General features: G+C 40.2%; 1 protein-coding gene across 3 annotated transcripts; it reads right to left on the minus strand.

The window, feature by feature from the left end:
* Positions 1-2,002: 2,002 nt before the first annotated feature.
* On the minus strand, positions 2,003-47,568 carry FAM91A1 (family with sequence similarity 91 member A1). Of its 3 annotated transcripts, XR_012633097.1 has the most exons (26): positions 47,438-47,568; positions 45,440-45,524; positions 44,584-44,735; positions 43,672-43,729; positions 41,951-42,018; positions 40,639-40,752; positions 39,543-39,633; positions 37,217-37,279; positions 36,090-36,196; positions 35,292-35,330; positions 35,074-35,186; positions 34,087-34,205; positions 33,585-33,697; positions 33,302-33,388; positions 32,448-32,580; positions 31,609-31,757; positions 31,011-31,145; positions 28,785-28,898; positions 27,786-27,858; positions 26,380-26,529; positions 25,773-25,880; positions 25,346-25,469; positions 24,246-24,315; positions 22,683-22,866; positions 3,024-3,161; positions 2,003-2,094 (listed from the first exon to the last, which is right to left on the minus strand). XR_012633097.1 is itself a non-coding variant. In XM_074898467.1 (24 exons), the coding sequence occupies exons 1-24, from the start codon at positions 47,507-47,509 to the stop codon at positions 22,690-22,692; spliced, it is 2,514 nt and encodes an 837-aa protein (XP_074754568.1). In that variant the 5' UTR covers positions 47,510-47,568; the 3' UTR covers positions 19,733-22,689. The 3 variants fall into 3 exon arrangements, 2 of the variants coding, with proteins under 2 accessions (XP_074754568.1, XP_074754570.1); XM_074898467.1 differs by lacking the exons at positions 2,003-2,094; positions 3,024-3,161 and having other exon boundaries at positions 19,733-22,866; XM_074898469.1 differs by lacking the exons at positions 2,003-2,094; positions 3,024-3,161; positions 28,785-28,898 and having other exon boundaries at positions 19,733-22,866.
* Positions 47,569-52,608: the final 5,040 nt, after the last annotated feature.

Genomic DNA, 52,608 nt, shown 5'->3' on the forward strand with positions numbered 1-52,608 from the left:
TTCCATTGCACTTTATTCCCTCTTGGGCTGCTTCCTAAGGGTACCTTCTCTACCACAGTTCTCCAGATTTATTTAACTACAGGTTGTTCCCATAAAGCAAATCCACAGCTTGGGAAACCTTGAACCATTGCCTGCCCACATCTCTCTTTCCAGACTGACTGCAGCCTCTCTACATCCTAAAGCCAGTAGTGATCTTGGCAGAGCAGAGATGATGTGTCTGGTTGAAGACCAGTGTTATCTGGTCTATTCTGGTTTTAAAAGCTTTGGTGGATTTATGATATTGAGATAAATTCAGCCTTGAATCTTGCCAGCAGTTGCCTGAATAACTCAGGACTGCAAGGGTCTCTGCAAGTACAAGTTCAGAGCAGCTGAAGCTAGACCTTGTGTTTATGTTATCTGTCCCATTATACTACAATGATTGCAGAATCAAGTTCAACATTTGTTGGGTTTTTTTACCCTGATTCAAGTATACAGCAGGAATAAAATCCCCATTTTGGCTGACAGTGGGGTAAAACTCTACTGCAACCTGCACTAGGGACAGGCATATAGATTTCCTCCACCGTCCTCCCTGTCTTTGGAAACAACAAAGCATTTTGTCCCCTAACTTGCAATGACAAATCCTTAGTGTCAACACAGCAGAGCAGGACACATTCCTAACAACATCCATTTAACCAAATATTTGCCAGAAAGGAAGCCCATGCTGCATTTTGTGTGTCTGTTTAGAAATACACTACTCTCTGCCATTTCAACCTGTGCTATGCAAACACAGCTGTATTTGAAACTCCAGTCACAGGAATTTGCAATTTATTTTGGAACTAACCTGGTGCATTGAAAGACAAGACATTTTGCCTCTTCTGTTGTTACAGATCACATTCCCTGGGTTGCTCCTGCACAATTAGGAAATAAATATTTCTTCACTTCAATGCATTGATCCTCTGCTCTTTTGCTCTAAAATAAAAGGTATTATTTGACCACCAGAATGCCATACATAAAATTTATGTGATGGTGAAGCTGATGAATGAGTCACTGCTAAGAGGCTGGTAGGGGCCACTGTAATTAAGACATCCCTTCACTTCTGTCCTTCTATTTTCATACAGGTTTTTACTCCTTATTCCAAAGTATCCTTGTTCCAGGTATCAGCCAGATGACACACAGACACAGCACTGCTGCTCAGCAAGTCAAGAAAATTGAGGGATTACCTAGAGTTAAAACCTTTTTGTCCTTTACATCTCTCCAACAGAAGAACCTATTGACATAGATGGTTACAATCTCACATCAGCACTTTGCCTGCCCAGTCAGCTCCCATCAGCTGATGGTGTTTTGCAGTGGTTTTGTGTTTGCTGCTCTGGCAGGTGTAGGCACCACAGGGGTGTCAGTGGGATGGGGCATAGCAGCAGCCCCGGCCGGGCATCCCTCCCTGCAAGCATGTTCCCATGGTGGAGTTCAAACCAAAAGGGTTTGGAGAAGAGGAAATTTGCCCCAGAAATTTAAGACAGTTCCTCTTCCCTTAGAAAGCAGCAACGTCTGTAGATCCATGCAGGAACATACGTTTGTGCCTCTAGACCTGTCAGGACTCTCCCCAGGGGAGCAGCTGGCACTGATCTCCACTGGATGTCGGGGAACACACGGTGGCCTCGCGGCTGTCTCACATGTTGTGTTACCAGCTGAAGGGACAGATGATCCTGTGAGAGGACCAGTTCAGTTTTGAAGCTGAAGTGAAGAATACACCCTTGATCATTTTGGGACTGGATGAAACACCTATCTTAGCATGATTTTTTTTATTTTTTTTTACTTTTCAAATTTAAATGTAGGCAAAATACAATGGAATATGTTTAGATTAAATCAGCAAATAGTTCAACAAAAAAAGCCCGGTCCATTTACCTTTTTTCAACAAGTAAATTATTTGTCAGAAAAGGAATCATAGAATACCAACTTGGAAGGGACCTCAGTGATCATTTGGTCCAAACTTTCTCGGCAAAAGCACAGTCCAGACATGACAAGATGGACCGACAGCCTGCCCAGTTGAATCTTAAAAGTGTCATTCAGATAGAGTGTCTCAGCTCCAATCTTCAGCTTCAACTGTCTTGTTTGTATCTAGAAGGAAATGAAGTGATGCTTCAGCCTGAATTGCTTAAAAATATTATGATGATTCTTTCAGGGATGATCATAAACCATAACGTATCCCTGTAAATAAGTGTTTTGCTATTAGTGTGAGCATTTTTTTTTCCTCCCTTAGATTTGCCTCAAAAATTTTCTGTTTAATTTTGGTTTATACCTTGTGTTGAAAAAGATTAACTTCATTTCTCTATCTGTATTCTTTGAAGTGAGCGATAAAAGCAAATTAGAGCTTGGTGCAGGCATGAATCTTTTTGCCATCCTACTCCTTGCACAGGACTGCAGATTGGTTTGCAAATTTTTTAATCAGATGAGGGTAAAATCGCTAGATAAATTTGAGCAGCAGAACACAGACAATTCATTTTTTTCCTGCTGTCTGTGTTCATCCTGAGGAACAGCTGACAAAAGCAGATCCCACAGAGTACACCTGAGAGAAGTATGCAGCACAGCAGATGTGCACGGCTGCTGAATCTCCTCCTCCATAGCTGGCCATGCAGATGTTGTAAAAACTATTTCAGCTTTCAGAGTATAAGATGACAGGCTGTGGAGGTGAAATACTATCTATTTCAGAATAAAACAAATATTATCAAAGGAAGACCTTCAAGTGATTTTTGTTTCTGAAGAAGGGCTCACAGAACCCTGAAATGAAACATCTGATACTCTAAGCACCATATTTCTTTTACAAAACCTTTTCAGCTGTAATTCCCATAGCAAGGAATAATGAAAGAAGGAAGCACAATTAAAACACAAACTGGAAAATACATGTACATGATGCTGTCTCATCTATGGCTTCTCTCTCATGTGAGGACACTAAAAACATCCAAAGGGGATCTAAACACATAGCACCAGCAAGTGACCACGCACATCTTGCCCAATAAAACATTTGTGTACTTTGATCCAAAACCCACCAGAGAAGTTGGTTTCTCTCGGCTTTGCGCAAGGCAGGCAGCAGCCCAGGTTCACTGCAGATTACGCTGCAGTTTGTGGCATATGCAGGCTGGAACTGAGCTCAAAGCAAGAGTCGGGGAACAGCACGCAACATCCCCCTGGGAAGAATACAAAACACAGAATGTTATTTCTTACAGAGAAGCAGTCTCAGTCCCTGCATGTACTGGGCAAGTGGAATTAAAAACCCGGCCCCCACTGGAAACCCTGCCAGCTGCCCTCTCTGTCCCCTGCCAGACACCTCACCGTCCCCCACACGTCATTTCTGCCGGCCTCTGCAATTCAGGATGTAAACAGGGCTGTGTGCTGTCCTCTCTGGCCATGACAATGTTGGGCCTGAAATACCCTACATCAGACAGACAGCTCTGTGTAGGGATATTTTAATTACTATTTCCCAGGGCTGACATCCCAGTGGGCAAGAGCCTGATGCTGCCATAGCTCAGCCCACACTGCGAGCAGGGCATAACTGAGCTGTCATGCCAGTTTTTCTTTCCCATATCATCACTTGAGACATTTAGATAGGTAAATGTACTTCAGAAAATGTCCATGTTGAAAATGGCCTTTCTATGTCAGCACTCAGTGGAAATAAATATAATAGTATCACTACTGCCAACAGACCTTCAACTGTAACTCAAGTTCTCAAATTCTACATTTTTGGCACTGCGTATCTAATACAACCACATAAGAATGTTGCTGGCATAATTTGCAACTGCAATTCAATATATTTCTAAAAGTTGAAAAGTTTTGTGTCTAACTTTAAAACATTATTTGGATTTTTTTATCAAAATACAAAACCTGTGTTATTCTTAATATTTTCATCTCAGTTCTTTTTTTGAAAAAAGTGTCACGCTCAAATGATCTGTAAAACTAGGAACAGCTCCTCCAGAGACTAATTCAGTGACTTTTCAACCTCTTCTGAGCAGATAACTAAAATCCATTTACAGAAATACCAGCACTCTGTACAGCTCTTGAATGCTTTGTAGAGAACTACTACGGCACCAGCATCCAAGTCAAAGCTTTACAGACAGCAGATGTTAGGCAAGGTTTAAACACCATGGGGAAGACAGTCATTTCAATATCACTCTTTTTGCAGGAAAAAACTAAACCCTTCAATCCTTTCTGCTTTACTGTTTCCATTCTCAGAAGTCCAACTCCATCCAGAAGCTGCAGTAAAGATACATACCACACTAAATCCCTCTGTCTTCAAGTCACAGAATCATAGAATTGCAGAATGGTTTGGGTTGGAAGGGACTTAAAGCTCATCTAGTTTCACCCCCCCTGCCATGGGCAGGGACACTTTCCACTAGCCCAGGTTGCTCACAGCCCCGTCCAACCTGGCCTTGAACTCTGCCAGGGAGGGGGCAGCCACAGCTTCTCTGGGAAACCTGTGCCAGGGCCTCACCACCCTCACAGAAAAGAATTTCTTCCTTATATCTAATCTGAATCTACCCTCTTTCAGTTTAAAACCATTACCCCTCATCCTATCCCTACACTCCCTGATAAAGAGTCCCTCCCCACCTTTCCTGTAGCCCCCTTTAAGTACTGGAAGGCTGCTGTAAGGTCTCCCTGGAGCCTTCTCTTCTCCAGGCTGAACACCCCCAACTCTCTCAGCCTGTTCTCATAAGGGAGGTGCTCCAGCCCCATGATCATCTTCCGGGCCCTCCTCTGGATTTGCTTGACCAGGTCCACGTCCTTCTTATGTTGGGGATCCCAGAGCTGGACACAGCACTGCAGAGTGGAATAGAGGGGGAGAATCACCTCCCTCGACCTGCTGGCCACACTGCTCTGAATGCAGCCCAGGATACGGTTGGTTTTCTTGGCTGTGAGTGCATGTCAGCCCTGAGATATATCCACCAATACCCTCAAGTCCTTCTCCACGGGGCTGCTTTCAATCCACTCATCGCCCAGCCTGTATTTGTGCCTGGAATTGCCCTGACCCTCATGCAGGACCTTGCACTGGGCCTGGTTGAACTTTGTGAGGTTCACACAGCCCCACCTCTCAAGCCTGTCAAGGTCCCTCCTGATGGCACATCCCTTCTCTTCAGATGTAAAAGGTATTTTCCTGATTTTGGCTGGGATAGAGTTAATTTTCTTCCTAGTATAGTGCTGTGTTTTGGATTTAAGATGAGAATAATGCTGATAATGCTAAGCACCAAACAGTTGCTGACTCACTCACCACCCCAGTGGGATGGAAGAGTGAATTGAAAGGGTAAAAGAAAATTAATGGGTTAAGAGTAGTTTAATAATTGAAATATTATAATAACAGCAATAATAATAATTAATTGCAATGAAAAGGAAAATAACAAAAAGAGAAATAAACTCCAAGAAACAAGTGATGCAAATGAAAACAGTTGTTCACCACCAACCGATCAATGCCCAGCCTGTTCCCAAGCAGCAGCTCCTTGGCCAGCTTTCCCCCATCTTTATATGCTGAGCATGACATCATACGGTATGGGATATCCCTTTGGTCAGCTGGGGTCAGCTGTCCCAGCTGTGTCCCCTCCCAACTTCTTGTGCAGCCTCATGTTTCATGCTGTTACAGTCACACTTGGCAAAACGCCCACTTGTGTGTTTTGCTGCACCAGACTGAACCATCCTAAATTATTATAACAATAATTTCAATTGGCTGTGTAAAGTACTTTAAAAAATTTCAAGAGAAAGTTCTGGGGAATGTAGGAAAGTACAGGTTAGCATCTCCTGCAAGAGTTCTCTGTTTCCTTTAAAATAATTTGTGTTCTTTGAAATACTGTGAAATAATATTTTATTGTCTTTGCTATTTGTGATACAAATAACCATTTTTTTTATTGCTCAAAGTGACACAGATTCAGAAAATCGTATTGCTACATAACTGGTGCCACTGATAACAAGAACATCAGGGTTTCCTCCTGGAGCCATATGACTGAGCTTGATTATCATGTTCATGTTTTAGAAAACCTAGTCCCAGCCCATGATCTGAGCATAAACCACTGATTCTACAATCAAAGGCAAAAATCCCTCAATGCAGTTTTCTCATTTTTATTACTTTTTTTAGGTTGGGAAGAGTCATGGTGGCTGGACACTTGAGTGCTGCATCTCCAATTGCATGTGGAACAATGAACATTTTGACCAATTTCAGTGCCTTCATGAGAATTTGGTATCATCCGCCTTGAAATAAGGCAGCATCTAGCACAGAAAGTTGACCTGTTTTCACAGGATTACCAGATTTAGATTTTAATTAGCTCCAAACTTTTCATTAACACCTCTGGCTTCTTCTTTGTTCTTCAGCATTTCAGTATAGGAGTTTTAATCAACTTACCTATGGGACAGAGATGAATTTTTGCTATGAATTTAATATGTCTCTTAAAAGTATCTGACAGAAATAGGTGATGTGGATCCACCCAGAAGGGTCTCTGACAGGGTGATAAGGTAGGAGGCTTTTCTGCATTTCACGTGTAAGGCTCCCCAGTCTGACAGCATTTCCTCTAGAGGTATTTGACAGGAGACACATTTCAGAGCAGGGAAAGAGGATATAGAAGAAAGGAACACGTATGTGGCACTATATATGCATGTTACACAGATACATACACAACTTCCCTACCAGCTTCATACAAAATTATCCATTAGACCCCTATGTTTCAGCAGCAGCAGGCAATGTTGCATAGGAGCTCTTCACAGCAAAGACAGGGCTGTCCCTGCCATGCAGGATGCAGAACAACCTTCCAGTAGCTTTCCGGGGAATTGAAGTTTTAAGTTCAGTCAAGTTTGAAAATCTACAGCAAATTAATTCCTTCAGGGCTCAGCATGTTTTAGACACAGCCTGGTACAGAGGCAGCACAAAGCTGGAACATCTCCTGAGGCATCTCCCTCCATTCACCCACAGTTGGTCTTCCACTGACTCAAGCCCTGGCATGACTTCTGGCAGTAACCCAGGGAAAGGGGAAAACACCTCCATCACTTCTACAGCATCAACACTGTCCTGCAGGTACCACACAAACACCACAGTGCTAGCTGCAAGGCCTTTCCAACCTTGTTATAATTCCTTAGAAATGCAGCCTTCAGGAGTGAAGTACTTTTTGAAAAAATTATTAATAAGGATATATCTATACTGCTTAGAGCAAAGTCACTGGTGGCCTACCTACTTTTATTTACAAATAAAATGGCACAATGCAGTCATAGTCATTCTCTTCTGTCCCACTTAGGGCAAAGATAAGCCTGCAGCAAAATGACTTGATACACAGCATGATTCTGTAATTTTTTGAGCTATGGGTGATATTTCTAACTACTAATAATGTGTCCCAAACCCCAGAAGACCTTCATCCATTTTCATTTGGTTTAAGCATTTTTTCCTTTCCTAAAACTGCCATCTCTGCCCTGAGCCTACTCCCCACAGCACCCATCCATAGGCAGCCTCACGCAGCCCAAGAAGCCACTGAGCACTGGAGCCTCAAGCCCACGTGTGATAGGCACAGCGGTACACTACGAATTAATGGAGGATGTCTGTGCTGTTGTAGTAATAAAGCCTAGAACTGCTACCATGATTAAATACAGATCTGCAGCAGAAAAATTCTTCCCGAGTCTGACTTGTGTTTCAGCAATGCAGATGTTGGCAGACAAGGTTAACCTTTCCCCACAGCTATAATTAGCATAATGGATTCATCATTACATGGAAACTTAGACTTGTTTGCAGAAGGAGAGGAAAAAACCTACCGGGATCCTGGTGACTGTATTCATTACCATCGTAAACGTTGGCATCTAGATCAGGGTTGGACACAGACAGCTATGGGTGCTGCTATGAAATTCAAGAGCACAGTCCCTAGTCTATATATTTGGGACTGGGGGCAGACCAGGGACAGTCACTAAATCTGTCCCCTTCAGCACCACCAAAACCCTTCAGCTTCTAAATATCCAAAGCCAACAATTCTCCAATTCTTTTCTTTCACATCCCTGTAGCTTATGGTTACGACCACAGAGATGCAGAAAGATTAGGGTAATGAACAGTATCTCAGGCATCCAGACCTCTGCATTGCTTTCCACAGTCGTAACTGGGAAGTGCACAGCTACATTAAAATGCAAATAGCTCAAGAATGGCAAAATGAGAAAGTACCTGCAAAGGGCAGTTTTTGCTACTTCCACAATGCTATGATGGATCAGCCAGGCAATACAAGAGCAGCTGAACAACAGGGTACAGGATCACTGCAGTCACCTGCTAGTTGTCCTTAGGCTGGAGACATACCTAACCCCAGCTAGGCCCGATGAGCTGCGTGTTAAGCGTATTAGAATGGTATATTAAATAGGTCAGGGTGCTCAGGCATGCTGCTAAGCCTTCCAACCCAGCCTCCCTACGTGCTGCCTTGCTGAAGAACTCTGAATGAAGAAAATGGAACCTGCTGGGGAAATCACAAAGACCTTAGATAAGCCTGGTTTAAGCTATCAGCTTTCTTGCAGCTTAACCCTGGCAGAAGGGAGCTCAGCACAGCTGGCCCAAGGACCCCATGCTGAAGTGTCCCCAGGAGAGCAAGCATGCAAGTAATTCAGCTGGGCTCCCTCCACTGTACTTCCAGCAACAGAAATGCTGTTACAGCACCCATCTCCCCTGGGAGAGGTTTTGCAGAAGTGATGGCATCAAGTCCTCACAGCCCTTCAGCAAAGCCGGTGATGTTGGATTTGCATCTCACTGACAAGAAAAGAGGCAGAGAAGCAACTTGGGAAGGCCCAGTGGAAGTCATCAGCAGTGCCAATGTCAGAAGCTGAGCTCCTCCACTCAGTTTAACCTGCTTCTTCACCTGTGAACGTAGCAGAAGCAAAGAGGTTCTGTGAAGGATGCCACCACCCCTTCCTCAGCATCCTGGGGTGCCAGGCTGTGGCCACAGCCCTCAGCTCCACCTCTCACTCAGAAGCCAGGTCTGACATCCTGACAACATACAGAAGTGCCCCTTCAAGAGAAGGACACTACATGTTGCTCAAGCACCTCAGTCTGTTGAAATAAAACAAACTGCTGCAAGGTCTCAAAGGCATCAGGGAGAAGCTCCACATTCATACAAGCTATCCAAGCTCATGTCAGAGTGTGAGGGGGTGTCACCCCTCTTCTTTACACCCATGTTGGTTATACCTCTGTCCACCTTGGCAGAGCTTCTGCAGAAAGACCAAGACAAGTTCATGCTACTTTTCGGTGAGTTTTCCTCCTGAAAATAACTGGCTTCAGTTTCCACAGCCTTTTCAAACTCATCTGCTGCAAGCAAATTTGCTTTCGATCGTTTCCCACGGTTGCTCCAAAGCAGGATGTTTCTGAAGGCAGCGGGCAGCAGAGCCTGCCCCCCTCCATCTGCTGCTGCCAGTGAAAAAAACAAATCTGTTCCAGGGACAACACTTTTGTTGTTTTGCAAAGCAATATGCCAGCAAATTAATCTAATTCATCCCCAGTACAGAACATCAGTGCCAGTCACTCACTTCAGGGCAGAAAAGAATCACACAGTGCTCCCCAAATGCAAACTCTGACCATTTTGTCAGTGTAAAAGTCAGAGGCTGTAGTTGCTCTATAGCCTTGGATAATTAATGGAAAACGCTTTCCTGGGACTAGCCTTTGAAGCCAGGAGACCACTAGGTATCTGGCTACAGGATCACGGTAAGGAGAGGAGAGGTATATATCCGCACATTTTAAATATATATAGACAATGCTCAAGATGGGGATTTACATTTTGTGCTAGGATTTCTACAAAACCCAAGAGGAAACCTTTTCATCCCACAGTTGTAGATGTGTGTTGGGTGTCTGAGAAGTGAAGTCAGCTAACTGGCTCACTGAAGCCGCTGTAAAAAGCCAAAACCATCCAGGAAGTATTCCCAAGTGGGAAGGGATATCCAGGGACACTTCAGTGTCATAGGCCATTCCCTCCCCTCCTCCTTCAAAATTTTTTTTAAAAAGAAGGGACTATAAAAACCAAAGGAATAGAAACACAAACATGCACAGCTCATGCACGTCTCAACCCCAGCAGCCAGCTGTGGCCATGTCATCCATTCAGCCACTGCCACCAAGCCCTGGATGGCCACTATTTCAGCCACCCACTGCTCTGAGTTCTGACCAGGTGAGGTCAGGAACTGGAGCCACCTTCTTAATAATCCCTTAAATCAGATTGAAATTAGATGGGCTGAACCAGTCTCTGCAGAGACAGAGCAGCTTTGCGCAGCGAGCAAACTCTGCAGGGTGTCAAACTTCTGCAGAGCTCCCTGGGGCAAATTTGCTGAGGAACAAGGGATGGGAGGCAGGAAGGGCTGGTTGCATCCCATCCATCAATAAATTTATCTGCAAAAGTCAAAACTGGTTTGGAGATAGGAGCCTAGTTCTGCAAAATCTGGCTTTTTTAAAAAACTACGCCTGACCCCAGAGGATAACTATAGTCTTTACCAGACCAATATTAAGATTTAAAAAAAAAAAAACAACCTTATTTGACAGGTAAACTCATCTGATTACTTCTTTGAAGCATTTGAAGATTTTCTGTCATTTTTTCCCTTCATGTGCAAGTAAAGATTGATGGGCAGCTGGAAGCTTGGTGTTAAATTAGCTCCTATTTTTATACCTCAGGGACCATAATGTATGACAAAGCAAACTTTAAGCAGATAAAACCCATAAAACCACGTGAGGACAAAGGAAGGGGCAAGCAGTGCTCTAGAGTGATCAGGCAACTCAAGTATGCCCGTGTAAATCCCCCTGGGGACACCTAATCCCAGATTAAAGATAACCCTACTGCAGAATGACATCTCTTCTTTGAAGCATAATTACCCTCTTCCTGAGATACCATTCAATTCACTGCTCTAGAAAAATTAAACTTTAGAGTGATTATGACTGAAGAGATTTATTTCAGCGACACAAATACAACATAACAGTTAAAAGGAGCCCACAACATCAAAAAAAATCTTGCTGTATTTTTTCCCAGCATGTAACCCTCCATGTCTTCTAACATTTTGCAAGGCTTCTGCCAACACCAGTCTCAATTTTTCTCATGCACAGAACCATCCTTCCAAACGTAACAGCTACATACAGCTTTGCAGCTCTGAAAGACTCAGTTATCAGTGCATACCTTCAGGAGACAGTTTCTTTTTACGGAGACAGTACAGCTCGTCAGAGTCCTCTCTGCCAGTTATTAAACACCCAGTGGCTGTGACTGACCAGTGGCCCTGCTGTCCCTTGCAGCTCTGGGTCCCTGCACAGACCTTTCTGAAGCCCTCTGAGATGAGAGGACTCTGAGATGTTCAGGAGCAGTTTGGGAAGCATTTCACCTCCATTTCTTCTCATTCAGCACAATAAAGGTGCTGTGAGTGTGAAGGGGAGGTTAGCAGCAGGAAAAGGCAGGAGCTTCTGCTGACAGACGCAACGTGGCTCTGTCATGGGAAAAAAAAAAGACCTATTTCTACTTTTCTTCCCCTGCAGCTCTGCTAAGAGCCCAGAGATACCCCATTGTCAGACTTGCCTTGAATCATCCCATCAGCATGGCTGATTGATCTCAGCAGACTGATCTCAGAAGGGGAGAATTTTTCCACCATGGCAACATTCCTCAGTGGCAAACCACATAGTGTTTAATCAAATTAAACTTATCATCTAAATATTTTAAGAAATCCACTTGAATTCTTCTCTACTCAAGCAAATGGAAATCTATTAAGAGCATTAAAAAATTTTAAGTTTTTTTTATTAAGGTCTAGTAAGATCTACACACTAAGAATAGTTTCTCTCCTTCCCTTCTCTTAAGGGAGATTTAATATCTTAATTTAGTATCTTAAAATATTAAGTGACTAATGTCTGAATGTTAGCCACAAAAAAGCAAAGCATAACCTGAAGCCCAGGGAATACCTGTCTACAAACAACATACAACAATCTGTCACACTGTGCCACCAGCTTGAGTTTGCAACAAGCCAGGCAACACTCACTCCACTGCAAGAGCAGTAGGGAATCCAGCCTTGTTTTGCTAATGTGGGATAGTCCAGAGGGGTTGGACACAGCGATGAAACTCTGCTTATGGGGATATCTGCCCGGGCTGCATTGCTGAAGTGATCCAGGGGTCCCCTTTAAGCTCAAAGGGAGTGATGGTCTTTGCCTCGGGGGTGTGTGCATACTGACTGCCAGCAAGCTGGGCAGAGGTGGTGTGCTCCCCCCCAGCCCGACCTGGCCTGTATGTCCTGTATCCCCATTCAATTGATAACCACCAGTGGCAGCCGTAAGGGATGCGTCCGGTTGGGATAGCGGCATCCAACTCGAGGTGGATTGGGGGCAGACAGATGACAACACAATAGCCAAGAGCTATTGTGACCCATGCACCCACCTTAAACCACAGTGTTGGCCAGTGTGTGACTCAAGCCAAATCCACTAACTAACACCTGTAGTTGGTATGTAAATATGACAAGTCATTTACCTTACTCCATGAATAGTGCACAGCACAAAGCCCACTGAGCTCTCCTGTACAGCAGCAGGCTGCACACCAGGACCTCCTCTTGAGTAGGAACCTTCTCAAGGTTACTCCTTGAGGTTGAGAGATTCCTTGCTGCAACAGGTTCTTGGTAGGTGATTAATAGCATGCTAAACTTTGTAATCTTAGCTAAGTCATATAAAGGATTGATTGCGCACAGATACTCCTTCAGACATAAACCCCTGACCAAGTCTGGGACTACAAGTGGATCCAGCTGCACCTAGATTCCTCTCTGAGAAAGAGTTTAGAAAGCAAGGGGGTCCATTCTGAACCTCATGAGCCAACGGGAGGGTCTCCCTGACAGTTTTGCCTGACCCTGTCCTCTGTGTAGTAAGTATCAAGTGAACCTTGCCATCCAATCTTGTTAAACCACTGTCACATTTACTATCAAACTTTGTTAAATCACTGGTTTATATGAATAAACATATTGCTACTTGTCTTTTACAAGTGAAGTATGTCACTCCACAAACTCATCATCTTTGAGAAAAGTCAATTGGCCAGGTGGGGATGCAGCTCGCAGGCTGCCAGGCACACCACACCACACCAATACCTCCCGGGGTTGGCAGCAGACCACTGCTGCAGGACACACACTGGCACACAGCAAGAAGCCACTTCTGCCCTGCAAGCACTTGCAAAGATGAAGTAAGAGAGAAAAGACAAGCCAGGAGCTGCAGTCAGAAACTTAACACCTTCACAAGAAGCTCATCCACTCTCCGCAGATGGAGATTCAGCCAGGTATAGGGATAGAAGGGGAGGGGACCTGTTTAGAAAAACAGAAGTACATTTTTCTAAAATCAAGAGCTTCTGGGTAGTTGCTCTCACTCCTAACCTAGGAGAGCAGACACAACAGCACTTCTCCAACAGATTAGTGTTTCCTTTTTTAAATGCAAGACTGCTCTCTGTTGGATTGGAGAAGCCCTGTCTGCTGTTTGCATCCTACTAAAACACTCCCAGGCAGCAATTGGTACTTTTCCAGTATCAGCAGTACCACTGGCTGGGAGTTAAACATCAGTTTATGAAAAAAGTAACGTTTTGTTCTGCATCTTAAGAAAGCATCTAGACTTTTCCCTTGATAAACAAAGCAGCTGTTCTTCTCAACTCAGAGCAAGGACTATAAACAATTCTTCTACATGGGATCCTGGTTTTCTTTTTTTCCTAATTGTGGGCTACAGAGTTTCTTTCCATAATATGCAGCTATTTATATGAATTATGCTAGTTACAGCAAAGACAACTATACCACTTCAGAGTAATGGCACACCTGGTTCAGAGCAGGGATTGAGTGCCCTGCAGACATATCTCTGCTGCAAGGAGAAAGGATCCATGGCACACATACAGGCATCTTGGGCCCAAGAAGTTCCCTTTCAGCAAATCAGCACTTTCTGTGAAGGACTGCTTGTAAATGGTTCCCAACCAGTTCTAATTTTGATGGTCTAAAGTTCAAGTTTACACAAAGGGTGCAGAGAAGTGTCCACGTGCAGCTTCACACAGGCAACTCCTTTGGTACAAGCTGATTGACATGAGTCTCTCTCTCATAAGCAGAGGCTGACTCAGGCACCTCATGTATTTATGCAGCTTCATGGGCATATTTTTGTGGCCAAGGCCAAGCTCTCTGCTGCTGCTGGCTTTGCATGAGGCAGGCTGCCTTTGCTCAACTCACCTCACTTAAAACAAGCTTAGCAACATCCCCAGGAAGTCACTGGCTCCATCAACTCAATCTGCAGGCTTGACATAGATAAATTCATTACTTCAATGCATGAACTCAACTCAAAAAATAATCTCCATACCATCTTGTCCACAGACACTAGCTCTGTTTTGTTTTATTTTGCTTGACGCATACCCCATGGTACCTCTATTTCCTGTACAGCTAGTCTAAAGACAAACACACAGAGCACTTCAATTATAGATCCTGCCATCTGTTTAATAATGGATTTGAGATGCATCCACTCTGAAGAGTAGAGATGAAAATGTAGTATCTCCTTCCTCCTTCTGAAGTATTATCACATGTGTGTTACCATGGATAAACCTTCAGTTTTGTCACTGACATCTCTTCAGTCCCCTCTGGACGTATTCTGCATAGCTGTAAAATCAGCTCTCTAGGAAGAGGCCAAGAAGTGTTGGTCCAAAGAAGAATATGAGCCAACATAATCAGACTTGTTAGCCAAAGAAACTAATACATCAGAAACTGCTGTATGGAAATTCAGCTAATAATACTTTATCGAACTGCCTTGGAAGTAAGTGCCAAGGAAAGAGCTCTCTTCAGTAATTCACAAGGTCAGAAATCTGGAGTCAGCCTAGACAAATTGCTAGCCAGGATCAATGCAGAGCAAGAAGTGCAAGGAATGCTACAGAAATGAGCTTCAGCATCTTCCAAATACAAATCCCAAATCTATTTCTGAATCAAATGGCTACGCTAACACTGACGAGACTTTTGAAGCACTTGAGAGAGTACCAGGTCCAAGAGAGAGGATACTCCATGCCAACTTTCTATCTGTGTATTAAAAAGGTGTTTCAAATTCACTCTTCCATCCTCCTAACCACAATTATCAAAAAATCTTACATAAACAGCACAGGGCTGGAAACACATTCCTCTTCCTGCTTCTAAGGTGTCAGGCCCAGGTTCCCCAGGTTGCTCAGACACTCGAGTCCTATGTGTTTACTCAGCACTGAACCACCTTTCCAGAGCTGGACTCCAGTCTTCCAGGAAAGCTGAGTTAAAGTAATTCTGCCCTCATTGGGTTTACAGCAGGTGAATAAACACGAACGTGAACCAGTCGCACATAAGGAGTAACAAAGTCCTACGCCACATCCTTCACTCAGAAGTTCCTGGCTCTGCTCCACGAGCCAGAACTTAGCCAACCTGGAGCTAACGTTTAACCTAAGAGATGCTGTCACATATAGCAATGCTTATGGAATCAAGAAGTTCATTACAACTGATGAATGCCATTCCTCCTATCAATATTTGCCAAAGGCTTAGTCCTATTGTTTAGATAGTTATATAAACAGCTGTATGATATTCTGCAAGTAACATTTTTACCAAGTCTATTTTCTGAAGCCTGTTTATCCATTAAGGAGAGCTCTGCCTCTTAATCACATAAAACTGCCTTACTTTAGTGCTCACTGACAAAGAACATCCACTTGATATTTTAATATAAAAAACAAACCCAGTTTTTCCCTGATGCTGCCTGTTGCTGGAAGTCAAGACAATAACAAGAAAAGTGCTGACACCTACAGGGCAAGACATCTCTGTGTCTAGAAACCTCAACCTGGCAAATCCTACTACATCATTCACGCTGTATGGTCCAGTTAAAGCATATGATTTCACAGTATGACAGCTACTTGATCCGATTTATTTTAAAAAATGATTGGAGTAATATCTCATCACTCATTTTTCAAAATGTGTTTTATTTTTATACATTGGGTGAAAATACAATCCAGGCCAATTCATGTTGGTTTCTGAAGGAGTTCAGAGAACTGGAAAAACAAGCCATGAGAGCACTTTCCAATTCTTTTTCTACTGCCTGCTTCCCAGTCTGCTCACACCCTCAGCACCTCTCACTTCTGGGTCTAACTTCTTTTCCAGTTTCTCAGGGTAGGAATGGTCCCTGAGGACTTGTAATTAAGAGTCGTGTTTCCATTTCTCTATTCTGTAAGACTGAGCTCTAGGATATAAGGGGTCAGGCAGACACTTCCCCCCTTCTCCCAGCACTTTTCTAGACTATTACTCCTTCCCCCTTCTCATAATTAGCTTCTTTTCATTTCCATTTCTGATCGCCAGTTGAATATATTCCTTCTGTTGCAAAAGCTATTTTCTGTCAGCAATGCTGGGCCAAGACTATTCACTAGATCTCACGGCTTATATACATGCTACAGAACCCCTTACAAATCACTGCAAGTTCAGCATCAATGTCACATAGAACATGTTATTCCTGAAAAATTAATTCTTTGCATTGGTTCTGTTTATCTTTTCTCCCAGGACCGGGGACTCCACTGTCCTGCAGCTTTTGAAGAATTACATTTACAAACTGAAGAAACACAAAACAGTGTCTTGCCAAGCCAAATCATTCAATCAGAAACTGTGTCTGATTTCAGTAGCTTCTTCCAAGATAACCTGGACATTTAGAGCTATCAGTGTATGCAATGCTACCCTTCAAGCACATGCCCTAAGTGGCAGACTCGTGGTGAGTGTAAAAGCCCATGTGTGCTGTGATGGAAAACAGAGTAACTGAAGTCCCCCCACCCCCATATAGGATTTTATGCAATTATTATAACGAAAGAAAGCCTTCAGCTGGCCAAAGACTTTCAAAAAGAAAAAAAAAACATGTAAACATTATTAATAACAGTAAAGACATAAGCAGAGACTGAAAATTAGATTTTGCATGTGCACGACAAGCGCAGTGTAAAGCAACCAAGAAGGATGTGTAGGCTAGCTGCAGGTAAAAAGCTGAGGCTGCAGCGCAAAAACCACAGGGAATAAAACATCAGGAAGAAAATGGGTAGTGCAGAAAATGTGATATTCTTTCTATAGAAGGAAAACAAGCAAAAGCTACAGCCCAGGAAAACAAATTCTACAATGATAAAATCATAAAAGAACTAAACCCTTATCACTCACCACAAAAAATGCCAAATAGGTTGAAACAAGACAAACAGAGAAACCACTGTTCTCAAGTGATATCATCAGTTCATATGATGCAGAAGCAATTCAGAAGACACAACAGAATAACCTAAGAAAGTCTTGCAACAGATCTCTTAACAGTTTCTCACAGTGCTTTTTTTTTCCAGCTAGGTTGTTTCCTACAGGCACATTACATCTAGAAAAAAGGATTCAGCCAGTTCAATAGTTATTTCTTTCATATGGGGAAAAAAACTCTAAACCCAATAGGACTAAAAAAAAAAAAACAATAAAAAAGCAGCCACCTTTGAGGTTAGGGAATCAGGTTAGCTGCCCAGTAACCACCAAAAAACCCTTTCTGCATCGACCTACATAACAGAGCCACAAAGGAAAACTCACTACTGCCAGACAGCCACAGCTGAAGCAGTGTTGTGCATTTCTCAGCAGCAACACACAACCAGAGCTTGCAGCCACAGAAGCCATTCAGCACTGCTGGATGAGGAAAGCAGTAAATTCCCCCATGCTGAACACTGGCAGGTAAGACAGAACCTGGAACCACATCAACAACTTAATTAAAAGTTGCTGCAGCCACACGTGTCCTTGCTACCATTTCCAGCAGCATCACCTCCATTTCCATGTACCCCCTCCTCCTCCAAGATCTCAGTCCTCAGGACTTTGCTGCTGTCCTGGGCTCTAGACCAAGTCTTCTTGTTACCATTAAGTTTTCTTGTTACTGGCTCATTTTCTTCCATGCAGTTGGTACCACACAAACACCACACTCATAAATGCTGCTCTAATGCTGGCAGTTCAGTAGTGATGAACTCCAGTTTTACAAAAATGTGCTGTATTATGGGCTGTATGTTCTGCTATACTAATGTTCTGCAAACCCACAGTTTAAATTTTGTCTAGCATTTGACCCTGCCCTACTTAAAACCAAGTGTATAAAAACGCTTCATGTATTTTATAACCAGAAGCATAGAATAATTGAGGTAGGAAAAAACCTCAGGTGGTCTGCAGTCTAACCTCCTGCTCAGAGCAAGGTCAGCCATATCAGATAGTTGCTTAGGGCTTTATCCAGCCTGTTTTTGAAAAACTCCACAGATGGAGGCTGCACAACACCTCTGGGCAGCCTGCTCCAGTCCTTGACTGTCTTAGCTGAGGAAAGAAGAAGAAAAAAAAAAAAAAAAAAAAGGATCTTTTCCTTATATCCTTTGCAGGGAAAAAAAAAACAATAAATAAGCAATTGTAAGAAATTATATTGCTGTAGTACAGAAAGATATTAGGAGAAAACATGGGTCACCTGTGCACCTGTTTTGAGGTTCTTACTGGAACAATATTTTTCTTTGAGTGGTTGGGAGGGTGGAGGGGAAAGCAAAGGATGGAGAGCAGAACCCTAGAGATACAGGGCACAGATCCACAATGTAAAGTGACAATTAAACAAATTAGGTCTCCACTGGTTTTCAGGAATCCAACATCAGCATTCATTAAAGCTGTCAAACTAATGCCTCCATCATCCTATTCGTACAGTGATACTTCCGATTCACTTTTGTGAAGCTGTGAAGAATCAACTAATGAAAGAATCAAGGAGTTACCTGCAACCCCAAAGCCTGTGTTACAGCAATTCGTTTGCATGACCTAAGCACATCATGCAACATCATTCAGCTCTGTGGGCACAAGATGGAACCCTGAGCTACGTATCTCATTGCAGCCCCAGTACTTCACGTTTCCGAGACCAGCTCAATTCCTAAAGCCTACCTAGGCCCAGCTCAACAGAAGGCCCATCTCCAAAAGGCATTTTGTACCAAGTAGTTCCTAAGCAAGTGATCTTCATTAAAGTCACCCAAAGCCCTCTTCAACAGACATTAAAAAGCCTGGCTTTGTTCCAGGAGATGGTGGAGAGGATTAATACTAGCTTTAAGTACTGACCAATAAACCCAGATACATTTCATCCAAGGTCCAAAAGGAGTCATGAGCTCTGTACTGATGACAAAGCTAGAAGCAAGTATTTGGAGTATTCAAATGGAACAAAAGGACTTGAAGGAAAAAAAAAAAAAAATAGTTACATAGGTAGTTACATACACATTCTCAAGAAAATGAGATAAAGGAAGGTTTAAACTTGAGAAGGAGGTTGTTAGGTTTCTTTCACCATCTAGGTCTGTATTTCTTTTTTATATTGTCAGATATATAGCCAGATTCTCTGTAGTTCTACTGCTAAGATGAATCCTCAGCCTGGATTATTTTAAAGAAACAAGCAAGTAAGAATTTTGGTCTCATTTCTTCCAAGTTCCTAGTCAAAAATGTCTTTAGTCAAAGCAAACAGCTAAGACACCACATGCACAATTGCCTTCAAGCATCCAAAACTGAACACTACAGGTTCAGATTGTGGGTGAGGGAGATAGAACATACACCATCCTCTTGTATCATCCCTTCTCCTTAGAGGTTAAGCATAAGGTACAGAAAAGACTATGCTAAAATAAGGGGTCTCCGCTGATAAAACTGCATTTCTGCAGAATTGCATGAATATGGGAAAAAGATATTCTGACAACGTTTGGTAGTCTTGAGCAATACAGTGACAGAGTAACATTTTAGTGCTGTGCCCAAGAAGAAAACTGCATGTGAAGGATTCTGCACATGGTTTGACCTACACCACAGTTTATTTGTAAACGTCTGTTACATGTGCCAATAAATTAATTGAACACCAACTTTGTACAATTCAATGTATAATATTAACAATGTCACACCAGAAGAGCGCAACTGTATTCCATTACCGTTGTACTTTAAAACCTTCAAAATATAAACCATTTGGAACACTGAACAAGAAAATAAAGGAAAATTCGAGAACAATGAGGGAAAACAGAAAAGAACCGTGAAATAATAATTCATAATCAAAAAAACCTGAAAATAAACATAACACTTTTTAGTTGGCTCCTGAACATCTTCAGGTATATCCAGACTTAACACTACTTGGGTTGTGTCAGCGCACAAAGCCAACCTCTCTTCTGCAAGTTAAAAATCTTGCTGAAGACAGAAACTTAGAACAGCTTTACAATGTGTAATGCATGTGATATTCCCCACTGTCAATAAAATTACCTGAAGAAAAGAAATTGATTTAATTTGTCTTTATTTGCAATACAATATAAAATAGATTCTTTTGGTATGAAGATCTTTGAGATCTTATTTTTTACACCATATTTAAAACAAAAGTCAGATAGTTTGAGTAAAGCCTCTGGACCATCCCAAGCACTGGAGCTGTAGTCGAGTTTCAGGTATTTTATGAACTTCTTTGGTTGTAATCTATTCAGTAAACTTCAGATATGCAGACTTCAACATTTAAGCTCCTAAACTGGTGTTGAAACACCTAGATTAGAGTGGCTTAAATTCTAAAAAACTACAACGTATCTGGAATTCTCACCGTTAACTGTAAGATTTATGGGTATTCACTCTGAAGAACAGGCTACTTCTATTTAGAAACTTTACTTTAGACAACCTAATAACAAAGGGTATCCCTCACTTAGTAACACTGAAGAATATGCAGCGAGAAGAAATTTTCATCCATTTTCAAACTTCCATACAACTTGCATCACTTTACATACTAGTATAGACAGTGTATGGTAAAATTCAATACAGTACGCCAAACTAGCTCATCTACTACAGCTCACTGTAGCACTTAATATAACATCTATAGTACTGAAAGTATAAGCCATCACCTATTGCTTAATTCCTCTACAGTGCTAGATATTGGCTTAATCTCCACATAACAATTCTCACAGTAAATATTTCCTGTCACTTCTAGTAGATTGACATCCAATTCCTCTTTAATTTCTTTTGAAGGAAATAAGGCAACTTTTAAAAAAAACTGCTATGGAGAGTACACACATCCAGTACAAATGTCACTGTAGTGTAAATGATCAACTTTAGATAGATAATCTAACTCTGTAATATATGCAGATACTAAGTTCAGCTGCTGTTGGCAAGATACAAAACCAAAACAAATGTAAGAAAGCAGCACTGAACAAACTGAAGTACTACAGACCTCCAGTTTCTTAGAGCGCAAGTCCTACTCTTACATTTTAGGAATGTACATAAAGCAAAGGAAAAAAAATGGAATTTTCACAGTTGTAACTGAAGCCACTGCATTATCCTATCGTGGTATACTTGTCCTTTTCAAACTTCTGTCATGTTTTTTCCTACAGCCATACAGAACAGGATACAAATGTTGCCATTTTTCTCCTTGCTGTTTTCCAGCATCATCTATGCCACAGATTCTTGGTCCATTACGTACTGTATGCTAGTAATGACAGGATGGTTAAGCCTCATTTTTAATTATGACTATTTAAAACAAGGCAGTTCCAGTAAAGAGAGAGTTGGCAGAGTACTTGAGACAGCTGGGTCTTAATATTTTACATCTCTTGTTCTCCTCGTGTGCTAAATGGGACAGACTTTTTTTAAGCTGGCAAAAAGCTGTTAATGCCTGATACAGACAAAGTGAAATCATGCTACATAAAATCATCCCCTACAAATAGAGCCAGAACATGACTAGACGAATCAGTTGACTGTTAATGTTTGTTATAATCAGCAGCTAATAGTTCAAGGAAACCAGATTCAGAAGTCTCTGCCTACACATCCTCTGCTGTTACCTTCCTTTGCTAATGACCATCACGTGAAAAATCAAGAGCTCTGCTCTTTCAAACACTAATCAACAGTACAGATCTAATTATCTACCTTAAACTCAGTTTATGACATCAGGAGTTCTCCAACAGCAATCATCACCAGCTTCAAATAGCAATGAGGGACCAACTCCCAATGGGATTAAATCTCAGACACTCCTGGTTTTATACAAAGAGCAAGATGAATCCATTATCATGAAGAACCCCATGAACAGAGATAACCACTTCAGCCCTTCCATAATTCCACACCTCCATCAAATTCTGCCAGAGATGAAAGTGCACCAAGTATATCTTCAAAGTGGCCTTACGTCATAAGCAGGCCTCCAAGTCTGCACTAAGTCAGCCTCCCTAAGCATCAAATCTCTTTCAGTTGTACTAATTTGCCAAGGTCCCAGTATTAATCTGAACTACAGGATTCAACAATTCTTAATGCCCATATCACCATGATACTTTTTTTTTAAACAGTTGGTATCACTGAGCTTTCAGAGGAAGAGCCAAGTCTCTTACCTTTATACAGAAAGATTTTCAGTAATACAGTACAAAACTAAACAGAATTTATGTCTGAGTAACGAACATAGAAAACTACTATTGTAATTTTGTGGTGACAGCATAGAAATTTAACAATCATCAGAAAGCCTAGAAAGGGTGTGTTTAGTTACAAAAGAAAGATTGTCTCAAGATAAAAAGTGCTGACAGCTAAAAAGCTCTCTGTTGCAGCAAGATATGCAGTAATGAGTAACAAGTTCTAGACTGTTTAAGCACTTTCCCAAAACTGCAACACAACACATTTTTGTAACACTACTTTTACACGGGTTATGCCGCAGCAGCAGTACACTTCTTAGTGGTTGGCACTAGGAATTAACCATAATAGAAGAAAGGCATTTAGTGATCAATGCATGAGAATCCCTATTTGACCTGTTCCTTAGGTGTGGTTGAAAAAAACTGAGGAAGGGGACCATCCATTCCATTCAGATAATACACCTTCTTTGAACATGAGATTCTTGGCAGGAAGTGGAACACCCATATCTGAAGAAATAGGCTGCAGAAGTGAACTTGAAGAACCAGCATCATGGAGCTGATCCAGTGTGGCAATACCTTCCTAAAAGCAAAAGGAAGAAAAAACAGTGTCTTAAAACCAAGATAAGCAATGAAGGATTTAACAGGTAGAATATGACAGGCTAATCTAATCTGCAAATACACTTAGTGTTTCTGAAGCGTGTTAACTTTAATCCAGTAAATACTAAATCATTATAGCAATAAAAACAGAATAAAGGGAAGCATGAAATAAGCATTCAGCTGCATCTGTGCAAGCATTATTTGGCTTCCAAGAAACCTTCTGGGAAGCCTGAGGCTTAAAATTAAAGGAAAGACCTAGCAAAATGAATGTAAAGTTATAAGACCTTCAGGACGGTTATCACACTGCTATTTATCCCATACTGTGCTAAGAGATATACATATATTTGAAGGCACCGACTTGACTATATTTTGAGTTTTGTTTCCCAAAAGTTTGGTTTTCTCAGCTTAAAAGTCACTTCAGCACCTTGTTCTTTTCTCTCTATGATCATCATTAAGGAAAGTGTATCACAGTGAACACATCTAAGATACTAGGACAAGGATCACTTGAGACTGTTTGACAGATGCTTTCAAGGCTTCAAATATACTGGGAATCTCCAGCATTCTCATGAGGCGGCAGTTTCAGGATCACACCATCCATAACACTACCTGGCTAAGTAACCTGCAAGTTCCTTACCTTACTTAAAAGGCAGAATTTTAGACAAAAGTATCATAGGGCATAAGGAGCTAAGCAGATTCCATGTCACATGTTGACATGCCTTCCTAGTGTACAATTCCATGCAGAATTATAGCAGGCTGCAGACCTGGCATTCCTCCTTGCTTGCTACACAAGACTCCTATTCTCTATCTACACTCTTAAAAATCCTCCCAGAGTATGCACTTTTACATATTTATACTCATTCAGCACCAAGTTCTACAGTATCTCAGGACAAGTGCAGAAAGTAACTGGTATGAAATAAATGTTAGTGTATTTAACTTTTTTCCTAAGGGAACACAGTTGACTTGAGATGCAGATAAAAATCTCAAAAGATTAACATAACCATGGTTTGCAGTAAATCTCCCAGACACCTAAGAAGCAATCAAGTGACCAGCAGAGTAGGCTGTGGTACAACTGGAGGGGCGAAGAACAATTTTGCTTGCAAGTCCCATAAAAATTGAAACTAACTGCACACAAGACACAATCACAAAAGTATTAAATAAGGCTAGAAAAGGGATAGGAAATTACTCCCTTTTTGCCACCAGTGGAATTTGAGGTTGACAGTGCTCAATACAATTACCATTTAAAGAAAAAGCAAATAAAAACAAACCACGTATGCTTCCATACACCCAAGAATGACAAGCAGGAGGGCAAAAAGGGATGACAAACTACACCGAATGATTTACATCTGGATTATTACTTCTTACCTGGAATGAATGAACAAAATTAAGGACCTGAAGAGACAGCTTTCTACTGGAATGTAAGAGTTTTTGAAGGCTGTCAAAAACAAAAAGGAAGATATATCCAAGGTGCAAATTTTTACTAGTAAAATATCACCATAGTAACTTGCTCGCAAGTAAGTCTAGGAGTACCTAACATCATGTGACAAAGTTAAAAGCTTTCACAGAGAAAGCCTGATAATATTGTTATCACTGAAGAAGTGCTCAACTCATGTGGTCTTGAGTCTAGTCATCTAAATGCTACTTTCCCTACCATTTACATCACACTAAAGTGAAATTATCGCAATTGAAAAATGCTATTTTAAGAAAGATTAATACAGTAGACTTTATCATGTCTCATTCTTATCTAGGACAGTCTGGTAACATGACTTTTAAGAAGATTAGTGACATGCTGTTAAAAAGCAGGTCAGCTATTATAAAAAAATCCTTAAGCCATGCTTTCAAGCAGCCTTATTTTTGGTCTCCAGAACCATGTCGTAGGAAAAAAAACCAAAAAACCACCCCACCAAACAGAAGAAACAAACCTCAAAATCTCATTGTTGAAAGAGTAATCTTCTCATAAAGAAAAGCTACAGTAAAAAGCCAAAGATACCCTGATCATAAGCCATGACTAAACTTAGCAAATAAGAATAGTAAAGAAAATTTCCACAAGAGCTAAATGCATTTTAGATCAAAGCATTACCAGTAAGCTTTCCCCCCCCAACCCCAGAACAGTTAGGTGGAGAAGAGAAAGCCTGTGCTAGGCTGGGAAAGGGAAATGAGTAGGAAGGCACCCAAATTTACTTTTTCTCCTCATCTGTTTGATTACTGAAGAATTAAATTTTTGTCTTGCAAAAAATTTTAAAAAACAGCCTTATCTTAATTTTACAACTAAAGACTACTAGACTGCACATCATAGCTGGTACCTATAAGCCAAAAAGCAACCACCTTACATACTAGAATTAGGTACCCAATAAAACTTAACTCAGTTCTGCTCTTACAGTCATCAAGTTGTATTATTTTTTGCAGAAGCTCCGGACAGAACACATACAGCCTGTTAAACCTGTAGCTGATAAACTACAGCTCACCTTTCTTTTCTACATAATCCATGAGTGGCAATTTTCCTGCAGACCTTCTGATTCAACTCAGAGCTGAAGAGTGGAATGCCAAAGCATAATTCCAGGGGGACCCATTCCAGTTCTGTTGTGGGTACTACAGAAAAAAAAAAAAAAAAACAAACCACAAGAGACAACAAAATTTTAAGAAAAGGCAAAGCAAGAATATGGACCTCAGAAGTAGTTATCTCAGATCAGGATCCACTGGACAGTGCATACATTTTAAGACAGTTCATCTACTGAACTGCTCAAAGATTTAAGGGAATCTGAATTTTAAGGAGGAAGAACAGTTGTCATTGCACTTGTCCCTGACGATAATCAAACAGTGTGTTCAAATGCTTAAAAACAAGATCTCATTGGACTGAAAATGTTTAGTACAAGCTATTTGTCATGTTTTTACCTTCAAGGCTTTGCTTGACTGCAGAATCCATTGAGGTTTCTTCTATTACCATCTCAAATGATTCTGTGCTCCCATTTACATCAGATCCTGACGCTAGTTCAGCCTCTCCTAAAAGTAAAGTAATTCTTACATAAACATGTAGATGAATATAAATGTAGTTACTACCTGATGTAAGGAACACAACACAACCTTTGCTCAAAGACCATACAGCTGTAAAACTGGAGGATAGGATATGAAAAAACATAGGGCATGACTCATTTCAGGACTGAAGAGTCACTTAGGTATCCTCAACACACATATGAAAGATAAAGTTCTGGCATATAAACATGACACAATTTACTTTTACTATTTTGAAATAGTTTTTTTCTTTTGTTGACTGTTCTAGTCCAGCAATTTTTCCGTTTGCTATTTCTGAGCTAGTCAAAGAAGAATTAGTAAGTAAGCCTACTGCCAATAGATTTACACTCACAATAGGTTCCTATCTGTGTTGAATAGTATTTTGTAGAGTTTCAAATCAAAGAATTTAATCCTTTGCTCACCTTTGCTACAGTGATTGTATGTGAAATTAAGGAAATACAGCCAAAAAAGACAATTATTGGTAACCAACCTCTTCCATCAGAAGCATCACTCAGCTTTCTGTTAGCATGACGACTTGAAGGATTCAACATAGTGACATAGCCACAAAAATGCTGCAAGTCTACTTTGTTTCTCAGTATTTTTAAAGCTGTATGAATGCCCATGTTCACACGAGAGAAGTCTAGTAGAAAACAACACATATTCCAGATTACTTTACAATAAGCCTCCTCTATAACCATATAGTTCATCTCTAGGTCAGGCTAAGTTTCTAATCTGGGTTTTTCTCTCTTGTAATGCTCCATCTTAGTGATCACATTGGTAGATTTGGGATAACATGTAAATGATCAGTCTTCCCACACCAAGCACTAATTTGTATTTTTGTAGTACAGTAAAAGAGCCAAGAAGAAAGAAAAATACAAATAGAAGACGATCTCTCTCTCTCTCACACAGACACATACAGACAGCAGAGATGGCAAGGCTCAACTAGGAATGAGATGTTGAACTCTTTCAGTGCCAGTCTTATGGACCATTCAATACTAGATACATTTCACATATCTGAAATTCTGAAAATAGAATACAGTATTAGAGGTTAACAAGGAGTTTCAACATTGAGTTGTTCATGCTAGAACTTAGAGATTCTGCCTTCAAGAGTTTTCACCTAAGAATCAAATCAAAAGAAAACAGACATCCCAGAGAGCAAATATAAGAGTAACTCATTTTGAACCTAGTAAAAACTAGGTTAGGAAGTTCACTTTAGAAAAATCTGGGCCAGCTAGAACTAAGTGGTAGTTCAAGTAAATTTAGATTTCATATCTGGAAATTCATAATTTTATGACAGCTCTCAGTTGGAAAGGCTATGGCCTCAACTATGCAAAGCTTGTGTCCTACTCATCAAGAGTATTTCAGAACATGTTCACTCCTGTCTTTCAAAATCAGTTGAGCTAGGCAGACTTTGAAGGAATAGGAGATTTTGCTAGCAAAGCTCTTCCTGGGGAAAAAAACCTCCATAATAGTTCCTAGTGCTACTAATCAAGATAAGTTTGTTCAGTTTTGGTCTCACCTGTCTTACAGTTAACAGATGCTGAATGAAATATATGGAAGATTTATTTATGCAGTTAGTAAGCAAGTAGGCACAAAGAAAGATTCAGAGGTGTTTGTGGAAGTTACTTCTTTACATCTGTGCTAGGAGAGAAGAGAGGCCAGAAAACACATTCTAATTAGGACAGAGAAGACAGAAAGAAGACCGTATCTCTAAGCTCAGAACAGACTCATCAACCATTTAAATATTTTTTCAATTTTTTCATCTAATTTGACTCATAAATCCAAGAAAATTTGTATTAAAAGGATTATTGTAATCTTACTGCACAAAGTAATGTTCAAGAAAATTAAATATGGTGGTGTAGTGTAGAGATTACTTTAAAAAAAAAAGTCAGTTACCTCCCTGCTGCTCAGCTTCATCAAATGGGAAAGGTATGTGCATTGTTTCTCCCATTCCGTGCATGCCATGCCCCTGAAAATTAAGAAATTAAATTAGGAACAGAAAAATATACTCATCAGCTTAGCTTAGTCCTACTTGTGCTCCCTTTTAAGGAGTAGCAGTCAAGCTGATGGAACAAATAAGCAGATCAAGATATATGTACATTAAAGTTCTTGCTTAGCTGAAATAAGTAATTAAATAAAATATACCACCCTATCCAATAAAATGTATGTGAGCAAACACTAGGAAGCTAAAGTTCAGTGGAGTAATTTTTCTCTCCAGTTACTGGTTATAAACAGATTTCCTAATTACTAAGCACTTCTGGAGGAAAATAGAGTTTCCATCTCTAAGTACAGAACATTTTTGAACAGTCAAGGCTGTCACAAGTGGGCCTTTGAGAATGTGTAATTTTATGTTTGTTACAATAAACACCTATTGGAATGATTAATTCTGAGAGTTTAGCTGAACCAAAGTAACAGAAAAGGAATTTACGTTACTTCTCCCAAGTAGACAAACCCATTCTATTTCTACTGTTTGTGATAAAGTATGAGCAAACCATGCTCTTTAAGAGCTAAATACCAAGTGCTCCAAAAAAGTGCATTTCTTGAAAACAGCTCATACTCCCTGTCACCTCATTACCACTGCTGCCTGAAAAGCTTGGGGGCTCTCCACTTCCATTTCTGTTTCCTATATCCCCAACACTCTCATAAATCCACATCTCATTTTTAGCCATCAAAACTCCATTATGTCTGCCCATAACACAGTAACACATTCATAGTGTGCATTCAGTTCAAAACCCATGTCTTACCACTGCTGCAACACTGGCTACAGAAGTTAAACATACTTTTCAGCTCTTTGCAAAAGTGTAGCTCTCCTACATTGTTAATCTCCTCTACAGTGTAACAGCTTAACTCAAAAAATCATGCATGTTTTCATCATCTATACAGAGCACTCTGTACCTGAATTAGAACAGCAGAATGTGTTAAAGCATCATTCAACATTGTGAGCACATTTGAAGTGGGAACTACTCCTGGGTCGTGACCCCAAGACGTTATTAATAAGCGATCATAACCCTAGAAGAGAGAAATTAAGAGTATTTACAGCAGTAATGGAATATCCAAGCACAAATATTAGAGTTAGACATTAGTATATTGTTAAAATTAGGAAATTACTACAAGTCTACAGTGTTAAACTTTGTACCAAGGATCACTCATGTTCATATTCCTGGCAAAGACAGAAGTCTGCCAACCTCAAAGTTAAGATTCTATTTTAAACAGGAGATAACAGGAATTGGTGACAAATATGTGGCCATCGCAGCAGTCTCCTAGCAAACAGGAGATGAAAATAATCCGACATAAATTTAAAAGCAAAATATAAACTAGGTAAACTAACACTGTCAGAGAACAAAGATGTATCAGTCACCAAAATACCTATCCAAGGGGGCAGGACAGAAAGACAAGAACACTGACTAGGAATCAATTTCCTAGTTTCTCAGTTTTCAGGATTGAATTCCCCTGCATCTCTATAAATTTCCAGAAATGTCTTGACAGTTCCCTAAGAAAATGACACTGCAAAACAGTAGCAGGTGAGAAACATTCATATATGCACAGAGGAAAAAAAAGCTCAAGTGTGTGATAGTGCAGAATGTGAGATCCTTTAGTACAAGAAAACCTGACCTATCAGCACAGAGATTCAAGCAGTCTTGAAGTTTTCCAAGGCTACCACACTGAATGTTTTTTACTAATAGAAGCGCACAATCCACACATTTAGTAGTAGTTCAAGCTGGTTTGAACAATCAACAGTGACCTTACAAAATGCCTTCTGCTCTAGAAGCTTTGATTCACTTAACCCTATGTTATCTTAAAGTAAGTTTTAGAAATAGAGGTGTCTACAAAATTTTTGAAGTTGGAAAGGGAAGACATATGTGAAAGAGGTTTGAGGAATGGAAAATATATCTACAAATCCTAGAGTCAGAGATGACTGCTGATGTAGGTACACTAAAGAATGCACATCCCTCTCTGAATGTCTCCATACTGTCCTAATATATTTAGCTCCTCAAGTATCTACTCAGAATGATGACATGAAAACAGTAGAGGCCCCTTCTGCAATTATACATTTGAACAATATTCTTTTACAAATTCTATTGTGAGCAGGAAGACTCAAACACTGCTAAACGTCTGCGGCATTTCAAATCAAGTCAAAAGATACAACACTTTTTGGTTCAGGTAAATGTAGTTTAGAAGTTGCCATGGCCACTTCCACCTAGGTTTGCCTAGTATATGGAATAACAAACAGCACTCTTTTGTGGCACATTTGCCCTTATTAGCATCTCAGAGACAGAACAGGAGAAGGCAGCATCTGAAGTCTTCAGACATGAAAGATCACCTGCACTCTTTTTGTGGGACTCCTCGTCAAATCACTGTATAGATACTGAAAAGTTAGATGGGTTCAAGGCTGGAAGCCATCTGGGACAGCAACTGATCACTGCAGATGAGAATTCCAGTCACCACCTCTACATATACAAAATCCCATACAGTTCAGGAATTTCCAGACCAGGACATGGGGACGTCTGGAAGAGTCTTAAGAGGAAGTATTACATATTGTGCTTATTTTTCCGACTTCCAGTCACTGCTAGAGACAGGCTACTGGGCTAGGAAGACCTTTTGTCCAACCTTTGTTAAATTAATTTCTCATTTAAACTGCAGGGAGAATTACAGCCTAGAACTACAAAGTCTCCATCACAGATTTCTACAGTGGACAAACTGGAAGTGATCATCTTAACCATCTTCTAAACCAGGAGAAGTAGAGGTGTGCTTTCTTGTATAATACTAGAAAAAGCACAAATGCTAGGTCTCTACCTTTTGATATAGCTCTTCTGCATCTTTGTACACACTCTAGGGATGGGCTTACAAACTTTAATTCACAATGACTGCAGTACCACATTTTACACTAACATCAAATACACTGGAGTCACATTGTGACAAGAAGAGACTCATAAGTAGCATTCCTTTTTCAGAACCTAGAAAGAAAATAAACCAAGTTGCTACATAAAATTTGCTTCTAGAAAAAGTGCATAATCTCCAATGAACTGTGGATCTGACTCCCACCGGTATCCCTAAATAGTGTACAGCATACCTTTGAAATGTTTCGAGAAGGAAAGGAGAATAAATCCATGTATATACTACCTGAAAAATGTCTGGAAGTTTTCGAAGACGTGTTCCTTTAGAGAGCAACAGAGAGGGTGGTCCTTGTCCAGTTATATGGTAAATATACAGTTTGAACCAAACTGAACTGACTTCTGGTATTGCAGGTCCAATATGCTGAAGAAAGATTATTCAATGAATTAGAATTATTATATGCAACTATTATATGTAAAGGTATAATTTAAGAATTAACAGTTTTAAAGAAATATAAATCTAGTTTTTCAGCACAGGAGTTCAAATGTATTACTCTGCTACTAATGATATTCTAGGCACTTCATTCAGTATTGCAACACTTTACAGAAAGGTGAAAGTAAGATATTTGCTATGAATATAAATTCAAGAACAAAATATGTTATTGAGTCTGCTTGAACAGATAAATTGTTAATAAAGCAAACAAACTTAAGTTACTAAGTATTCACATTTTTCTTCACCAAATACACTTGGTTTTAGATTAATTTCAATACTACTATACATGCCAATAATTGGAGTCACTTTAAAGGGACATCTAACATGTATCCAGAACAAAGCTATTAAAAAGATATCACTAGGTATTGGGAGAAAAAAAACAGTATTCTTTCACCTGCGGTGTACAGCTGCTAATAGGTCGAATTTCATTGGTGAGTGGTGCCATGGAAACCAGCAGGGTATAATTTTTGTTGAGAACTCTGCTGCAGGTAGCTGGATCCAAGCCAAGCAAACTCTCACATCTTAAGAGGTCCAAAGGAAATCCTACGTTGAAAATGTAAGATTCCTAATTATCACTTGAAGGAACACACAACCCAAAATATGATTTCAGATTTTCCTTTCTCCCCTGCTGAATCACGAATACAATATTTTCCACAATTAAGTTTTAAATTATTGGGGTGAATTTTAATAAATCTGTATATAATCTTAGCAATTCCAGTCATACAGAGCTGTCTGGCACAGAACTATAGCTTGCTCTTCAACAACTAACTGATCCCAGGATATAAGAACAGAGATACTGATGAAGTTAAGTAAAATGTAGAAAAAAAAAAAAAAATCTAGCCCCAGTAGATGAACACATTCCCTTTCAGGACTTGAAAAAATGTTTCTTTGAAAGAATTCTAAATAAACAACGACTCCTTTATTATGGTCTTCAGAAGCACACAATCTGAAACCAATCTCTTCCTCAAGTTCAGCTTGTCTTGCCATCACTATGCTTTAATCTGTTGCTTTGGATGTTAAATCCAAGCCTTGGCAGCTAAATCTGTCATTCAACGGGCAAACCCAGTAATGCAGGCTCAAAGGATGATGAAAATGTAATGTTTTGGCTTCAAAATATTTTTAAACAAGTAGGATACAGATTGCTTTTTGAAACAGCAACTTTATCAGAAAGCTGAGTCCATGGCAGGTAAGTAAATAAACCTAGAAGGATTTCCTCAAAAGTGGTCACAGTACCGTTATTGGGTTGGTCAGGCTGTACAGCTTGTGCCCCTAGGTCTTTATTATGCCGCAAAAACAGTATTGTGTTTCTCAGTGTAAGCGCATGATCAAAGTACCGCTGTGCTTCCCCTTCACCTGTGCTTTGAACCTAAGCAAGAAACAAAACAAATGCATAAGAGTGGCAGGTTGTTTCCCAAGCATCAATTACACAAAAGGAAAGATTAACAAATTAGCATCTTAAAGCTTTGTAACTGAGTAAGAACCCTGCAGCTTGTACACAAATGTAATCTACAGCAAGTATTAAATGAAAAGCGAGTCTTGGCCACACTAGTCAAACAGACAAAAATACACAAAGACAACATCTACAAATCAGAACCATGATTCAGTCCTTAAGTAAAAGGATTTAAATGTCCAGTCATCCTGACTGCTATAAAAATGACATAGCAATTAACAGCAGTCCTCCTACATAACTCTACAGTTGACATAGAATTATCTTTAAAGGTGGATAGGTTAAACATTCCACCACATATTGGTCAAATCTTCCTAAAAAAGTGATGTGTGGACTTCCAGAAATATTAATACCTTCCTGAAAGGAAAGTGAAGAAGCCCTAACACAGGTGTGTGTACACACAGACTTGGGCAAATATAGTTCACAAACCCACTGCTCACCGGACTCACATTCATATACATGCATGCTGTGAACAAGAAACATTTTAACTGGCCCACTTAAGTTCGGTATAAGGTGCTTGCTCTCATCGTTGCATTGCTAAATAAGCAGTTTTACACAGTGAAAATACAGGGCAGGGGGGTTGGCCCTTTTAACACTTCAAGTGCTGAAAAAGCATGTGGTCAAACATGTAACAGATTACCTTTTCCAGCTCCACCAAAAAGCTGTCAAGACTCTCATCTGACAGTTTCCCAACTTCAAACATAGTGACTGCATGACTTTTCAAGTTCTGGAATAACAAAACTGTCTTAATTCTTTGAAAATGGAATTGGCAAGTGAAAGTTTTATTAAGCAAAAACGTTTCTTAACAACAAACAACACACAAGTTTTTTAAAGTAATTACAGATGTATTATATTGAAGTCAAAGTATTTTAAAGCTCTACATATTTATTCTTGGCATAATACATTGAATAATTTTGACATACTGGTGAAAGATTTCCCATCATTAAAAAGGCAGTGAGAGTAGAATCAAACAGGAAGGCAATACGCTTTGTGTGTCCACTACACAGATTCAGGCTGCTCACGCTGGCCGTTTCAGCTAATAAAGAAAAAAAAAAGATCACATTTGTTTTATTTTAAAATAAAATTTTCAAGTTTAACTATTAAAAAAAAAAATAGTTATTGCCATACTGAGTAGAACAGAATTCCTTATCACTACTAGTGATTGACTTAATTCTGAAGTTGCTATCTTTGCATCAATTGATATTCATAATACTGGTCAACCTCATCTTCAGAAAAAAAGCTATCTGGCTAAAGAATTTTAAACGAAGAAGTAGATACCACCTCCCCCACTATATATTCCAATATGAAAAAAGGATCTATATAATATGTGGTTTACTTGTTTCTAGACCCCTTTACAGCCTATGGTACTCTAGAAATATAAAAATAATTGATCCTAATGTATTAAAGGTTACTGTTAGTGCTGACCTGGATCATCTTGACTGTTGGTATCTGTATCTGTGGCTGATGACCCAGCTTCCTGTATAGGACTTCTGTTTTCCCCACTGTCCCATGAAAGCAGCATCTTTTGAGGGTCCAAAGTACTCCTATTAACATGAATTAAAATCCACAACTATCAGTCACTGTAGCACCAGAGAAGTATCTCTGCCTTCTAGTGCTAGTAGTCCATACACAGGCATACCTGACACATGCCTTTCAGTATTTCTAAGCCTTAAATCAAGTTTTTTGTCCCTCAGAGTCCTGCTTTATCTTCAGCAGAAAAGTTTATTTGGGGGTTTGAAAATACCAGATTTTGAAAAAGAAATCTGAAAAATCAAACCACCCATCGTCAAAGAAGAATCTAATGGGGAAAAACAACCTAATTCACTTTGTTCTCACAGTCTGAATTAGCATTATAGAAAACTCAGGCATAGCAGTCATTTTAAATGGCTTAATAGATAAACTAAAAGTGCCTGACAATTCTTAATTAACGAACTTGGCACTCCAACGTGGAGAACCCTTTGTTGACTGGTACTAACATCACTTCCTCAGGATGTGATATACATATACATACATGTGAGAGCGTCAGAACTGCAATGGTACCTGACATCAAGACAGTAAACTTTATGTACATAACACTGACAGCCATTCCAAGAGAAATTGTCCCTGCACTAACACAGTAACAGCTGTTATTTCTGGCCCCAGGAGTTTAAAGCAAATGTACACCTGTCTACTTCAAAAGTGAGCAACAAGGCATTTAAAAGTCAAAAATCCAGCACTAAGTAACACCAACAAAAGTAGAACACTGAATTTACAGGCTAAATTACCACCTCTTATTCTCAGATTAAAAAAGAGGATCAAGTATTCTTGTCATTATATACATTAGAAAGCCAAGTGATACTACTGTTGCAGAAGTTAAAGAAAGCAACCCTTCAATGAGAAAAATAAGTCTTGTAAAAGAATGAAGACACTTACTTCAGCCTGTTTACTGAAGGAACATTCTTCCATGATGGATGAAGGTTATCCAGGTTTATTACTTGACCTTTTTTATGAGCAAAGCCTAACCGACAATACATGGACACAGCATTCTGAAGAAACACACATACATATAATAAGCAATTGCTATATGAAACTAGGTTGTAAACCAATGAGCATTGCATATCAAGTTCAATAGATGCATTAAACACACATACCTTTACTAAAGATAAATCTATCTCTAGGACATTTGCAAGCTAAAAAAAAAAGAAAGAAGAATCAACAATAAAGTATTAACAATGCAGGGTAATTCACCCCTTGTGGGCTTCAGCACCTTCTTGTTAGTTTTATTTATCTTTAAACCCAGCCTGTACTAGTAGAAGCAATTTTGTCTTCACTGGAAGTGTGAAAAAAAGGGTGAAGTCTCATAATTGTCCCACTTGAAAGCATGCAAAAGAAATATAAGGTTATCTTCCACTGTGTAATTTCTAAGTTAATCATGTATATCAGAAGACACAGCAAAGAAGAAAACAAATCCTGGATATATTTAATGGGTATTTTTCAGATGCTTATTCACCAGGTTTTGAGAATAAGACGTTATGAAAACATATTTCTCATATTAAAAGTACAAATACTTAAGCCAAAGTTACATTCCTACTTTAAGCCAACACCCACTGCCAAAGAAAAAAAAAATTAGTTTTTTTTATTTCACACTAGCAAAACAGACTCTGTTCCAGTTCTAGCTCATATAAAATAGTCTACATTAGTCACTCATATAAATTCATTCCAATTAATGGAATTGTTTCACTGAATTGAAGGTATGTACACCTTCAAACCTGAACCACTATCAAAGTTACTTTCAAGATAAAAGAAACGGGTTGGATCTTAAGTCTGGCAATACCTCTAAATAAAATCACTCAATATCTATCTATATCTCTGCCTTAAGTATTTTCAGCAGTGTGCTTTGGGCCTTTTCAAGTATTCCTATCTCCCCAACACAGGGTAGTTTTACTTACCTCTGCCACATTAGTGTGTTCATCTATTGAAACAAATATCTTGTACAGGAGTGTTTCAAAGTAATCACCTTGCACTCTGTTCATCACAAAACCTTCAAGTGGTGGCACTAAAATGAAGAATTATTTGCAAAATTATAATTTGGTAACTTTATTAAACTGAAACTGAATAAAAATGGAAAAATAAATGTACACTTATTTAGTTTTCATGGTACCTGTAATTTTGAGGATTCCCCAATCACAAAGAACAAAAGCCTAAAGATAGTATACGTTCTCCCACTCCTTAAGTAATGGTTGTCAATGTGTTTTCTTATAAAAATTAAAGCCTTGCATCATAGCATTGCAGTCTCCAGATCATGCACTACAGGAAATTTCCAGTCATCCAGCCCCTAAAATGATTTTGTAATGTGGACGAAGATTAAATCATGGCTCTGATTGGAGTTGGACACAAAAATCCCACCACACCCACACACTTCAGAGGCAAGACTCCCAAAGCTATTATCTAAGCAGTAGGTCTCTTGTATTTAGAGGACTTTTACTTAACTGATCTCTACTACAGCAATGACAAATGCTTCTGCATGACCAGGTTCCAAACAATTTACGTCTTTGCAGATTATAATGAATTCAGAACCCCCCGAGACCTAGCATAGCATAATGAATCGTTCAAAGGGCAGCCATATGCTGTGCTAGTTTAAGATCCTACATAGTCCCCATACACAGCCCATGACTATAATTGAGGTGACAATAAAGGATGGAACTGGCATCTATAAAAAGTCGCACCTGCCTAGAAAATAGGAGTCAAAAACCCACGCCCTTTTGGTAAGGCAACTACATGTGTATCTGCTGTTCTTCCTTTTCATTACAGACTTACAGGAGGGTACTTACCAATTCATGTCATGACTCTTTAAAAGAATCTCATCTTACCTAAGTACATATACAAAATAACCTAAGAATTCAAGTTGAAATAAATACTATATACAATAAAAATAATGTTTTAATAGGGTTGAAAACATTTAGTCAGGTAAGCAAATTTAGGCACACAGACAAGCAGCTTCAAAGACAGAGAACTGCAGGATAACTGAAATGAAACCAAGAAAGCATGGGTATAATGCCATTAAATATTTACTCACCTGCTATACAGCTGTCATCAGATATTGGTACATCAAGGTAAATAAATCCTTTGTTATACAAACCTTTATAAATAAAAGCATATCATTTTAGAAAAAAAATATTTTTCAAAGTACTAATGATACAAAGTAGGCTTCCCCATCAGCCAATCAGAATTTAATTTTTTCCTTATAGCCTCTGCAGTAGAATATTACTTTGCAATGCAGGGATCAATAAACCACATCTAATATTAAACAGATGTCACCCTAAACCAGAGTTCTTTAGTCAGACACAATATAATTGGAGCTCTACAAGTACTTTCAGCACAGCACAGTGGAATGACCACAGATTGAAGCAGTTACATCTGACTGAGTGCATCTCTACCTAAATGTTAGTTTTCACCATCATCACTGTACTGTCAAGAAGGGTGGGAGGGTTTTTTAATCCTGAATTAGTTTTGGCAGCTGAGGATGCTGGCAACATTTTGGTTCTCCCCTAACTCAGGTTGGAACTTGCACACTTTGTAGCAAGGATACAAACTAAATCATATCAGTTGTGATGGTCCTTGCATGTCCTTCCCTCACATCTTCACAGAAAGACTTTTTATACAACTACAAAAATAAATTCTGGGACACTTCAGCACAAGGCATCAGTAAAGCTGCAGCAGATACAGATGGACACTGCATACAATACATACAATAATATGGTAGATTTTTAAATGACACTTTCCCCACACAAGATTGATTTGAATGCTAAGCATCTCAGTTTGAGTTCTGCAGAGTAAATAAGCCAGGGAGAAGTTTAAGGAAGGACAAAACATTTCAGCATGGTTATCTTTAGAGTCTAAAGTTTGTAACTGCTATACTCTAATAGTAAAGCATAAAGCTAAATTACACAGTATAAAATAAGCCCAATTTATTGTCAGTGGTTCCTTTGATGTTACCCAAGATCACTCCATCTACACCATATTTATTACAGCAGGGTGGAAGTGTACCAGCAACACTCAGGTGAAGTGTTACTAAACACCTGAAGTAGAGCTGTCAGGATGTTTCACACACACAGATCACCCAGCCCAGCTATAGCGTGCATGTATATCTATACTATATCTAGTAAAATTACTACTTAATCAGACTTTAAATAAAGTCAGATCTTAAATATAATGCCTGCATTAAACCAACAACTAACCTGAATTCATTCATGCTGACAGAACTGCTGTTCAGCAGTGGCAGTGACACATACACAGCTGTGCAAACTGGTGTGTATCAATGAACCAGCTTTAACGGGTCAGGATGACATTACAAGCCATCAACATGCTAAGGTTGCTTTTCACTGTCTCTCCTTCAGATTCAGCTCTTATAAATGACACATCCTTACGATACCTGAAGCGTATTGATGGCATTGAATTTTGGACTAAACAGTCCTCTTTCCCCATAAAATCCCATCCTACCCGCAGTCCAGTACATTAATCATCTGTACATTCTTTTTCTACCCACGAGTTAGGGTAGAAAGGTATATTAGATCCTTCTAGACCTACTAAACCTGAGCTGTAACCCTCTCCACAAGCAACACCAGGCCATGTATAGAGAAAGCTCAGAAAGCGTTTAAGGAATTCAAATTTCCTTAAGCACTACACTGTTTAAGATCCACTCCAGTGGGTGAATTTCACCTACTTCACTTTTTTTTTTAAACTGTTTTGTTCTGCTTCAGTAACAGGCAGTAGAATCCTGCCTCAACTTCTTAGGAAAACTACAGCACACAGGTTCAATTGCTTGTAGTAAACCAAGGGATTACAGGCAGACTTCTCAAGGAGAAGTCTGTCAGTGAATCTGTACTCCCTTGTCTAATATCATTTGTCTATATCCAATACTTGTTACACTGAAATGGGGAGACACATGCACACCATTTTTCAGTAATGGTTGCAGACCTCTGAGAAACAAGACAGCCTCTTAGATTTAAGCCCTATTTTTTACGGTGTTCAAACAGTACAAAAATCACACTCTCCCTTCTTCAAAAAGCAAGGAGTAAAGTGATACCACCCAGGATTACCAACTCTGACATTTTTAATTTTAGTTTCTCTTGTCCTCATCTACATCCCCCTCCCCCACAATCTGACACTTCCTAATGAAAGAATTAGTTGAATCAAATAATAACAGAGCAACAGCTGCTAATTGCTCACCATTAAACCATCTACAAGATCTAGACTGCAGTCTGTACAAGCTCTTGAGTATTTTCCTCCAACTCCTCCTATGCTTCAGCTGTCTACATCCCCTTTTAGTCCTAGTTTTCAGACACTACTCTCAGAATTTACTAAGCAAGATCTACAAAGAGAAAAGTTCATTAAAAACTTACTGTGAACTACATTGAAGTCTAACGAACCAGCAAGCTGAGGACCTGAATCAATCATCTTATCAATAGCAGACTTCTCTGATGTAGTACAAATCTAGGCAAAAGAAATCATGTCAGTCTTTTTGTAGAAATGAGTTTTCAGCCTCAAATCAGTCATAAGTAACATAAGAATACAGGAAGTAACCCATGTTCTTAATCAAAATATTTGTACTGAGGAATTCACTACAGTTCCTGTTAAAATTGTTTACTCTTGTCTCCACACAAAACTATGCATGCTCTAGGAACAGTACTCAACTGCACAGGTATTTGGCAAGTGAAGTCCACAGTATAATAGGTTTGCTCTTTAAAACTTCCAAACCAAGTGTTCAGTCACACAACTGGAACCATTCTAGAAAGAGATCCACTACAGTATCAAAGTAGCATGCTTCAGATTAACTACACTGGGTTCATGGGATGTCATTAAGTAGCCACTGGCTAAGATATTCCAAATAGTAGTCAAAAAAAGATTCCATCACTGCATTTAATATGTTCCAATCTAACCAAAATACTTACAGAAAAGGAATTAAATCCAGAACAATTGACTAGCTGACAGCAAAAAGAAACTATGAGAATGGAAGCAGAACGAGGATGAAACATTAAAGTCAGCTCACGAGTTTTCACGTGCAATGAAAAAAAATGAGACATGAGAAGCAGAAACAATGAAAATATATACCAAATAAAATCCACTACCATTCTAATTATACTGAAGGTGAATATTCAGTCAAAACTGAGCTGTCAAGGCTTAAATATGAAATTTAAGAAAACATATTCTGTTGCCTGTTCCCTACAAATCACATTATCATGCACATTAGTTAACACAGATTAGTTGACACAAAACCACCTCAGCACAGTACATAGTGCAGAAAGTTTGAAGGAGGAAAAGGGAAGAATATGTCAAAGAAAACAGGACAATTTCCATCAGTTCCAATCTCTATTTCCATAACAGAATTGTTATAAACCTGCAACATAATCTTTCTGTATTCTACACAAAAGGAAGTCCTTGTTTTCAGGGACTATCAGCATTCAACCAAAATTAGAGACACAATCCATACTAAAATACCTTTATGTCATCCTCAGTGATGTAGCCAGACTGCACAACCCACCACGCTTCTATAGCAATCTCCACAGGTTTCACAGGTAACAGATCATGAGCAGTTTTCCTTCTGAAAAATTTCTGCAGTGGTACAGTCCATTTGAGATAGTAATAAAGAGCACTTCACATGTGCAGACAGCCATTTACCTTTATATAAACCAATTTTTATAAACATCCATTTGCAAGTACATTATATTCATAGACTGTACACACAAAAATACTATTAGCCTTGTCATTTAGTAAAAGTTTCCCTCTTCTCTCAAATCACATGAAAACAGGAAGGAAAAAAATTACATCTGATATTGTTAAATCTTCCCATAAACCCATACTTTCATTGATATTGTACACGTTGCTAATTAAAACCCACACTATTCAAACACATCAGGATCAAGTCCAAATTTCAACTATTTATGACATTTTCTAATATGAACAGGTAAAAGAGCAAAGTATACAAATGGGGTTAAGTAAATTCAGTGATCTTACAAAAAAAAAAAACACAACATTTTAGAAACTTATTTTATTTACTTTAAAGGATGAAGTACCCCACATTCTCAATAAGCACAGTGTTAAAACATACAGTGAATGTCAGTCCAAGAAAGAAAAACTGGAGGATACAGTTTATTTATAGAACTAAATAGCTTTTCTTCCATTGTATAGCCATTACTTTTTGGTTCACTACCAGCTTCATATTTTGGTAAGCACACTTCTGGTTGAAGGAGCACTGTGAAGCTACTGCATGAGCATTTACAAGTTTCCAGAAGAAAGAAAGGAACGGTTGTCAACTCAAGGGCCTACTTCTATCAACGGTCATTGCAGTGTTTTCCACACATGCTGTTCGTGATACAGAAAAACATACATACTACAAAACTGTACACCTAGATGAAGGGCTGTCACAGACTAAATTCTGATCTCAACTGGGCCCATAAAAACATGGATGAGTTCTTCCAGAACCAGTATCTTTATAACATGTTTATATTGGCCAGGAGTTAACTGAAGCCATAGAATAAATATAGGTCTGAAAATATAAAATTTTAAAAACCAACAACCTAAAACATAGCACTGATTATATTTTTCTTTAGTATACTTCGATTTTAAATTAAAAAGCTCTTTATTAACTTCATGAAACAGAATATTATTAGCAGTACACTGTCACACTCAATTGGTCACACTATTAAACTAACCAGGCCCATGAAATTATTCCCTTCTTCATTTCCTACAAAATAATATGGGAGGGAGGGAAGGGTTAAAGAAAAAGAAGGGAAATTAAAGACAAACTTACTTTTGAAGACCTACATTGGTTCATTAGATCTATATACTGATTTCTTCCTATACCAAGAAGTCTTAGACCTGAAAAATAAGTAAGATTTTGCTTCTCTTAAAACAGATTTAAGCTGAAGATACATAAAACATTCTTCAAAGAATTAGATCTACTTCTATAATATTTAATTACTCTTTCTTCCCCAAATAAAAGTTATAGGAGCTAAATTCAGTTCTAAGTGAATTTGACAGAGAAACACGTGCATCTAAAACCTGAATCCATCCCTGTTCATTTACTCTGTACAAGTGAAAAAAAAAAAAAACCCTTATCACTCAAGTCACAGGGTAGCAGGGAACAATTCAACCCTTCTCTCCTACACTCACATCAACAAGTAATAACTATGTTTTCAATCAACAGGACTAAAGTGGTACCCCATTTTGGTCAATAGTCCTTCTTCCCTCTAACCAAGCCCACACCACACACTGGATTAAAACTCTAAAGTAAGACTTAGAGCACAAAAGGCCACAAAAGCCTCTAAGGAAAATGATTAAGATACAGTTGAGTTAAACCGAAACAAAATTTAATTCTATAATCTCTAGCCTTCAACCATTAAGGAACTATGAACAGATACTAGAAAACTACTCATTAGTTTTAACCCATATTCTGTCTGGTTTAACTCCTTTAACTCTCCAGTTTGACACTAGCTTTTATGATAAAATGTTAGTAAAGATGTTTAACTTAATTATACCACAGTCACTGACCTGCAGCTGCTGCTAAAGTAACAGAGTTACTGGGGGGAGGGCGGGGAACAAGGCCAACAGTGAAACAAGAAGACTGGGAAGCCTTTTCTCTCTTTATACTCCTGAGTAACATCACATTTCCAACAGGCTACGTGGTGATGAGGAACAAAGTTTTTCCTTATCTGTTTTGCCAGTGTGAACATTACATAGAGGCAAATTAGTACAGTTAATTGACAATATCCTTTAAAAGAAGAAACCAAAAGCAACTGTTTTCAAAAGCTGCAGGCTACTCCTCACCTCACTCCACAGTATCCTTGAAGAAAGCTTTATAAATTCATACCAAAGGTGAGGAATGAAGTCTTTAGCTATAAATAACTTCTCAGTGGCAGGTCTGATTAACACCCTCGCTATGCCAACAGTTTACATTTTGCTTTATAAGACTTATGACTAGGCTACTGCTTTACTCTGTTCTCCTCTACCAGGTTCAATGCTTTTGCTTTCCTAACCTTCCCATCCCATACCCACAACAGTCTAATAGAAAGCAGGATAAAACATCTGCCACATCTAGGAGTGTCATAAAATACCAGATTCTTTTCTCTCTCTTTTCTGGTACATCATCCCTAATCCACACTGATGCTAATTCACAGGAACGTCAACAACCTTTCAGTGTCTCGCTAAAGCTTTCTTCCCAAAACATGCCAAAAAACACACTAGGAAAGGACAAGCAATTCAGCTTGCTGATGCACAACAGCCAGTAAGACTTTCCATCCAGAAGTCCAAGCAAACACAAATGCAGTACAAGCAAGGGCAGAAGCTGAACACGGTTTTGCACATGCCTATCTGTACTCAATCTAGCCCAATTCCAGTGCTGACCATATGGACAGAACTTGCTCTACACCTTCATTCACATGCTTATGTTTAAGCAAACACCCCCAAATCCGTTTTCAGAAGGTCCTTATTTCCAACTCACTGGAAGCAGTAATGCAACCAAATAATACTTACAGTCAGCAGCAGTGAAGTTGGGTAATGAATCATAGCTTTTTTCACTGTTCATTATATCCTTAAAAAGACCAGAAAACTTAGTTCAAAAAGAAAGTCATAATTTCAGAGAAGCAGTTCCAAAACTCTACCTGACTTTAAGAACAAAATGAAATTAAAACAAATCTATTGAAGTCAGTTACCTTACCAAACCTGCCAATTACTTGATTAATTTTTTATGTATTTAACTTATTGTGTAATGCTTAGACTTCTACTTAATGTAAGCTTTACAAAGAAAAACACTGATTGAAAGAATAAACAAAATCCTGTACTCACCTTCTCAAAAAAACCAGCACATGGAAACCATAACAACAGAATAAGATAACTGATTTATTATGTCTGCAATCACTATACACAAAATAAAAAAAGCACTTCTGATACCAAATTTTAAAAAATGGTTGCCAGAATGCTGACAGAAAACAGAATCATCTTTGTTCTCAATAAAGGATCTGCTTCAAGCTTTTGAAAAAGCTAATATGATTGTGTCCTTTTTGAAAAAGATAAAAAAGAAAATAACCATTCAAATGTGCTGTTTTTTAAAAATAGTAATTCTCTTTGTTTTATTAATCTAACAGAATAAGTACTTCTTTTACAGTTTGAAGAGAAGAGTCACAAATCTCAAACATGAAAAGCCTGGCCTCTAAGTGAGTCCCATCCCAGCTCCACATGACAAAGTCCATCTCTTGAAAGGCTAATGGGGACAGAAGGGAAAAAAACTGCAGGTACAAGTAGTTCTTCTCTAGAAACTTTGCTTACTTGTTAACAGACCCTACCCAAAAATCAAACAAACTGACACTGCCTCAGATGTAGTACAGGACCAGTACCAACATCTCTACGACAGAAAACAATATATTCTCACCATAGTTTTGTACTCACCTCCATTATGCCCGTGTAGTAGGAAAACGGTGTTACCCTCAGACCTTTTACCATGATGTCAGACAAATGATAAGGGTACAACATGAGATGATCTCGACTGTATTTTAACAGATCCTCATAATATTTACGCTCATCCTTCTTGACATGCTTAACTACAAGAGGAGGGGAAGAAAATTTACACTGTTTTATGATGTTAAATTTTTTTAAAAGTGTTTTAACAAAAGGATTAGAAACAGTATAACGGCAAATGACAGAAAACTAAAAGAGGAGTGGTGCAGGGCATGCAGCATCCAAGGATTTCTACACACAAGTACTTCTCAGAGCCTTTAAGGATGACATTAGAACAGAGCAGATTTATTTTACAGGTTACCAGGAAATGGCCCATTGGGACAAAACTCATGCAGGCTGTAGAAAATTATCTGCTAATTAGCGAAACTATTATCTACTTTGGGAAGATAAATGGATGCAGTCAATGCAAAATAAATTGGAAGTCTGCAAACAAGTCATAGCCAATAGCTAATGTGAGTCAGAGCCACTGTCTGCATCCCATCTAGCAACAGGCTTTATTTTACTAGTCAAATCCTCTCTTAACATCTCATAATTTTTTAAAAAAGGGCAGCATAGCTACAGCAGGAAGTTCCACCTATCAACTCAGTAACCTTTAAGTGTGGTTTCCTATAAAAGCTGCCAAAGGGACTCAAGTCAAGACTTTTCTTGATGTTTTATCATTCAGAAGTATTTATTTCCAGGGGAGGGACCTTTGAATGGGGCTAGTTCTTGCAGTTTTACAGTAAAGACAAGCTTTCACACAGTAGAAATGGGTAGCAATTAGAAGCTACTTAGATTCTTTACTCACCTAAGTTATTCCGGTATCGTAACTGATTGCGGATGCTGTAGAGTACAACCTGCCTTTCATATTCCCTCTGAGAGTTTCCAAGACCCTTTAAAACATAAAGGCCTTTTAGCCAACACGCACAAAACCCTTTTAGTTAAACCACTGCAGTGACTTATAAAGATATAAACATATAAACATATGCAGGAAGTTGTCATTACTGTGGGAGTCCCCCAGTTCAATACAGTGATAGTATCTTTAGTCTCTGTACAAGGTCAACTAACTTTAGCTAAGTAGGTCTCTCTACACGGGATACAAATTTAAGCAATAACCTTTAGGGGTTTTTTTCCTAGTACCACTCTGGTAATAAAAGGGAGCATCTAATTCTCAAATCAAAGGTTTAAAACCATCTTTTAGAAGACAGGAAGCAGCAAGCATTTTACCAAGCATTCAGAGTCTTGCAGCCTTGAAAAATTACCCCAAATCAGTGTAACATAAACCAAGCACGGTGAATGACATGTGAAGCTTCAACTGCTGCATTTAAGAACTTAAGAACTTAAAATGAAAAAAAAAAAAAAGAAGAAACAGCTCAAGTAAGGCAATCAAGTGATCCTAGGTCACAAGATTAAGGCATAAACACAGCACATTACTTGACTATCATGAAGGAAGATGAAAAGAAAACTTTGGTTAATGCTTTAAATGCCTTATTTCAGAAACTGTTCCCTCAAAATTCTTCATATTACTCTTCTACTCTGCAACCTCAACAAGCAATCTGTGTGGGGTTTTTCCTCCCCTCTCCTGGTTCCTTCATTGATGTTCATATCAAAAAAGATCCTTAGACAAAAAAGTACTTTACTGCATACGTGGGATAAACCAGTAGGTTGCAGGCATATTGCAGAATCAAGCATTAGAAATTAAACACCTGATATCACAGACAAGGTCCATAATTGATTAAATATCCAAGTATTTTCTTGAAGTACAAAAATATTAAGGACTATTCTAACACTAAAGTAAACAAAACAGTATTACAGAAGTTACATTAAAGTAAATAATGCATTAGATATTGGTATATTTTCTATCCTGATTCACATAGCCAACAGTATGTTGCTGAGCTGGGCAGGTAAAGAGAAATCATCACTCATGCCCCTCTTACAGTTTCTGAAATCTCAAAATTGAGGAATTCAATTACTCAGGGCCTGCAGCCACTACTCCTCCTCTTCACCCTTTCTGTGTGCAAGAGCAGGAATTGTTTAACAGCACGTGCTTTCAAGCAGCATGAGACTTTGGAGACGAGAGCCTTCTGTCAACTTGACACAATACCACCCCTCTGCTATCAGAGGCCCATTAAATCCAGCAAATCAAAATTTCATGAGGTTTTCTTTTCCTCGAGCCACTCACTACGACAGTTCCCTGACTACAGAAAGAGAGGGCTGCACCGGTCTCGGATGACACCTGTCCTGCTTCAGCTCACACTGCTCAGGCGTTGCGTGAGGGACACCTGCCTCGGCTGATCTGGCGCCTGCACAAGCCGAGAGAGGACCCCTGCATCTCCCTCTGCCCACAGAGACCCCAAACCACCCCCTCGCCGCCCTGTCCTCATAGAAGCCCCCCCCGAACACACGCGTATATCCCCTACTCCAAACAAACAGACCCCACACCACTCTCGCATCCCTCTCTCCCCACATACATACACACACACATTCCCCCCCAGAGACCGTGCGCCTCCCCTATGCCCCCTCCTCTTCCCATGCAGACCCCACGCCCTCCTCCCACCCCCCTCTCCCCCCAGAAAGCCCCACACCCGTCCCCACGCCCCCCCTCTCCCCACAGCCACACACCTTCCCCCCCGCCCGCACCCCGTGGCCAGGGCCGCCTGCCTTCCCCCGGGACAGGCGGGGCTGAGTCTCCGCGTCTCCCCGCACTCCGCCTGGCGCCCTCCCGCTCCCCGCTTCCCCGGGCCGAGAGCTCGGCAGCCCCGACGCAGCCCGGTCCCTGCTCGCCCACCCGCCGGCCGGCCGGCACCTGCTTGACGCTGGCCGGCAGCCGGCCCCAGGGGTAGTTGTGGCGGATGTGGAACTCCACGTCGATGTTCATGGCGAGCAGGCCCGGCCGCGCCGCAGGGCCCCGTCGCCGGGAGGCGCTCCAGCCCCGGGGCCGCCCCGCCCTCTGCCGCCGCCACCCCCCGCCCGCTCCCGCTTCCGCGTTACGCCCCCGGAAGCGCTTTGACGTCACTTCCGGCGGGCGGGGAGGGAGGAGCCGTCCCGCGGGGCAGGGCCGGGGCGGCGGCCGCGCCTGCGCGCTGCGGGCGGCCCCTTACGGCTGCGGGCGGCCCCTTACGGCTGCGGGCGGCGGCCTGGAGAGGCCCGCGGTGTGTCCCCGGCGCCCGCTGCTGTGCGGCGCGTTCTCGGGCGGCGGGGGAGCTCGGCGAGGTTATCTCGGTCGGTTTTAACGAGCTGCCCAGAGCCAGCGCGGTGGGTCACTGCAGCAGCAGCAGCGAGCGGCGGGAGCGTGGAGGCCTTACGGGCGCTGGACTTACACGCGAGCTTTGAGACGCAGGCGCGTGTGCCCTGCGAGGGTTATCCCTCAGCTCGGCCGCTTCCCCCATAGCCCACCGCAACCCTCCGCGGGCTGACTCCGACTGGGAACAGAGCCAAGCTTGACATACCTGCTTGGCTACTTTTAACGTTAGTTTCCTAGTGACTGCTCAAAGCAAGGGCAGGTACAGGAGCAGATTCAAGCGTTTCACAACAAGGAACGAGCAAGATCATTTCATTTAGCAGTGGCTCTGGGCTACGCCAGCAGAGCGTGACTGCAGTCTGTGGTCACTGCAAGCTTGCAGACCTGAATACCAACAGCAGCCCATTCTACTCATGCAAGGTCTTGAGCAAGTGGATTAATATCATCAAGGAAGCTGCTGCAAATAAAACAGCAGCAGGGGCCCCTCCTTCTCTTAGGATCTAGGTTCTTGTGAGTCATTTAAAGTTTCACCTGTGTCAAAATCAGTACCAACGTTTCCATGCAGAAGCATTTTCTTACAGTTTAAGTGTCAGTGAATTACAGGTGGGAAAAGGGCTCAATTTTTACACAACATTTTAGTGAATGATTTCGTGTATAAGTAGAATAAACAAAGCAAGTGAGGCTCTGATCACTTGTGCCGTTTATTTTTTTAAGGCCATTATCCTGCATGCTTGGTAATAACCTTGTAGCAGTGGAGACAGAGCTGAAAGGGGACCAACAGCAATAGAAAGAAACTCTGCTCTGTTATCTTTGAGTAGGTTCCCAGAGAACTACAGACACAGTTCTTCCTCAACATCATCGGTGTCTTCGGGATCCTACTTCTGCATAACTGCAGAGACAAAGCCTCAGCCAGTAGACGTACCCCATGGTGCAAACATGCAGAGGTCCCAGCAGCTGAGGAGATGGTGAGCAGCTCACATGAGCTCCAGGATCTCAGACAAGGCTTCCCTGCTCATATCACTTCAGGATTCGATCCAGGAACAGTCACAGCCTGCAAACCTGAACTCATCCTTCAATTCTTTTAACCCAAGTTGTCAGGTTTCGTATGAGCCCTCTTCTCTGTCACACCCTACAATGGTTTATAAATAAACTATGAAAAAACATTAATAAGAAACCCTTTTTGCCTTGCCCATTGCCACATAAACCAGATGGTACAGGTCTTTGGCTGGTACTGTCTATTTGCTTTTGATATCAGTAATTAGACACACCTCAACAGGGCAGGAGAATTTTTTTCTTGGATGGTTCTGAGGTAAATTATCTTGTTAGTGGCACCAACACCTGAATAATCCTTTTAGTAAGACACAGATATGAGAATCCACAAGCTAAAAATTCAAGTGCTCAGAATAACAGTAATATATTAAATACTCCTATTCCATTATATTCCTATCAGTTGCCTCAGACTTTCCAGTGATAGCACTGGCAATAGGGAAGAAAAAACAAGACAATTAGAAAGAAACTATTGACATGGTATAGATCTTCAGAGAGACAGAATAATTGAGCGGAGCTGTGATTAGAAGCCAATACTGGAAGTACTTGATTTTTAGCAGGATTTTAATTTATTACCAGAAAGGGTACCATGCAACAAAATTGCTCTGTGTTTATTAATGAGTTTGAGAATTTGCAGACAACTGATTCAAATTCACTTTCTAAATGAAGGTCATGGATCAAACACTCTGAACTCCTGTACCTTCAGTTGAGGTCATTGAACTCTGAAGTTATAATCACACTGGTTTAAATCCTGTATGTAAAATACAGGGAGCTTTGACAATCCTTTTTTCCAAACCTTAGGAAATCATTAAAACCACATCCACTCTCTCCCAGCTCTGCTCCTCAGGATGGATATGTATGTGTAGGATGTTGCACAATTTACAGTTTCTCCAGCTGACCCTTCAGGCAGTTGCAGCAATGAACAGATTTATCCAGGAACACAGGCACTATTTGTAGCTTTCACTAGTCCTTTATGACTTTCCGCGAGCTGTGTTAGCGCTCACAGGTAATCAATCCTTGTTCAGAGATTGCTGCCCCTAGTTTGATGCTCAGTAGACCTGTGTCGCTGACTATATATAATGAATACTTGGTGTTGTTCTGGTTGGTACACATGATTACTTACTTAAATGCATTGATTTCTGGCAGGAATAATCTTCATTTGTGAGGACAGGCAAAACAAGGATTGAACACTTTAGCCTGGTGTGCATCATCCATTAGCTGCTCTCCTTCCACATTCTGTAATAAATCTCCACTCTACTTTTGTTTGTCCCTTCTGAAATATTTTTAGACCATCTTCTTTTTGCCTTTGATGTCTTTTGCTGTTCATAATTCATTCTGTCCATTTGCTTTTCTAAATTGATTCCCACATTCTTGTTCTCTGTATCTACTTGCAGCCTCAGTTATAGTTAATTGTCTTTTGGAGTTTCATTTTTTTAAAGAACACTTGCAGAATTATTGCTACATATTTTTCTTACTACGCTTCCTATCTTTCCTTCGTATAGAGAAAATTTTCTTCTTGGGTTTTAATATATTTTTTCCAGTTATTCTCAGCAACCTTCATTCTTAAGATTACCTTCTAAAAAGACATTACCTTTTGGTTCACTGAGTTTTCAAAGTCTGCTTTTTTCCTTTTCCAAGTATTTTGTGCTTTTTCCTTGCAACAAGTTAACTCCATGTGTCATTACCACTTTCAAACAAACTATATCCCCTTTCTGGATTTTCAAGCAGTTCCTCCTTGTTTAAAATCAGAAGTAGCAGCTTGGCTTCCTCTAGTGATTCCCTTTTTCTTGACACTGCAGTTGATTCCAGTATGCTCAAGAAGCTTGGTGGAGTGGTGGGGGCCTGACAGTTTGCTTTTCCCACCAGCAGATAGCTGAGGCATGTCTACACAGTAAAATACAGTGTTCTGAGAAAGTGGGCTAAGCTGAATCAGTGCAGCTCTCCTCTTATTCGCATTCCTTCTAGTCCTCGCTGGCCTGATCAACTGCATGCCACCTTCACCAGCATGTGAAGAATGTCTGCTCTCCGGGATTACTCTTGTCTCTTTCCCAGGGATAATTTGTACAGCACCCCTGAGCTGCTTAGTCACACTGACAACTGTTGATCAGATCTCAAGACCAAATAGTTCCCAGGGAATTCTTTCTGCAGAAATAATGTTTTTTGCATATCCATGCAGATGTCCGTGGGACGGTGACTTCCTTCAAAGACACTGACTTTCAACTGGAGACAAATTCATTATAAATGCCTGGTTTTAGCTGAGTTTGTTGACAGGCTGAATTTTTTATTTAGGACTTCCACTCCAGTTTTCAACCCCTCAAATTCTTCTCCAAAGTGAACATTTGAAAGCTTCAGTCCTTCCTGCAGCTTATTCCTGTTAGTGAATGTCTTAGTAAACCTGTCTGAAAACCTTTTGGTCCCTCATAGTGCCTGATCAGTCCCTGGTCAACCCCCTGTCCTTTTTATCTGGTCCGGATAAATCTTGAAATACTGTTCAGAATTCTTGTGGTTGTCTTTGCTTTCTGCAAATTCTCCATCCCACACAGGTTGACCCGGGCTCAGCAGATTTGAACAGGAATGCCAGGCACCACTACCACTGTAAGAGCCATTGCACAGCTCATACTAATGCTGCAGTCAAGGTTGGTGAAGGCATTAATTCTATTGACTCATGTAATCCACAAGCCATGTTTCTCTGTCACACAGAAATCCAGGTGCCTGTATCTCCAGGGAAAGTTCTGCTTCTTCTTGCAGACAGATGAAGCACATTCCACTGTCCATCCACGTGGGCACACTGCTACCACAAATATCCACTTCAAAAAGCACAAAGCTCGGCTTCACTTTGTTCTTATCTGTTACGGCCTTGGTCCTTTATTATTTCACTAGTCTGAAGATTTTCATTGCCTCCTCCATTTAGCCTTAGTTATGGCCCATCAGCTGCAACCAATTCTGTGGTTACCTTTAGAGCAAAGATTCCTTTGGTGGTCACCAGCATTAATCTCCAGAGTAGCAGTGTTACCAGTCAACAGTGGTGTTTCTTACCTGGGATAGATAATATTTCATCTCTTCACCTTTTCAATTCTCTCCACCTTTCAGAGGAGAACGTTTATAGGCACCCTGTTGATAAGCCCTTAGTGCCTTCTTGTCTGCTACATCCAGCCTGCTTGGTCTTGCCATGGCATAACCTGTCCCTTCATTTTTGATCCTGCTGGCAAACGAAGGAAGAAATAGGTGGAGGTGGACTCCGTTCTCTAGACACCAAGAAATTTCCCTATCTCATTGCCTGGGGTATGTCACCCCCAGGCATATGGCCCTTAGGTCTTCTGCAGGGAGTCAGGCTTGGGCTTGTTGTTTACAAAGCTGAAAAGTCCATGCAATCCTTAATCTTTGTTAATTATACAAACTTCTAAACTCCCAGTACATAAACTAAGCCAACCAAATTGATCAGTGGGAGTAGCACATAGTTTTCCTGCTGTTACCCTATTTTTAGGGTATGTTTAGGTAGACTATTTGCGTGCACAGCACATGACTCAATCTGATGTCTGTTTTAAATCCTTAATGAGTTGCACCCTCTGGGCTGATGTTATTTCACTCAAAACCAGTAAAAGCAGAAGGATGACCAGTTCGTATTTGAGTTTATGAGTACCCTCCAACCTCACGGATTTCAGAGAAACCCTGTAGTTGCTTTCTCTCCA

Source organism: Athene noctua, chromosome 2, assembly GCF_965140245.1.
Source record: "Athene noctua chromosome 2, bAthNoc1.hap1.1, whole genome shotgun sequence".
In the NCBI taxonomy this organism is placed as follows: Eukaryota; Metazoa; Chordata; class Aves; order Strigiformes; family Strigidae; genus Athene; species Athene noctua.

Excerpts from the sequence above, each read along its gene's own strand:
- FAM91A1 (XM_074898467.1), bottom strand. The coding sequence starts at position 47,509 with ATGAACATCGACGTGGAGTTCCACATCCGCCACAACTACCCCTGGGGC. Across the intron at positions 28,899-31,010 it reads AACTTCCAGACATTTTTCAG|GGTTATGATCGCTTATTAAT; the intron begins GTAGTATATACA and ends TCTCTCTTCTAG. Across the intron at positions 25,881-26,379 it reads TGATGCTTCTGATGGAAGAG|GAGAGGCTGAACTAGCGTCA; the intron begins GTTGGTTACCAA and ends CTTTACTTTTAG.